The 68747-nt window shown below is 47.2% G+C and overlaps 5 protein-coding genes and 1 long non-coding RNA gene across 15 annotated transcripts in view; 3 read left to right on the plus strand and 3 right to left on the minus strand.

Moving 5' to 3' along the window:
- Positions 1–3710, minus strand: part of LOC128103441 (acylcarnitine hydrolase-like) — a 15181-nt gene extending 11471 nt beyond the window's left edge. The window contains exon 1 of the mRNA XM_052727847.1: positions 3638–3710. Within this exon, the coding sequence (XP_052583807.1) occupies positions 3638–3710 (73 nt within the window). The remainder of the gene's footprint in view (positions 1–3637) is intronic.
- Positions 3711–6363: 2653 nt separating this feature from the next.
- LOC128103439 (acylcarnitine hydrolase-like) lies at positions 6364–29975 on the minus strand. Of its 6 annotated transcripts, none has more exons than XR_008215691.1 (13): positions 28759–29975; positions 22400–22604; positions 20745–20886; positions 20010–20143; positions 19670–19928; positions 19146–19244; positions 18770–18910; positions 18570–18650; positions 18191–18335; positions 17574–17711; positions 17013–17085; positions 16346–16584; positions 6364–15522 (listed from the first exon to the last, which is right to left on the minus strand). XR_008215691.1 is itself a non-coding variant. In XM_052727843.1 (13 exons), the coding sequence occupies exons 2-13, from the start codon at positions 26356–26358 to the stop codon at positions 16398–16400; spliced, it is 1623 nt and encodes a 540-aa protein (XP_052583803.1). In that variant the 5' UTR covers positions 26359–26511; positions 28759–28872; the 3' UTR covers positions 15861–16397. The 6 variants fall into 6 exon arrangements, 5 of the variants coding, with proteins under 5 accessions (XP_052583803.1, XP_052583802.1, XP_052583806.1 ...); XM_052727843.1 differs by lacking the exon at positions 6364–15522 and adding an exon at positions 26340–26511 and having other exon boundaries at positions 15861–16584; positions 28759–28872; XM_052727842.1 differs by lacking the exon at positions 6364–15522 and having other exon boundaries at positions 15861–16584; positions 28759–29974.
- Positions 29976–30053: 78 nt separating this feature from the next.
- On the plus strand, positions 30054–31956 carry Ciao2b (cytosolic iron-sulfur assembly component 2B). The gene is made up of 5 exons (XM_052727848.1): positions 30054–30231; positions 30393–30472; positions 30729–30854; positions 31229–31274; positions 31722–31956. Exons 1-5 carry the CDS (start codon positions 30075–30077, stop codon positions 31817–31819), a joined length of 507 nt encoding a protein of 168 aa, XP_052583808.1. The 5' UTR covers positions 30054–30074; the 3' UTR covers positions 31820–31956.
- A 3991-nt stretch (positions 31957–35947) lies between these two features.
- On the minus strand, positions 35948–39113 carry LOC128103446 (uncharacterized). The gene is made up of 2 exons (XR_008215692.1): positions 39008–39113; positions 35948–36367 (listed from the first exon to the last, which is right to left on the minus strand). It is a non-coding gene; the product is annotated as an uncharacterized LOC128103446 (long non-coding RNA).
- Positions 39114–39194: 81 nt separating this feature from the next.
- Rrad (RRAD, Ras related glycolysis inhibitor and calcium channel regulator) lies at positions 39195–42459 on the plus strand. The gene is made up of 5 exons (XM_052727870.1): positions 39195–39406; positions 39560–39998; positions 40651–40724; positions 40825–41029; positions 41813–42459. Exons 2-5 carry the CDS (start codon positions 39632–39634, stop codon positions 42088–42090), a joined length of 924 nt encoding a protein of 307 aa, XP_052583830.1. The 5' UTR covers positions 39195–39406; positions 39560–39631; the 3' UTR covers positions 42091–42459.
- A 4628-nt stretch (positions 42460–47087) lies between these two features.
- Cdh16 (cadherin 16) lies at positions 47088–55582 on the plus strand. 5 transcript variants are annotated; one of them, XM_052729173.1, is made up of 17 exons: positions 47088–47132; positions 47379–47465; positions 48210–48365; positions 48605–48743; positions 49082–49240; positions 49983–50179; positions 50729–50851; positions 51034–51184; positions 51387–51614; positions 51695–51771; positions 51846–52034; positions 52117–52358; positions 52894–53029; positions 53742–53865; positions 54006–54113; positions 54428–54544; positions 55485–55582. In XM_052729173.1, exons 1-17 carry the CDS (start codon positions 47088–47090, stop codon positions 55580–55582), a joined length of 2376 nt encoding a protein of 791 aa, XP_052585133.1. The 5 variants fall into 5 exon arrangements, with proteins under 5 accessions (XP_052585133.1, XP_052585130.1, XP_052585131.1 ...); XM_052729170.1 differs by having other exon boundaries at positions 52894–53027; positions 53623–53865; XM_052729171.1 differs by having other exon boundaries at positions 52894–53027; positions 53689–53865.
- Positions 55583–68747: the final 13165 nt, after the last annotated feature.

Genomic DNA, 68747 nt, shown 5'->3' on the forward strand with positions numbered 1-68747 from the left:
CAATGGAATCGAATTGAAGACCCTGATATTAATCCACACACCTGTGTACATCTGATTTTCGACAAAGAAGCTAAAACTGTACCATAGAAAAAAGAAAGCTGTAGCATGAATCTTAAAATGTTCTTATTAATAAGATCAAATGTGAGCCAGGTATTGGGGTGAATGCTGGAAGATCAGAGAAGCAGAACAAGCCACAGCTTCCTCACCTCACCAATTCCTCAGCTGATACTGTTTCTTCAGACTGGAAGCTTCTCAGTCCTCATCCAGAATGAATCTCAGCTGAACTGCTACTCACAGCCTGAAATCTTAACCAAATAGTTCCTGGTTTTCACACCTTATATACCTTTCTGCTTTCTGCCATCACTCCCTGGGATTAAAGGCTCACATTCTGGGATTAAAGTTTGTAAGGGTGCATAATATTTTGGGGAACACAATACCACCACAGAAAGCATCTTCAACAAATAGTGCTGGCATAACTGGATGTCAACCTGCAGAAGATTGCAAATAGATCCCTATCTGTCGCAATGCACAAAACTCAAGTCCAAGTGGATCAAAGACCTCAACATAAATCCAATTACACTGAACTTGACAGAAGAGAAAGTAGGAAGCACTCTTGAATGCATTGGCACAGGAGACCATTTACTAAATATAACACCAGTAGCACAGACACCAGAGAGCAACAATTAATAAATGGGACCGCCTGAAACTGAGAAGCTTTTGTAAAGCAAAGGACATGATCAATAAGACAAAATGACAGCTTATAGAATGAGAAAAGATCTTCACCAACCCAACATCTGACAGAGGGCTGATCTCCAAAATATATAAAGAACTCAAGAAACTAGACATCAAAATACTGAACAATCCAATTTTTTTTTAAAAAAAGGGGGGGCTACAGAGCTTAACAGAGAATTCTCAACAGAAGAATCTCAAATGGCAGAAAGACATTTAAGAAATTACTCAACATCCTTAGTCATCAGGGAAATGCAAATCAAAATGATTCTGAGATACCATCTTACACCTGTCAAAATGGCTAAGATCAAAAACACTGAAGAAAGCTTATGTTGGAGAGGATGTGGAGGAAGGGGAACACTTCTACACTGTTGGTGGGAATGCAAACTTGTAATGCCACTCTGGAAATCAGCATGGAAGTTTCTCAGAAAATTGGGAATCAGTTTTCCTCAAGACCCTGCTATACCATTCTTGGCCATATACCCAAGGAATACTGAATCTTACCACAAGGACACATGCTCAACTATGTTCATAGCAGTATTATTCATAATACCCAGAACCTGGAAACAACCTAGATGCCCCTCAACTGAAGAATGGATAAAGAAAATGTGGTACATATACACAATAGAGTACTACTCAACAGTAAAAAAAAAACAATGATTTCATGAAATTTGCAGGCAAATGGATGAACTAGAAAATATCATCCTAAGTGAGGTAACCCAGACTTAGAAGGAGAGACATAGTATGTATCACTCATAAGTGGATACTAGATGTAAGGCAAAGGATAATAGACTACAACCCACAGCTCCAGAGAAGCTAGCTAACAAGGAGGGACCCTAAGACAGACACATAGATGACCCAGTGAAGAAGAAATAGATGAGATCTACATGAGCAAACTGGGAGTGAGGACAGGTGGTAATGAAGGACAAAGAATGGGGGATGAGAACATAGGAAATTGGAGGTTTGAGCTGGAACAGAGACAGAGTGGGAGAGCAAGGAAAGAGATACCATGATCAACTGAAGACATCCTGGGAATAAGAAGAGGCATGGTGCTTGGGAAACACTCAAGAATCCACAAGGATGACCTCACCTTGGACTACTGGCAAAGGTCGAGAGGGTGCCGGAATGTCTACTAAGGTGACCGGTCTAGTGAATACCCTGTCATCAAAGAGCCTTCATCTAGTGAGTGCTGGAAGCAGATGCAGAGATCCAAAGCTGGGCACCAGGCTGAGCTCCTGGAATCCAATCAATGAGAGAGAAGAGGGATTCTGTAGCAGGGGACATCAAGATCATGATGAGTAAACATGCAGAAAGGACCAGGCACACTAGTGGAAACCCACAAACTGTGGACTAAATGCTGTGGCTTCCCCCATAGGACTAGATTAGGCCCTCTGGAAATGGGAGACAGTTGTTTTGTTGAACTGTTTGCAGGGCTCCACCAGAAGGGGGATCAGGATCCATTCCTGGTGCATGGGCTAGCTTTTTGGAGCCCAGTGCCTAGGGTGTGACACCTTACACAGCCTTGGTGCAGGGGGTAAAGGCTTGGACCTTGCCCCGCCTGCAGGGCTTCAACGGGTTCACGACCACCCTAAGGACGGAATGATAGAGACAGGAGATACAAGGAAACACACCAAGTCTAGATTCTGATCAAGGTGCAACTTTATTTTTCTCCAAGAGGGTTTATATAGTTTCTGCAGGGTCGGGGGAGCAAGAAGCTGTCATCTGCATAAGGTGGGGCAAGCTATCAGGATGTTTGTATAGGATGTTTACAGGGTGAAAAGGTCAAGGGCTCTGCCTCAATGTCCTGTTGCTAGGCAACCTGACTGTAAGATGATCTAGTTCCCTGTCTTATGGGGGTCTGTACTTTTCCACTAACTAGAGATTCTATCTTTGTCCCTGACAGGACCTGCCTCAGCTGAGTGGGCCAGGCTGTGCTGACTCCCCATGGGAGACCTTGATTTGGAAAATGTGGGGATGAGGGTGAGTAGGGAGAAAAGCTGGGGGTGGGAAGAGGGAAGAGGGGGGATCTGTGGTTGGTATGTAAAGTGAATAGAAAAATTCTTAATAAAAAATGAAAAAAAATAAAATAAAATAACAGCCCTGAGTGAATCTGGCAGAATCTCCTGTCGAGAAGGTGCTGGTGATCTCTCAGATCCCTGGAAACAAGAGGGAAGAGTCCCAGCCCAAGGGGAGTGCAGTCTTCTTAGTGGGGAGGCCTGACTAGAGGTCACCAGAGATGACACTAGGAGGCGCTGTGGTAAGGGACACCTAGGGCTGCACACACATACTGAGCACAGTGCCCTCAGACTCAGCTCTGATAAGGACCTGAAAATTGTACACACCCACAGCACATGCTAGTTGCCCCAGAAAGCAAGCCTAGATAAGGAGCATGGAGAAGGGAACCCAGAGATTCTAGGTAGGTACAACTATAGGTTGTAGGAATGGAACTGTTTGTATACCTTAGTGGCAGCCAGTACCTTCTGCAGGGTCTTTACGGAGTGCCATGGCACTTCTCCATTCTGAGAGTGACACATGAGGACTCTTCAGCAGCATGAAGTTATGCTGTTATTATCCAAGTCAGTAGCAGCTACAGTTTCAGACACACAGAGAGGAAATGTCCCCTCTGCTCCTCTATCCCTTGACATTTATATCCAACACAACTGAGAGCCCATCATGCTGGGGTAGCTTCTCAGTATTGGAGGTCCTCTGGCCTCCTAGACCCCCTGTTTGGTAGAGGGGCAAGACTCTGGGCTTTTGTAGGGAATTAGGAGATTCACATTTCCCACACTGCCATCTCCACCGGCTCCTTCCTCCCTGGTACTTTTACTCCTGCAATCTCAGCCAACAACTCTCATCAAGTTTTGGCAGCTTGGAAATGGGTCCCCCATTCCTCCCTAGGTAGTCTTACCCTGCACAGTGAAGAGAAGCAGAAGCCCACAGGTCAGAGAATTCAGCCATCTAGAAAGTCTGTCTGAAGGCATGCTTAGCTCCCAGTCCTGAGTCTGTGCTGCTGTGTGAGATCAACCTCCTATTAATGTCACAAATATATTAACTTGCCCAGGCAGGAACTTTGAACGAAAGGAGAGGAGGCAGACTGGGGGCAGAGGGCGGGGTAGTCCAGGCCAAGATCCTTGAACTCTACAGGCTGGGCTGCATGGTGGAAACCAATGAGCAGCAAGTGAGGCAAAGCTGCCTCCCATTCCTGCTCTTCCTTTAGTCCCCTTGGGAGACACAGCAGGGACTCTGAAGCCCTCTCTCCAAATCTGGAGTCGCCATTTTCAGACTTATAAAGCAGTCACAGGACTCTTAAAGTATTGGTGTAGAGAGGATGAAGAAGAAAGCAATAACTAGAGAAGCTTTTTTTGCAGAGATGCATACTCAGTATGTCACAGATTGAGAATGGAATGGAACTGAGGAAATATGACCTGGGTAAAGGGGAACTGCATGTGCATGCCCACTACCTGAAAACACCTTCCTACTTTCAGGATTTACAGTTCCTGAGTCCAGGTTCAGGGTTCCTCAACACTTAACATTGATCTTAGGGTCTTCATGTGCCCCTCCCAGCTGTGCCTTGACAGTTCATGAATCACACTGCAACTCTGCCACCATACCATAGTCACTTGGCCTCTTTGCTGTAGCTACTCTAGTGGCCAGCTTCTCTCAAGTTCATAGTTGCTAACCCACATGCACTGGAGCCTGCTGGCTCTAATACTGAGGACAGTCTGGGCTCTTGGGGCCTGAATTAAAGTCCAAATGCAGGCCATTGAGCAGGAGTTTCAGAAACATGGTGAACCTTGGCAAACTACATCTGAGAGGACAGAATCAGGAGCTCACACCTTGCCCATACTGATTTTCCAAATGTAGTATCATGAGATTGAATCTTAGAAAGACTTTAGAGCCACCTAAGAACTGACCTTGGTTCCATTTTCCAGTCTACAGAGCCCACAGAACCACACAGAAAGACTTAATCTATGGCAGTTTTCTGGTCATTTCCCTGGTATGGTACAACCACGGCTTGTCCTATCACCCTGCTCTCAATAATCTGTCTCCTCATCAGCACACTCTGTGGTCACAGCTCCTGCCTAGGCAATGCTCTCTCTGCCCTCCCTGTTTGAAGGAACAACTGGAGTATGGAGGCTGAAGGCCATCAGTTCCTGCAAGCTCCCTGTCCTAGGACCAGTTTCTTCAGTTAACTGGACAGCATGGTAATCTTCCGAATCCTGGGCTTCTGCACCAAGCTGGAGGAGGGTCCCCGTGCACTCTGCTACTTACTGCACTGGCTTCACAGGCTCTGCATTGATGATGGAAAGACCATAGGAAATGTGGACTGGAGAGTCTCATCAGTCATTTTCTGTATATGAGGAAATTGTCAGTGTGTGTGTGTGTGTGTGTGTGTGTGTGTGTGTGTGTGTGTGTGTGTATGTGTGTATGTGTGTAGGGAAGGGAGTAAAGCTCAGGAAAACATCTAAAATGAGACACCACCCCACACCCAGTCATTATAACCAGATCATGACCCATAAGCAAAAGTGTTGGCAAAGACATGGAGCAACTGGTACAGCTACACATGGCTAGAGGGTAAGGAAAATGATTACACGGTGATTGGGGATGGCAACTTCACATTTTCTCTGAAAGTTCAACACATTTGTTCTATGACTCAACAGTTCTACTTTCAGGACTTTAGCCTGCCTTTGCCTCCTGAGTGCTGGGATTAAAGGCATGTACCAACATGCCCAGTCAAAGTCTTGTTTGAACAAGAGCATGACAGCTTGATTAAAATAGCCCAAACCTAATGTCACTCAGATGTGCACCAACAAGTGGTAAGTTCACTCATCATCAAAGGAAAATGCCATTTAAATCTCAAAAACATTATTCTCAGTGTCAGAACCTCTCACACATGATTCTTCTCTATGATAGGGTAGATAAAACTCTGATGTTTCTGAATTATATTCTATTTCCAAAATTCAACTCCAGAAAGCAGTCAGTTGGTTGCCAGGTAATAGGGCTCTGGTCTATGGTTAATGAAAGGGAACATACAGAAATATTTCTTGTTTAGTCAGAAAATAAATATTTATACCTGAAGTGGGTGTGGTTACATTCCTCATATTCTATTCCAATATACTAAGCTATGGAATAAATGAGTGAATTTGAGTGCATACTTATCACTTGACAATAAAGTTCTAAAAAAAAATAAGACTATTACCTAAATCTAAAAAGTCCCCTGCTGCTGGGTGGTGGTGGCACATGTCTTTGATTCCAGCACTCGGGAGGCAGAGGCAGGTGGATCTCTGTGACTTCGAGGCCAGCCTGATCTACAGAGAGAGTTCCAGGACAGGCTTCAAAATTACACAGAGAAACCCTTCTGGAAAGGAGGAGGGGGAGGGGGAGGAGAGGAGGAGGTTGAGAAGGAGGAATTGTTCCTGGAGGAGAAGGAGAGGAAGAAGAAGAGGAAGAGGAAGAGGAAGAGGAAGAGGAAGAGGAAGAGGAAGAGGAAGAAGAAGAAGAAGAAGAAGAAGAAGAAGAAGAAGAAGAAGAAGAAGAAGAAGAAGAAGAAGAAGAAGAAGAAGAAGGAAGAAGAAGAAGAAGAAGATTGTAGATGTAACCAACCGTCTTATTAAATAAGAAACACAGAACCAATGCAAAGAAGAAAGCTAAGAGGTCAGAGCTAAGAGCTAAAATCTTACCCTTCCTCCTGCGGTAGTCCTACCTCTCCAAAAGAGAGCTACTTCCTGTGTTAAAGTCTTTATCTAGACTTTCTGTTCTGCCTTCTCATTGGTTGTAAACCCAACCACATGATCGCCTCTTCACTGCCTGTCTGTACAGACCTCCAGGTCTTCTATGGTTGGTATTAAGATTAAAGGCATGTGTATCCAATGCTGGCTGTATCCCTGAACACACAGAGACTTACCTAGCTCTGCCAACCAAGTGCTGGGATTAAAAGCATGTGCCACCACCGCCTGGCTTTCCTATGGCTTGCTAATAGCTCTGACCCCCGGGGAACTTTATTTATTAACATACAAATAACATTTTAGTACAAATAAAATATCACCATATTTCCCCTTTTCTATTTTAATAAAAAGAAAAAAGGAAAAAGCTTATAACTAACATAAGAAAACTATATACAAAAGTACAATAACTATATACAATATATAGAAGTAATAAATACCTAAACAATGTCTAGTCCATTTGTATTTGACAAATTCAGAGAAAATAATTCCATTATATATCCTATTGTATCTAATTCACTTTCTATCCTAATTAATCTTCAACTATAACTAACTAATCTTCAACTCCCTCAGAGACCCAAGAAGGAAATAATATTAGCTAACAAAAATAAAAACAGGAAGTACATGCAAGCAACTTCCAAAAAATTGTGAATTGACAGAAACAGCCAGCTGCTTGGACAGTCAGCTGAGGTTTCTCCGCAGTGTTGGGGCATCATCTTCAGCCTATAGGCTTAGCGTATCTGACAGACTCATTTGTGAGGTAGGATGTACACAAGGTCAACAGTTCAACCTCACATTGGGTGAGAGCAGTCTATATACCAGAAACACCTGAATTCCACTAGTGTCATGTCATGATTCAGGATTTTAAATTCTGGAAATTGTTGATGTTTTTTGAATTCAGCTGTCCATTCTTCTTGGCTATGTGTGTATGTGGCTTCATCTCAGCATCCCATTCTTCTCCACATCCCTCTATTAAATACCATTCTACTATTAAGAGGCGTGAGCTTAATTACTCTTCAAGAATAACTCAAGAATAACTGTTTCAGCTGCTGTTCCATTGCACATCAGAAACCATTGGCCCACTGCCTGTTCAGCTGCCTTCGAAGAAAAGGGCACTGTACCTTTTCCGGATTGTGAAGGCCACTTCAGGGATGGTGCCATATTGTCCTGGCCTCAGAAGATGCCTTTTAATAAAGCCATAACCACACTTGTTTTGGCAAGAATCAGTAGTCCTTTGTTTCGTGTCCTGTCTGTCCTGTTTGTCAGCAGTTGATTCAAGGATACTTTGTTGTCCAATGGCTAACTTTTGCCACAATGAAAGTTAACTCCAATTGCAGTTTTTTCAATGCCCATATTTTCTCTGAAGTAGATTGGACTGCCAGGAGCATATCTCATAGTCATAACAAAAAAGAAAAATTTCTAAGTTATTAAAACATTTTAAATGCCATATTCTGTAGATCTCTGAAGGGTTTGAAGATGACCTGTCTATCTAAAATATATCTGCTCTGCTCAATCTTGAAAACATACCTAATATGACTACAAGTTCTATTATAATCTCTAGCTACTAACTTTCATTTCTTTATATCCTAATAGTTGGTAATAATAACAGAAAGGATCAGAAAATTGTATTACATTGTTAAATGAGCGGTATAAATACAGTTAGAATTATACATATAGCATTTTCTAACAATATCAATTTCAATATATATATATATATATATTGTATACAATATAAAACAATCCAATCCAATGTGAAGTATTTAAAACTAGTAATTGTCTTTTTCTTTTCTTTTTTAAACATGAACCTTAAATGTAATCTCTTTTGCTTAGCCCTTTTCCTAACCCTTGACAACAACTTGTAACCAACCCCCCTAATCAATGAAAATTATCCCAGACCCAAAACCCATCAAAAGACCAAAAAAACCACCCGCTCCACACCACCTCTTTGGGAATGTGGGCGTCGTATTCTTAAAATTGCTTCCTGCTGGGTGTGGGCAAAGGTATCTTTATCCTGAAAAGAAAAATTTCAGGTTAATTGTCAAATTCTAGGAAAGGTACTATATCCTTCATTATCCAGTCTGTGTATAATGCCAAAGTTCAGGGTTTATCTCAAATCCTTATTCAAGTAGTCTTTGAGACTCCATCATTTCAGCTAGCCCTCTCAAAATTGCTCTGAGCACTTTGTAGTTCAAAGCTGATCTATAGATGATGTTTGTCAGATTAGTGATGTTATTATTGTCCATGTGGAATTGTTGTTGTTGTGGGGCCCCATCTTCTTCCTGGAGACTTCAGTGGATGTTAGGCCTGGCCGTGATTTCCTGCAGAAAACTGATAAGAGACTTGAACACAAAGACATATATATGCAGCTAATTGAAGCCTTTTTTCTTTCTAGAATTATTAGTACTCTATATGACCATATCTTAACAAAGTTTAATATATATATATATATATATATATATAAATCTTGTAAATTTTGATATAAAATTCATACTCTAAGGAAAGTTTAAAGAATCAGAATAGAATCAAAGAGTTGAGATTAGTAATAGAATAGTCCCTTAATTAATTTGGCTTTTCTCCTGTCCCATAGCAGAAGATGGCTCTTTTCTTCTGGCATGATACAAGGAGTTTGCATTTTCCTTTTAACAACATGCTTGAGTTTAAAGAAGGAGAGAGCCATTCTCCAACTCCAAAGTCAGCTTTAAATTTTAATTGAACTGGGACTATTAGAAGACCAATAGTGTTAAATCTTTAGAGAAAAGCAGAAACATACATTTAGGAAGACATAAAATTTTTTAGATGATATACCCATATGCCATTTCACTCTGTTTCCTGGGATAGATGATTTGTCCCTTTTCTTCAGTTGTCTCATTTGTCCAGTGCTCTTCAGATTCCTTAACCTTCATTCTCCTAAAAGACAAAAACAAAAACCGTTCCCCAAGGTTTTTTGGGGATGTTCCTTTTTGGCAAGTTATTATCTGATTAAATGAAAAGGCATGTGTTACTGGTGTAAGTTAGTTTAAATTGGATGTTCATGCTGGTTGATGAACTTTCACCTCCTCTAATTAAGAGGTTTCTCTTGTTCAAATCGAACCTTTATCAATTTTGATGGTACCCACAGCTTATCTTCTTCTGTAGAAACAAAAGCAAAACCTCGTCCTCAATGTAACACATACCCTGGTTTCCATTCTGAGGTCAGCACATCCTTAAAGTATATAGGCTGATTTAATTCTGTAGTTTTTCCTATTATCCAATGTCTCTCTGCAGCTGTTGTTCCTTTCTCATTGGCATTGAGAAAATTCAAAGTTAATAGAGCATTATGTAGTCTATTTCTGGGGGTTTTTGTTACCCCGCTCTGTTTATTTAGCATATCCTTTAGAGTTCTGTTTGATCTTTCTATAACTGCTTGACCTATAGGATTATGTGGTATACCTGTAATATGCTTTATATTGTAATAAGCAAAAAACTGTTTCATTTTAACAGAGACATATGACGGAGCATTGTCAGTTTTGATTTGTGCAGGTATACCCATGTTGGCCATAACTTCTAGCAAATGAGTGATTACAGAATCAGCTTTTTCAGAACTCAAAGCAGTTGCCCATTGAAATCCTGAATAAGTATCGATGGTATGATGTACATATTTCAATTTTCCAAATTCTGCAAAGTGAAACACGTCCATCTGCCAGATTTCATTCCTCTGAGTACCCTTTGGGTTACATCCTGCTGGTAATTGCGTTTGATTGTGGAAGGAACAAGTAGGACACTTCTTTACTATTTCTTTGGCTTGTTGCCAGGTTATGGAAAAATCCTTTTTTAAACCTTTACTATTGACATGATTTTTTTATGAAATTCTGAGGCCTCCAGCACATTTCCTATCAATAATTTATCAATCTCATCATTGCCTTGTGCTAGAGGGCCTGGCAGACCAGTATGGGATCGAATGTGAGTTATATATAAAGGATGACTCCTTTTCCTGATTGTACCTTGTAATTGAATAAATAGTGAAGTTAATTCTGAAGCATCAGGGATAAATTATGCAGTCTCAATATGTAATACTACTCTTTCAGTATACTGAGAGTCAGTTATTACGTTGAGAGGTTCTGAAAAATCCATTAATACCAACAGAATAGCATACAATTCTGATTTTTGAACTGAATTATTAGGACTTTGAACCACTTTACTTCAATTTTCTGATTTGTAACCTGCCTTTCCTTGTTTGTTGGCATCTGTATAAAATGTACAAACTCCAGATATGGGTTTTTCCCATACAATTCGAGGCAAGATCCAATCAGCTCTCTTTATAAGATCAATTCTATCACTTCTGGGATATTTGCTGTTAATTTCTCCCAAAAAATTACTGCAAGGTTTTTGCCAAGGTTCACTTTCTGTCCATAATTTTTCAATGTCCTCCTTAGTTAAAGGTATGACAATTTCTGCTGGGTCTATTCCTGCTATTTGACGAAGTCTCAATTTTCCTTTCCAAATCAAGTCAGAGATTTTTTCCACATCAGTTTTTAATTTTTTATTTGGTTTATTTGGTAAAAATATCATTCCAATATAATATCTTCCCTCTGCATTAATATTCCTGTAGGAGAATGTCTAGAAGGTAAAATAACCAAAATGCAATCCAGCTTTGGATCAATATGATCCACGTGCCCATCATGTACTTTCTTTTCTACCAAGGCCAATTCTTTCTCAGCTTCAGGTGATAATTCTCTTGGACTATTTAAGTCCTTGTCACCTTCTAAGATTTTAAACAAATTATTCAGTTCATCATTTTTTACCCCAACAATAGTTCTTAGATGAGAAATGTCTCCAAATAATCTTTGAAAGTCATTAAGAGTCTGTAGTCTATCTCTCCTAATTTGCACCTTTTGGGGTCTAATTTTTTGTAGCTCTATTTTATATCCTAAATAATTAATAGAATCTCCTCTTTGTATCTTTTCAGGAGCAATTTGTAATCCCTAGCAAGGCAAAATTTTCTTTACTTCTTCAAACATTCTTTCTAAAGTATCTGCATTTGAGTCAGCTAGTAAAGTATCATCCATATAATGATAAAGTATAGATTTAGGAAATTTTTTACGTACCACTTCCAATGGCTGTTGTACAAAATATTGGCACAGAGTTGGGCTATTCAACATTCCCTGTGGGAGGACCCTCCATTGAAATCTTTTAACCAGTTGAGAATTATTATAAGTAGGCACTGTGAAAGCAAATCTTTCTCTGTCATTTTCTTGTAAGGGTATTGAAAAGAAACAGTCTTGCCAGGCGGTGGTGGCACATGCCTTTAATCCCAGCACTTGGGAGGCAGAGGCAGGTGGATCTCTGCGAGTTCGAGGCCAGCCTGGTCTACAGAGTGAGATCCAGGAAAGACGCAAAGCTACACAGAGAAACTCTGTCTCAAAAAACCAAAAAAAAAAAGAAAGAAAGAAAGAAACAGTCTTTTAAATCAATAACTATGAGAGGCCATCCTTTTGGTAACAGAGTAGGCAAAGGAATTCCAGATTTTAGAGAGCCCATTGACTGAATTACTTTGTTAATTGTTCTAAGGTCTGTTACCATTCTTCATTTACCAGATTTCTTTTTAATAACAAATACAGGAAAATTCCAAGGGCTGATTGATTCTTCAATATGCTGAGCATTTAACTGTTCTTCTACCAGCTCTTCTAAAGCCTGGAGTTTCTCTGTTGTTAAAGGCCATTGCTGAACCCATACAGGCTTGTCTGTTGACCATTTTAAAGGTAGAGTTGTTGGTGGTTTTGGAAGATCATCAGTTGTTGTGCCCTGTTCTTGTATAACATGGATGGCTGGTGACCACTCTTTAGAATAATATCTTCTAATATTTCTCTCAGAAACATGTACTAGTTTATGATTTGTTTCTGAGACTGGAGGGATGTTAATCTGAGTATTCCGTTGTTGCAACAAGTCTCGACCCCACAGGTTCATAGCTATGTTAGCCACATATGGTTTTAGTTTTCCTCTCTGCTATATGTATATTTCTAACTGATGATGATGATGATGATGATGATGATGATGATGATGATGTTGGCAGCTAACACTCTTAGTGAAGTGCCCTGTTCATCTGCTGAAATGTCCTTGCAACCAGCAGTAAATTCAGGCTCCAGCAGATCTATCAGGCAGTTGTCTTCCTGTGCTCAGAGATCATCTAGCACCTTATGGAACTTTATCTTTGTCTGCCCTCTAGTGTCCAAGGAGAGCAATGCAAGAGTTGTCACTTCATGATTTCCTGTGATTGGTCTTCAAAACAGTGGATGAAAAAGAGGGACTTGGAGTACCTGGGAAAACTAGAACCCCAGAAAGGCAGTTTCTCAGAGGCAAGAGGCTATGGCCATCTCAGCTCTATAGGAAGAGGAACAATCTGTGTGATGACAGAGATAAAATGTTTTAGGAAAACACTTGCAGACAACATGATTTGGCACTTTTATATAAAGACAAAATTGAAGTGGGAAGTTTTGTTTTGTTTAGAGGATAAATAAAAAACTTAAAGTGAAAATAAGGTAAGAATGGAAATTAAGGATGGGAAGACCACAGAGAATAGAGTGTCACAGGAACCAGAAGTGTGCAGGGAACTGTAAAAGGCAGAAGGGCCCTCAATAGATGAATAGATGCTCAGGGAGACAGAGGAAAGCAATCTCTTCTGATGGACATGTCTGGGCCTCCTGAAATCTCCATCCTCATTTCAGACACCCACAGTCAAACATCTTCACAGTATGGATGGCATCTCTGTCCATGTAACTTACTGAAGCATCACTGATGCTTGACCCTTCTTATAGCAACAGACATCATAAAATTTGCAGGCAAATAGATGGAACTAGAAAATATCATCCTGAGTGAGGTAACTCAAAATCAGAAAGACAAACATGGTATGTACTCGCTCATAAGTGGATACTAGATGTAAAGCAAAGGATAACCAGACTACAACCCACAGCTCCAGAGATGCTAGCTAACAAGGAGGACCCTAAGAAGGATGCATGGATCACTTTGGGAAGGGGAAATAAGGTGAGATCTCCATGAGTAAACTGGGGGTGACAGGGGGAAAAGAGGGGAGAGGATGGGGGATGAGAAATTAAGGGAACAAGATGGTCAAGCTGGGGGAGAGATGGAGTGGGAGAGCAATGAGAGAGATTTCTTGATAGAAGGAGACATCATTGGGATAGAGTCAAACCTGGTGCTAGAGTAGTTCCCAGGAATCCACAAGAATGACCCCAGCTTAGACTACTGGCAATATAGAGAGGGTACCTGAGCTGGCCTACCCTGGTTACCAGATAGGTGAATACCTGAACTGTCATCATAGAGCCTTCATCCAGTGATGGAATCAGATGCAGAGAGCCACAGCCAAGCACCAGGCTGAACTCCAGGAGTCCAGCTGAAGAGAAGAAAGAGGGATTATATGAACAGGGGGGGTGACAGGTGTCAAGATCATAATTGCAAAATCTCCAGAGCCTACTGAACCAATCTCGTAGGAATTCACAAACTCTAGACCAACAGCTGTGGAACCAGCATGGGCCCAGGTAGGCCCTTTGCATGAGGGAGACAGTTGTGTAGTTTGGTCTGTTTGAGGGACCCTGGCACTGGGAACAGGATCCATCCCTGGTGTATGAGCTTTTTGGAGCTCATTACCTATGGTAGGACACCTTGCACAGCCTTGATTCAGGGGAAAGGAGCTTGATCCTGCCTCAACTGAATGTACCAGGCTTTGCTGACTCCCCACAGGAAGCCTTACCTTTTTGGAGGAGAGATAGGGAGTGGGTTGGGTGAGGGAAAGCCATAGGGGAGTGGGAGGAAGGATGAGAGGGGAAACTGTGATTGGTCTGTAAAATGAATTTTTAAAATTTCTTAAGTAAAAAAGAAACATTTTTAAAAAACACACAAACTGGGCAGTGATGGCACGCAACTTTAATCCCAGCGCTCGGGAGGCAGAGCCAGGTGGATCTCTATGAGTTTGAGGCCAGCCTGGTCTACAGAACAAGATCCAGGACAGGCACCAAAACTATACAGAGAAACCCTGTCTCGGAAAAAACAAACAAACAAACAAATAAATAAATAAATAGATAAATATTTTTAAAACCCACAAAAAAAAAGAAAAAATAATAATGATCTAGAGGACCAAAGAGAATTTGAGTTCCAGAAGAAAGCAAGAAGTAGCCTGGAACTGAGAAAGGCCAAAGGGCCCTCCATGCAGTGATCAGGCAGACCATTTTTTCTGCTGAACAGTTCATACCCCACTACACAACCCACAGTCAAACATCTTCACAGATCTATGCTGTGATCATGCAAATAGGGTCTCATCACATTTGTAGAGCCCTTGGAATAAAAATAAACCTTGATGGAAGCAGACAGCAAGGAACTAAAGTGGTTCTTCTTGTCACACACACACACACACTTTCCCAGGATCAAAACACAAATGAACATGCCAAGACATGTATCTCACTTGAAAAAAAAAGTTCCTTTCCCCATTTGAGGACAAAAATAAATTGAATTGTTACAGCATCGATCATTTGTGACAAATTATGGAGACAACAGACAATGAGGTTTTCAGTTGTTGGCAAACTTGCTGGCTGATGTGAGGACATTAATGCTATATTCTGAAAGGTTTTGTGGCTCAGACTTGTATGTTGTAGCCTGATATCCAATGTCATGATTATAAGATTGGATCCACTAGGTAATGGCCAGGCTATTAACACCATTGTTTGTCTATTTTACTCAAGGAGGACATAAGGGGCAAACTTTGAGTCAGAGAGTTACCCCTCTCCATATGCCAAATCTAATGGCTTTCTAACCCTGAACTTCATGATTACCAAATCTAGAAACCAATTTCTATTGTTTATAAGCCATACTGTTTATGATACATACTTAAATACATAGTGATATACATACTCATCTGTATAGTTATTATATATTTACATATAGTGTCAATATTTAGAATGAGTTACCTTTGCATTTCTGAGTTCATTAGATCCTCCACCTCAGTCTTGCTGGTAGTGGGGCCACACATCTGTCACAACACTCAGCTTGCAGCTTATTATGATTTTCTCATGGCATCTTGAATATCCTAAGACACCAACCAGTGCTGTTACTAACCAGGTTATAATCAACTCATAGATAATGGATAAGTGCTGTGAGATGTTCTGTATGTTAAATGTGTTGCTCTGATTGGTTAATAAATAAAACACTGATTGGCCAGTAGCCAGGCAGGAAGTATAGGCAGGACAAGGAGAGAGGAGAATTCTGGAAAGTGAAAGGCTGAGGCAGAGAGACGCTGCCAGCCACCACAATGAGAAGCAAATGTTAAGATACCAGTAAGACACAGGCCACGCGGCAACTTATAGATTAATAGAAATGGGTTAATTTAAGATATAAGAACAGTCAACAAGAAGCCTGCCACGGCCATAAAGTTTGTAAATAATATAAGCGTCTGTGTGTTTATTTTATAAGTGGGCTGTCGGACGAACTGCCGGGGCTTGGCGGGACCCAGAGAGAAAACTCCAGCTACAGATAGGGATTTCCTGTGAGATGTACACAGGGTTTTACCTGTGTACCCACACACACCTGATGTGTTCAAAATCATCCAAAGCTTTTGTTTCATTTGAAGAAATGTAGGATTTGGGAAGAGGAGAACGAGGGTTGGGAGAAGATGAGGTAAAGAAGAGAGGAAGAGATGCAGGTCCACTAGGACACAAAGCAATGTTGGCATCCGCTGGGGCTCACACAAACACACTGTCATGGGGAATTTATTGAACACATGAAACAAGACAGGACCCAGACAAACAGGGTACCAGTGACACACTTAAGTGTGAGCTGAACAGACACATGAAGAGGGGATGCATGGACACATGAAGGATGGAGTCAGCCCTCTCTTCTGAGTGTGGGGGCACCTCAGGTTGACTCCACTTCTACTCAGGACACTCCACTATGGTGCATAACATGCTATAGCTCTGCGTGCTTGTTCTCAACATCCTTCAGCTGCTGGATCTTCTGAGGCAGAGTCTTGGTCCAGAACTGCATCCTGCTGGCCTTCAGAGCATAGCCCACAGTAGTCTGGATGTCCAGCTGCAGGTACTGCTCATCCTGGGTAAACACAGGCCAGTGGGGCAGGTCCATGCTGTTGGGGTTCCTGTGGACACACCCCCATGTTAGGGTGCGGTGAGGATCACTATGAGTTATGCTGTGAACAGACTTGATCCCCTACTTTGGGTCAATATGGTGTATGAAACAGGCCAGAATTTAAGGAAACAGAAGGATGGTCTCAGGATAGAGGCAAAAAAGAAACTCCCAGTAGTGTCACTCCATTAGGGGCAAGACCATCTGGGATTTTTTTCCTTTCTTTCTATAACGGGCTCATGTATATAAAACTAGAGCAGTTTAGCCACACACACCAAGTCACAGGGATATGACTATTGACTGACACTCATATGGGACCACTGTGTGAGAGGAACCTCCCCCTGAAGAATAACCTGTCATGTGATAAAGGATCTATACTGCTCCTGAGGCTACCACAAAGAGGAGAAGGCCCTGAGAGATTCAGGGGGTGTGTCTTCTCACCCATGTCTTGCAAAGTTGGCCCAGTACTTCATTATCTTCCTGCTCAGCAGCTCCTCCTCCTCAGTGAAGTCAACTGCAGCCATGAGGAAAAGAAATGTTCAAGTCCTAGTCGCCCCATACACCTGCCACATCCACAATCCCAACTACAGCCTAACTGCAGTGTGCATGTTCCCCATCTGCTGGGATTCAGGTTCTTCCATTTCTAACACTCCCCTTACTTGCCCCAGCCTCTAACTGAACCCACCCCCTCTACCTCAGCTTATTCTCAGTCCAGAGGCTCTTTCTTTGCTCTTGCATAGTCATTTAAGGAAACATCATGGCATAAATTGTCCATCTCTGATGACAGGCCTGACACCATGATAAGGGTGGGGACAGGGACAGAAAGTAAAGTCTGAATTGTAAAGGATTCAGATTATAATCCTAGTACAGCATTTAGAGCTATAAGATGGCTGTGATAGGCTCTCCAAGACCCTCAGTTTCTTCACTTGGAGAGTGAGCTCAGTCATTCTTCTGTACTCACCTGGATCCCCATCCTACTAATGGAAAAAAGGGAAAACTCACATTTGCTGCCCCAGTAGGAGGATCCAAAGACAAAGAAAACCTCATCACCATGGTCAGCCTTCACATGAGATGGTCTGACATCTTTGAAGAAGCTGGGTGAGTGTTGGAACTCGTAGAAGTAGACAGGGGCAAGAGGACCTAGAAGTGTAGACACATCGTGACGTAGTAGTCTCTTTCCTGGACCTATCCTCTCTCATCCTTTATGTAAGATGCCTTGATCTAAAGTTGTCACAATGGCTGGGAGTTTATCGGAGTGTGGACTACAAGGCTAAACCATGAGCCTTTGGAAAGGCCTTGGTTAAATCATGACCTTGAGTAGTTAGAGGAAGTTCTAGCGCATCATAACCTCACTTTCCTCATTGTGCCTGGTAAAGGTATCATGTTCTTACACTAGACATGAGGATTTACTGAGTCCTCAGAAGCCTGGGACCAAAGAACAAATAAAGACACCAGAGGGATGTCCTTGGACCCACAGCTCTGAGACCTCTCCTTGGAATCAGGCCTCTTTTTCTTTGTGACACTACAGTAGATTAACCATGTGGCATTATGCATAAGAAATAAGTATTCTTCCACTAGCTAGAGTGCCAACCCAGAGTCATATTTATAGATGTATTCACTCTGAGCATGTGCTACTTGCAAGGCAGGGGCCACAAATACGGAGTCTTCCATCATCTCCTTGAACTGTGCTAGGAGAATCTCAGGGTCTTCAGTGTCTCCCAAATACTCCTCTACCAGAATGTCAGCAGAATCAGGAGGCATCATCTAGTTCAGAGGGATCCAGAAAAGATGTGTTAGGAAAACTTCAGCACCAGGCATCAGTATCCTCAGGTGAAGAGAGAGGGGTCTGAGATGGGAGAAGGTAATTGAGTAAAGGACAAATTAAGGGGGACACCATTACAAAACAGAAGTATACCCCATTCTTTGCTCAAGTGGCTCTTGGCAATGGCAGATAACTAGAAGCTCGCTGTCACTGGCCCACAATATTAAGAGTCTTACCAGTTTTGTTGGTGTGCTCTGTAGAACAGCCTGAATGGTCTCTCTGTCCACTTTTTCCCCAGTATCAATGTTGCACAGGTACTGAGAGGTGGATGGAAAAGTTCAAGTTGATTTTTCAAATAAGGTGTAGTTGGGGCTGTGGAGCTCTGAGCACCCTCTCCCATCCAATCACTTAATCAAGGAGTTGTATCTGGACTCACAGTTGGGATGTCCCAGCCATACTCATCATTGTTGACACCTATGATGCTGGGGACAGGTCTAAAATCAGCGGAGACCAACAGCTCCTCAGGATGCCTGGGAAAGAACTCTCCATCCACCACAGCAGGGATGATCTTGAAGACCTGAGGGGCATTCAAGGTGAGGGATCAAATTCATGGTCCAGATATTTTCTGATGTCAAATAATCCCATGATTTCCATTCATATCCCTGGATTAGTTGAACTTGTATCCATTTTGCATTGACAGCTACAAGGGCATCAAGATATGCACATTAGCTACATTATCTCCGAGTAAAAAGGACTTTCTGTTTCACTCCCTATCAGACCCCTTCCAAGACACTAGCACCATGCAATCAAACCTTGGTGATATCCAGAATCTCCTCTTCACTCTTGCCTCTCAGACAGCCCACCAGGGACTCTGAATCCATCTGATTACATCCAGAGAGGTTGGCCACCATCTGTACAGAGCACAAACAGGAGCCTGTTCATCCTTCCAAGCAGGGAAAGTTTTCCTAATAATCCTAGTTAGTGTGGATTCCCCACAAATCACAGTGGGTAAAGTGTGTGGGTTACAGAAGGAATGCAATTGTTCCCACTTCCCCAGTGTTGATATGAGATAGACAGGGGAGCTAATGCACCTGCTGCAGTGCATCTGGACACAATGCGAGATACTAGGTACAACTGTTTGGGACAGAGAAAATATTCAGCTAGGTGAGGCAGAGGTGTATGCAGTCTGACCCTTGAAACCTTCAGCAAGGAAGAAGGAAAAAGAAAGTCCTAGGTATCTCTATATTTACTGCATTCAGAGAGCAGGCAGAACCAGCAGTTCTGAGAGTGAGGGCTGGGACAGAGGACTAGGATGGGGAGAATTGAGGGAACTCACTGTGTAGACCACCTCAGCAGACTGGGAGACGAGACCAGGCAGCAGGGCCACTCCACTCTGCATAACGGCTCTGTGGAAGAGTCCTTTGGACATTGGGGACAAAACAAGTGAAGACACGCTTGCGCCACCTGCTGACTCGCCGAAAATAGTGACCTGGTCAGGGTTGCCTCCAAAGTGGGCGATGTTCTGCTGGACCCAGCGCAGGGCGGCCACTTGGTCCAGGTAGCCCCAGTTGCCTCTGGCATGCTCATCCCCAGTGCTGAGAAGTGGCAGGGGAAGGAATCATAGGGCTGTCCTGTTTCTGCCCAGCTTCCAATTCCCTGCCCAGCCATGGGCTCACCTGAAGTAACCCAGGATACCCAGGCGGTACTGGATAGTGACCACCACTATGTCCTCAATGGCTGCTAGCTTCGATCCATCATACATAGAAGCCATGCCCAGAACCAGTCCTCCACCATGGATCCATACCATCACCTGGTAAATAATAATAATAATAATAATAATAATAATAATAATAGATCACTCTCTTACCAGCCCAAGTGCCACTTGTCATCTAGAATACCTATTGCTTTTTCTCTGAAACTGCTCACATAGACAGGTCCCAGCTGTTATGATCTGGTGAAAGCTCCAAATTCCAAAAGGAAGAAAAAATTCTCAACCTTTTGTCTGTCACCTGAACCAAAATCTGTCTCCGATTCTCTAGGACACCCTCAGAGAAGGAAAGACATGTGTCTTTCATGGTCACTTATGGAAATAAAACAAGTACCCCCATCTTACTTGCCAAACAGATGAGTCAATTTTTATTACTTGGATAATCCAAAGCTCATCTCAGGAAAATCTAATTGAGTTTTCTGAGCACAAGCCCTGAATACATTGTTACAGACTCTGACTTCTCGGTGCCTCCAGGGATTTCTGTCCCTAAGCCCATGAGTTAACTGTCTATTGTGAGAAAGAAGGAATTCTTGAACATAATGCCAGGGTCTTTACTGAAGCAAACCCAGAATGATCTTAGCCCTCTATATTCCTTCAGAGGAAATGTCCTTCCACCTCTAGTTAGTCATGGCCTGATACTCACAGGGAGGTTGGAGTCCTCAGAAGCATGAACAGGTGAGTAGATGTTGAGGTACAGGCAGTCTTCAGACATAGAAAGAAGAGGTGGGGTGCTTGTGAATGGGGTCTGGGCTAATGCACTCAATACACTGATATTCTGTAGACACCTGTTGATGATAATAAACAATTAACTATTCCAAGGACTGAACTGTAGTTAAAGCAAGAAACTGGGTAGTGCTGTGGGATGCTCTTTGTGTTTAATGTGTTGCTCTAATTGGGTAATAAATGAAGTGCTGATTGGCCAGTGGCCAGGCAGGAAGAATAGGCAGGACAAAAAGAGAGGAGGGTTTGGGGAAGTGAAAGGCTGAGTCAGGAATCACCAGTCAGACACAGAGGAAGAAAGATGTAAAAGTACCGGTAAGCCATAAGCCACGTGGCAAGATATAGATGGATAGAAATGGGTTAATTTAAGATATAAGATCTAGCTAGCAAGAAGCCTGCCACAGCCATACAGTTTATAAGTAATATAAGTTTTTGTGTGTTTACTTGGGTCTGAGCGGCTGCAGGAGCTGGGTGGAAACAGGAAAACTTTAGCTACAGGGTAGATTTACTCCTAGAAAACTACTTGCTGGGAATATGACATCATTTTCTAACGACCCTATTGGGGCTGGAGTGATGGCTCAGTGGTCACTAGCCCTGGCTGTTCTTCCAGAGGACCTGGGTTAGATCCCCAGCACTGACATGACAGCTGACAACCCTGTACCCTAGTCTCAGGAGATCTGGGGACACTGAAAGCATATGGAACATAGACATACATGCAGCAAAACACCCATATCCATAAAATAATAAGTAAATAAAATAAAGTCACTCCTTCACAGATAAAGGTCTCACGCTGGGGAAGCTGTGATGGAGTCCAGAACTGCATGCAGATAGAGATTTGGATGATCTCACATCCTATTCTATTTATTGGGAGTTCAGGAAATTGAGGGTCCTAGGAGTCTTCATGGCACCCTTTGACCATGGGTTTTGAAATATTTACCACTTCTCCCTATCCCTATTAAGGCCTGAAAAGGTGAGTTGTCCTTACAGTGCTATTGCATAAATGGGTATCAATTAGTTTCCCACAAGGTAGTAGGAGCTCATTTATCTAAAATTTCCATTTTCAGGGTTCCTCATCTCTCCCACAGGCCTCCTCATTGTTAGCATATGCACTTGTTCTTGTCAATCGACATCTGCTCATATGGGTTGGCACAGTGACTGTGGAGGGTACTGTCCTTTGGGGACCACTGCTTCACTATTTAGGATTCTTCAGTCTCTGCTATAAAAAAGGAGTTCTTCTGGTTAAGTGATGGAGTCTGATCTCCTCCCAGAGACATTCCCCTAGTGTCAGAGACACATGACATAACCTGACTCTCAAGACAAATGTGCCTGTGCTCCCATCTGCAGTACTCAAGGCTAGCTCCTTGTGTGGGCAAAGCACTGAACCTTGAGCCTGGCACTGGTTGTTCCATTCAGAATCTGAGCAGGCACTTAATAAAATGTAAGTGGGAATCCCCCTACTCCATGAAGAAGGGGAACAGGATGTGGGATTGAGAAGTAGGAACCACTGCAGTCTGGGCCATAATCAGATCACTAGCCCACTCCTGGGCCTGAAGTCTACTGGGCCCCAGAAGAGCTTACATGGCAGGATGGGAAGTTCCATCCCTCACACCACTCCATGGTTCAGGGGGCTTAGGAGGAGCAAACCGCAGAGGTCCTACAGGTGGCTTGGCAAAGGGAATTCCCAGGAAAGTGTGGACTCCCGTGTTGATATCCTCCAAGTGGACAAGGCTACCCTGCACCTGTCCAGTGTGTGTGTTCCTGATGGGCCTGGATGAGTCCTGGCCTGTAAATAAAGAGGTGACAGCTCAGTTAGTCTGCCCAATAGGCCACTTTTGTTGCTCTGCCCTTTCTATCCTCTGCTCAGCCACATCAAAACACCCTGGACTGAAAACACAGGATTTACATGTTTCCTACCTCTTACAGTCTTCACTGAGGTACCTCCAGGTCTAGTCCATTCACCAGACTCAACTAGGCACCATGGGACTCAAGGACATCATTCAGCCCTATGAGCTTCCTGCCCTGAGCCATATATGTGGCAATGACACAGTCTCCTCTGCATCAACTGTATGTGAGCCAGTAGAGGGACTATTCGGTCACGCTGAACATTATCCCATGTAGCCTAGCTGCATGCACGATGTTTCATCCTCACAGAAAAGATCTCTATAAAGTTCACATGAAATCTGGTAAACTGTCCTTCCCACCAGAGGCTGTAAGCCATAACCCAGAACAGGGACAGAGTTTATGACCAACAGGTGATATCAAACACAGATGAAGAAATTTCATTTTCTGCTTTCCTTTGTTTGTTTGTTTTTTGTTTGTTTGCTAGTTTGTTCTTTATTTTCTTGACACAAGTTCTTGCTAAGTAGTCCAGACTGGTTTTGTAGTTGGAGATCCTCCTGTCTCAACCTCCTGGGTGCTAAATTTGCAGCTGTGTGGCTACACCCAGATCACGCTCTTCTTCTTGAGTAATCCTGGGCACTACATGTCAGACTCTGCTATTTGCTGTCCCTGTGGATCAGAGAGGCCTGGGAGGTATAGAGGGGATGGGACATGAATCTTTTTCTTCTTATAGTTGTCGGTGATTCTGAATCCAAACATTCAAACAAACAACATAAAATAACAGCCATGAGTGAGTCTGGCAGAACCTGCTGTCTAGAAGGTGATGGTGATGCCCTGAACCCTGGCAACAACAGGCAAGAGTCCCAGGCTGAGGTGAGTGCAGTCTCCTTAGTGGAGAGGCCTGTCTAGAGGTCACCAGTAATCACACTAAGAGGATTTGTAAGGGGTATCAAGGGTTGCACACACACCCTGAGCACAGTGCCCTCTGACTCAGCTCTGATAAGGACCTGAAAATTGTTGACTCTCCCAAAGGACATGCTACTTTCCCCAGAAACCAAGACCCAGGTAAGGAACATGGAGAAGGGAACCCAGATTTCTAGGTACAACTGTAGGTTGTAGGACTGGGACTGTCTGCATACCTTAGTGGCAGCCAGTACCTTGGGCAGGGTATTTGAGGAGTGCCATGGCACGTCTCTATTCTGAGAGTGACACATGAGGACTCTTCAGCAGCATGAAGTTATGCTGTTGTTATCCAAGTCAGTAGCAGCTACAGTTTCAGACACACAGAGAGGAAATGTCCCCTCTGTTCCTGTATCCCTTGACATTTATATCCAACACAACTGAGAGCCCATCATGGTGGGGTAACTTCTCAGTATTGGAGGTCCTCTGTCCTCCCAGACCCCTTGTTTGGTAGAGGGGCTAGACTCTGGACTTTTGTAGGGAATTAGGAGATTCATATTTCCCACACTGCCATGTCCTCCCACGGTCTCTTCCTCCCTGGTACTTTCAGTCCTGCAACCTCAGCATATAACTCTTATCAAGTTTTGGCAGCTTGGACATGGGTCCCCCATTCCTCCCTAGGTAGTCTCACCCTGCACAGAGAAGACAAGCAGAAGCCCACAAGTCAGAGAATTCAGCCATCCAGGAAGTCTGTCTGAAGGCATGCTTAGCTCCCAGTCCTGAGTCTGTGCTGCTGTGTGTGATCAACCTCCTGTAAATGTCACAAATATATGCACTTGCCCCTTCAGGAACTTTGAACCAAAGGAGATAGTCTGAGTGGGGACAGAGGGCGGGGCAGTCCAGGCCAAGGACCTTGAACTCTACTGGCTGGGCTGCATGGTGGGAACCAATGAGCAGCAAGTGAGGCAAAGCTGCCTCCCATTCCTGCTCTTCCTTTAGTCCCCTTGGGAGGCACAGCAGGGACTCTGAAGCCCTCTTTCCCAATCTGGAGTCCCCATATCAGACTTATTAAGCAGTCACAGGACTACAAAACATATTGGGGGAAAGAGGGTGAAGCAGAAAGCTATAACTGGAGAAGCTGGGGGCTTTTCTGAGTAGATGCATTCTCAGGATGTCACAGATTGAGAATGGAATGGAACTGAGGAAATGTGACCTGGGTAAAGGGGAACTGCATGCCCATACCCACCACCCTGAGAACACCTCCCTGCTTTCAGACTTACAGTTCCTGAGTCCCAGTTATGGGTTCCTCAACACTTACATTGATCTTAGGGTCTTCATGTGCCCCTCCCAGCTGTGCCTTGACTGTTCATGAATCACACTGCAACTCTGCCACCATACCATAGTCACTTGGCCTCTTTACTGTAGCTACTCCGGTGGCCAGCTTCTCTCCAGTTCACAGGTGCTAACCCACATGCACTGGAGCCTGCTGGCTCTAATACTGAGGACAGTCTGGGCTCTTGGGGCCTGAATTAAAGTCCAAATGCAGGCCATTGAGCAGGAGTTTCAGAAACATGGTGAACCTTGGCAGACTACATCTGAAAGGACACAATCAGGAGCTCCCACCTAGCCCATCCTGATTTTCCAAATGTAATGTCATGAGGTCCAATCTCAGAAAGACTTTAGAGCCACCTAAGAACGGGCTTTGGTTCCATTTTCCAGTCCCCCAGAGGTCTACAGAACCCACAGAACCACACAGAAAGACTTAATCTATGGCAGTTTTCTGGTCATTTCCCTGGTATGGTACAACCACGGCTTGTCCTATCACCCTGCTCTCAGTTTGCTGTCTCCTCCTCAGCACACTCTGTGGTCACAGCTCCTGCCTAGGCAATGCTCTCTCTGCCCTCAATTCCCTGTTTGAGGAACAGCTGGAGTATGGAGGCTGAAGGCCCTCAGCTCCTCCAAGCTCCCTGTCCTAGGACCAGTTTCTTCAGTTAACTGGACAGCATGGTAATCTTCCGAATCCTGGGCTTCTGCACCAAGCTGGAGGAGGGTCCCCGTGCACTCTGCTACTTACTGCACTGGCTTCAGAGGCTCTGCATTGATGATGGAAAGACCATAGGAAATGTGGACTGGAGAGTCTCATCAGTCATGTTCTGAATATGAGGAAATTGTCAGTGTGTGTGTGTGTGTGTGTGTGTGTGTGTGTGTGTGTGTGTGTGTGTGTGTGTGTAGAGGGAAGGGAGTAAAGCTCAGGGAAGTGTCTGAAATGAGACACCACTACACACCCAATCATTATAACCAGATTATGACCCATAAGCAAAAGTGTTGGCAAAGCCATTGAGCATCTGATACAGCTACACATGGCTAGAATGGAAGGAAAATGATTACATGGTGATTGGGGATGGCAACTTCACATCTTCTCTGAAAGTTCAACACCTTTCTTCTGTGACTCAACAGTTCTACTTTCAGGAATTTAGCCTGAAGAAACAAGTGAATGGCATCACATCAAGTCATGGGTTTTGTTTGTTTGCTTGTATTTTGTTTGGTTTTGAGACAGGTTATCTCTACAGAGCCCAGGTTGTCTGAGAACTCACATTATAGACCAGGCTGGCCCAAACTCACCGATTCACCTGCCTTTACCTCCTGAGTGCTGGGATTAAAGGCATGTACCAACATGCCCAGTCAAAGTCTTGTTTGAACAAGAGCATGACAGCTTGATTAAAGTAGCCCAAACCTAATGTCACTCAGATGTGCTCCAACAAGTGGTGTGTTCACTCACCATCAAAGGAAAATGCCATTTGAATCTCAAAGACATTATCTCAGTGACAGAACCTCTCACACATGATTCTTCTCTGTGATAGGGTAGACAAGACTCTGATGTTTCTGAATTATATTCTATTTCCAAACTTCAACTCCAGAAAGAAGTCAGTTGGTTGCCAGGGAACAGGGTTCTGGTCCATGGTTTATGAAAAGGAACATAGAGAAATGTTTGTTGTTTAGTCAGAAAATAAATATGTATACCTGAAGTGGGTGTGGTTACATGCCTCATATTCTATTCCAATATACTAAGCTATGGAATAAATGAGTGAATTTGAGTGCATATTTATCATTTGACAATAAAGTTCTACAAAATTAAGACTATTACCCAAATCTAAAAAATTCCATGCAGATCAGTGGTAGTGGCACATGTCTTTGATCCCAGGACACGGGAGGCAGAAGCAGGCGGATCTGTGTGAGTTCCAGGCCAGCCTGGTCTACAGAGCAAGTTCCAGGACAAAACAACACAGAGAAACCCTGTCTGGAAAAAAGGAGGAGGAGGAGGAGGAGGAGGAGGAGGAGGAGGAGGAGGAGGAGGAGGAGGAGGAGGAGGAAGGGCGGAAGGAGGAGGAGAAGGAGAGGAAGAGGAAGAAGCAGAAGAGGAGGAGGAGGAGGAGGAGGAGGAGGAGGAGGAGGAGGAGGAGGAGGAGGAGGAAGAGGAGGAGGAAGAAGAAGTAGTCCCCTGCTAACACTCTTGGTGAAGTGCCCTGTTCATCTGCTGAAATGTCCTTGCAACCAGCAGTAAATTCAGGCTCCAGCAGAACTATCAGGTAGCTGTCTTCCTGTGCTCAGAGGCTATCTAGCACCTTATGGAACTTTATCTTTGTCTGCCCTCTAGTGTCCAAGAAGAGCAATGCAAGAGTTGTCACTTCATGATTTCCTGTGATTGGTCTTCAAAACAGTGGATGAAAAAGAGGGACTTGGAGTACCTGGGAAAACTAGAACCCCAGAAAGGCAGTTTCTCAGAGGCAAGAGGCTATGGCCATCTCAGCTCTATAGGAAGAAGGATCTAGCTGTGTGATGACAGAGATAAAATGTTTTAGGAAAACACTTGCAGACAACACGATTTGGCATTTTTATATAAAGACAAAATAGAAAAGAGGAGTTTTGTTTTGTTTAGAGGATAAATAAAAAACTTAGAGTGAAAATAAGGTAAGAATGGAAATTAATGACTGGAAGACCACGGAGAATAGGAGTGTCACAGGAACCAGAAGTGTGCAGGGAACTGTAAAAGGCAGAAGGGCCCTCAATAGATGAATAGATGCTCAGGGAGACAGGGGAGAGCAATCTCTTCTGATGGACATGTCTGGGCCTCCTGACACCCCCATCCTCATTTCAGACACCCACAGTCAAGCATCTTCACAGTATGGATGGCATCTCTGAATGAACGAACTGAAGCAACACTGATTCTTGACTCTTGTTATAGCAACAGACGACCTTATTAAAATGGTCCTGTTTGGAGATTCTCCTTATTAATGCTTTTTCTTCAAGGGAGAATCCTCCTGAGAAAGTTGTGCCATGCTGCAAGATGAAATGAGCTGTCTGCTAGTGAGAAAGCCCGGCTCCAGAAAGGGTGGAAGTTTGTGACCATATTGTGAAAAATCAGCATAAGTGCTCACTCCTGTACATCCTGGACATTCAATAAGACCCTGCCAGCTTGATGGTCCCTGAGAAACCAAGTCTGGGTGGGACAGAGAGGATGGGACCCAACTCTGCCCTCTAGTGGTTGTGAGTGATCTGACCACAGGAGTCAGAGCCAAAGATTTTTCTAAACAGGAAACAGGATGGGGTCAGGCTGAAGTTTCTGCCTGCCAAGGCACTGGTGACCTCCATATGCTAGCTGACAGCTGGCAAAGGAGAAAGTCTGTTAGGGAGGAGCTGAGGGATAAAGCAAGTACTGTCTCCTCAGAGCAGAGCAGATTCAAGTGGCCTAGCAGGGATCACCAGGGTCCACATTAGGATGTCCTGGGGTGAGAGACATAAAGGGCTGCACACACACCCTGGACATAGTGCCATCCTGGCTCAGATACTAATAGGGCCCACAGACTGCCTGACACATCTCCTTTGCCCTGGAAGCGAAGCCACTCTTTTGCCCCACGTTCAGGTCAATCACATGAAGAACAGAACACTGGGGCCTCCTAGTGCAAGTGTGGGATGTGGGGGCTGGGGGTTTCTGCATCTCCTTGGACAAGGAACCTTGCTGTGAGCCTTGTTCATCAGTCAGTGCTGGAGAGCACATTCAGAACCAAATGCCAGAGGGACAGTATTATTACCATCATTATCCTTTGGTGTTTAACGGATCCAACCACTTCCACAGCCACTCACAGAGAATGAAAATGTACCAACCCTCACCCACCCACCTCTACCCAAAGGTTTCTAACCTCCAAGACAGGCACTCCTCAGAGCTCCTATGCTTGACTGGATTCTGTACTGGGTGTCCTCAGAAATATCTGCCCCTCCAAATGCTACAAGAGATCCTGGATGTCTAAACGTTGTTGGCATTCATTGGGTGGGTGCACTATTCCTCTTCTAGCTCCTCTCCATGGTGCATCCTCACCTTCAATCTCGGCCTCCACTTTACACAATTGTGTAATTCCCACTCAAGTCTCTGTCCCCTGCGAGGGTCTTCTGCTGCACTGGCAAGGGGAGAATCAAGGGCCCACAAACCACAGCGTTTAAACAGCCAGAGAGTCTGTCTGGCCACATTATCTTCAGCGTCTTGGTTTGTGTCTGCACTGCCGTTAGACATGCTGTGTCTCACAGACAGGCAACAGCATATCAAGGCCTCCTCCAGGAGAAGTGTGACCTGGGCACTGTAGGCTGGGCACAGGGTGTGCCTGCAGGAGAGTTCCTGAATAGGCTAAGTTCACAGGCTGCAGTGTGCCTCTGACCAGCAAGCAGGGGACAGCCTCCTCCCAGGGGGCAATGGTATGAATCCCGTTAAGACACCAGGAACCTTTGTCTTAAGTCTTGAATCGCTGTGTTAACGTCCCCTGTAACCACATTCTTACTGTGGGAGTTTGGCTGGAAGAAGAATGCAAAAAAGCTCTAAGTGGTCCGTGGTCGGGCCTCAGATGGAGAATAGGCGGACCTTTGGGGGATTTAACTGGGTGGAGAGTATTCGTGTGCACACACTGGGAGCGCGGGGTGGAGTGTGGGGCGGGCTTCCGTCCAAAAAATCCTTTTTGCTTTCAGGACTCATAGTTTACGGGGTCCACCTTCAAGTATACACCATGTTATCTATTTTAGTTCCTGGTGTGAGGCTACGTAGGCCTTCCCCAACTCATACTTGAATTTGACGGTTTTTTTTAATAACACTCCTCCCCTGTAGGCCTTCTTCTCCAGTGGAATTCACGCTCATGGTCGCTTGTCTACTCAAAAAGCATGTAATGAGTGCCTGCCGATCCCTGCTCGGGGAAACCAGCGTGTCTTTTGTGGACCTACGGTTCCGAGACAGCCGGAGAGCCGCAGGAGTCTCTTCTGGTGTCCTGGCGAGAGCTACCAGCGTTTTCCCGGCTCCGAGGAGCAGGCACGACAAATACACTGCTACTTGCAAACTACCCGCCGAGTCCCGGGAGCCTGGCATGTCCCTTGCGCGACCCCGTAGTCACACCACGCCCTCTCCTCATTCCCAGGAAGTGCGCCGTAGGAGCGGAAGTACACACCACCCGGGGGTTGTGGGAACCGCAGTTCCAGGATGGTGGGCGGCGGCGGCGGTGGCGGCGGCGGGGGTCGCGGCGGGCTCCTAGAGAACGCCAACCCCCTCATCTATGAGCGCTCGGGGGAGCGTCCAGTGACGGCGGGGGAGGAAGACGAACAGGTGCCGGACAGCATCGACGCCCGCGAGATCTTTGATATCCGCCGCTGCTGGGCGCTGGCGGGCCGGTGGGGGCTTGGGGTACCGGGAAGAAGTGATGTGCAACACGCTGGTGGAGGGTTGTCCCGGTCAGGCATGCCTGCCGAGGTTCTGAATGGGCCGAAACTTAGAGTCAGTCCCTTTTCCTTCACTTGGCACATCTTATTCGCTCCATTAATGACCCGGAGCATCCACTGACACTGGAGGAATTGAACGTAGTAGAGCAAGTTCGGATTCAGGTGAGTCACCAACAGTATCAGAGAGTGAGAGCTTGTTCAAGTAGTTTAAAAGGTTCCATTATGCATTAGAGGCCGGCGTTCTCCATTCACAAGCACCTAAGAGGATCTTGGGGTGGGGAGGGTGTTTTTCCAGTTTATGGATGTTAAACCTGAAGTCCATGACAGTTAGGTAACTTGCTCAAATCAATAAACTAAAGGGAGGGTCTCTGTGCTGGGGGCGGTCATGTGATCTTTACAGTCTCCCTTGTCGATGCAGGTTAGCGACCCCGAGAGCACAGTGGCAGTGGCTTTCACACCCACCATTCCACACTGCAGCATGGCCACGCTTATTGGCCTTTCCATCAAAGTCAAGCTTCTTCGATCCCTTCCCCAGCGTTTCAAGGTCAGTTGGAGTCCAGCCTAAGGGTGAAACAGCTACTGAGGAGAGGGGACAGCAGAGTGGAGACTGGAAGGATCCCAACTCGCAGAGATGAACTGCGAGGAAACGCCAAGCCGATGTGACAAGAATACAGGAAATTCTCCAGAAAATAGTGAGGAGTGTGGCAGAAAGGGCAGCTGTAGAGGGGCAACAGCAGCTAACCAGGTCCTTGGGTAGAAGTGCATTGACTGCAGGTGGGCTTGGGGTAGGACAGAAGGGCCAGAATCCAGAGGAGTGATTGGAAAGGATGATATGGAGGTCGTGTCTGGAGGGAAGGGAACCAAAAAAAAAAAAGGACAGATGAATAAGTGCTCAGGCCCGGGTTGTCTTTCTCCCAGATGGATGTGCACATTACACCTGGGACCCATGCCTCGGAGCATGCAGGTTAGTGTGGGCTGGTGGGGATGGATGTTGATTTTTTTTTTCCCCCTTAGGTCCCCAACTGTATGAGACTTCCCCTTTGCTACAGTAGTATATAAGGGAGGTTAGGACTAGGGGTCTAAGTGAATAAAATTGCCAGACTACAGCCTAGACCAAACTGGCCTGACTTAAGTCTCCTGCTTCCCATAAACTCCCCTTCCATATTCCCCACGGACATTGTGTCAGGCTTCAGGAAATACTGGCGCAGACTGAGCAGTCCCTGGAGGTATGTGGGGTATTCCTGACAAATAAAAGAGTATGGGCACAGGTGATAAGGATAGCCTGATGAAGGCTTGGAGTCCTCGGAAGGTGATAAGAGACCTTTATTGGTAGAGATGTAATCTGTACTGAGGCTAGAAGCCCTGCTGGAGTTCCTTTAACCCTGTTTTCCCACCCCTCTTTCCTTCCTAGTGAACAAACAGCTTGCAGATAAGGAGCGAGTGGCAGCTGCCCTGGAGAATACCCACCTGCTGGAGGTCGTTAATCAGTGTCTGTCAGCCCGCTCATGAGCCTGGCTTTTGACCACCAGCCTGCACACAGGTGTCCTGGCCTCAGCTCCATGAAGGGCTTGTGGCTTTGTTTTTGAATCACTGACAACGAGAAACTAACATTTTTCATTTTGTAATAAACCCTTAATTTATATCCATTTCCCGGCATGCCTTAGCATCTTTCATGATGGAGTCATCTGGGGTTGCGGAGGGGATAGTGGTGGTAGGTGCCTATGAAGGGTAGGTCCATGAGGTGCCCCATCATTTCTGATTTCTCTCAGTGGAGCTGGAAAGATGTCTCAGCAGTTACAAACACTTACTGTTCTTACAGAGGACCTGGATTAGGTTCTTAGCACCCACATGAAGGCTTATAACCATCTGTAACTTCAGTTCCAGGGGATCCAACATTGTCTTCTGGCCTCCATAGGCATGAGGCACACACTCATACACATAAAATTGGTAAGCTGGATGTGGTGGTGTACACTTTTAATCCCTGCACTCAGGAGACTGAGGCAGGCAGATCTCTGATTTTTGAGGCCAGCCTGGTATACATAGAGAGTTCCAGGATAACTAAGACTATACAGAGACCCAATCTCAAAGAAATAAAAATAAATCTCTCTTTTTTTTTTTTTTTTTTAGTTCTTCCAGTGTTTCAGTTAGCAAAAGTTGCAAATGTAAAAAAAATTTTTTTGAAGAAATATATAAATATACCTGGATAGCCAAGCCACCAATGGGTTGTTGTAATACTGGCCTTATTTGTGTGTGTTTACAGAACTATTTCTAGAGGAACCCACAGAAACATAAAAAATGATGTCCTAAATTGATAAGTTTGTTGTCTTGGTTTCTTGTCTGTTGCTGTTGTAAGACACCATGTCCAAGGCACCTTCTAAAAGAAATGTTTATTTTAGGGCTTACAGTTTCAGAGGGCTGGAGTCCATGAGGGCAGAGCAATGACATGGCAGCAGGAACAGCTGAGAGCTCACATCTTAACCCACCAATTGGAGTCAGAGAGAGGGATACTAGGAATAGTGTGAGTCTTTTGAAACTTCAAGTGACACACCTCCTCCAGCAAGTCCACCTCTCCTAATTCTTCCCAGTTCCACCCACTGGAAACCAAGTATGAGCCTGTAGGGGCCATTCTCATTCAAACCACCACCACAGCTGTATAACCCAGTTCTTTACCTGGCCAAAAAACTGAGCCATTCTGATCTGAAAACAGTAGTGCATGCCTGTAATTCCAGCACTTGGGAGGTGGAAGCCAAAGGATCAGAAGTTCAAGGTCATCCTTAGCTACATAGTGAGTTTAAGGTCAGCTTGGGCTACTACATGAGACTGTCTCAACAAAACAAACTAGTATCCAGTCTCCAGTCATGTATGAGTTTTCCAGAAAGAGCACTTAGATCCTTGCCAATGTCTCTATGCTGTGTTTGATTCTCTTTAACCTCTAAGATTTTCTCTCCCCTTCTCACTGGTAGTCAGTTTTCCATAGCTACATACATGAAGTTAATTTATAAAGAAGATGGAGAGATGGCCAGCAGTTAAGAACATGTACTGCTCTTCTAGAAGACCTGAATTTGGTTCCCAGCACCCATGTCAGATAGCTCAGAACCACCTGTAACTCCAGCTCTAGAGGATCCAACACCCTCTTCTTGTCTGCAGGCACTCAACAATGTGGCATATAAACACATACCTATAAACAAAAAATAAATCAGGTTTTGATTGCTATTTTTTTAGAAGAAGAGGGCTGGAGAGATGACTCAGTGGTTTAAAGCACTTGTTCATCTTGCAGAGAACCCAGGTTTGATTACTCGCACCCACATAGTGGCTCACAAGCATCTCTAACTCCAGTTCCAGGGAATCCAGTGCCCTCTTCTGGCCTCTGCAGACACCAGGCATGCCTGTGATGCATAGACAGACATACTCGCAAAATTCACAAAATACATCTTTAAAAAACTTTACAAAGGAGATTTGTTTTGGCTCGCTTTGGAGGTTGCAGTCCACTGTAATAGGTACTGTTGTTTTGGGGCCTGTGGTGAAGCAGCACATTGCTGCAGAGTATGTGACAGAGAAAAAAGGATGAAGACGGGCCAAGGTTACAGTCTGTGCTTCAAGTGCTTGTTCCTGATGAGCTCGCATTAGACACAACCTCTACCACCTCCCTGTAGCTCCACTTGGAAGAATAAGCTTTTGACACTTGGACCTTAGGAATGTTTTCAGATCCAGGCTATAGCACCCACCCTTGTACATCTTAACTAAAACAAACACACACAAAAAAAATCCAGGTGAGTTATTTTAGAGAGTCCTACCATGTGATGCATTTCTTTATCTACTGGAGGTTAGTCTAAAGGCCCAAATGAGCTCAGGTTTGAGAGGTTTGGCCAGGAGTGGTGGTGGTGTGTGTGTGCTGTGACATTTAACCTGTAGGTAGCATGCCTATTTGTCCACTGATGGTGATGCTTGGCCTGGTCCCTAGGTCAAAATAGTAATACTCACTTTCTCTACTGAAAAGATCCTGGGGAATCCTCACCATCAGTCCTTCCAGCGGTTTCTGTCACCCCGGGTGCTAGGTGAGAGAAGCTCTATAAAGTGATATACCCTTGTCTAGGGCCTCTGCCTCCTGTTGGCCCAGTGCCCAGCGTGCACTTTGTCACCTCGAGAGAGACCACTGGTCTTAGATCTTAGCCATTTGGAAGCTCTTTCCCAGGACTGCCTCTAGATTTCCTGCTCCAATCTCTTCCTCTGATGGGAATGCCCACCCCTATTGGAGCCCAAACATAACTATGGGCGGTGTCCTCATGGATGGATCCTCATCAGAGAGCTTAGGCCCATTAAGAGCTGTCAAATTGTTCACTTGTTCATTTGTTTGTTTTGGCTTCTTGAGTCAAGGTCTCACTATTTGTGTGGCCCGGATTGGCTTTGAACTCACTGTATAGCCCAGGCTGCCTCAGACTCATAGTCTTGAGTGCTGGGTTTATACACCTGTGCCACCATGTCCAGCTCAGCAAATCGCCTTACTCCGTGTGGTGGTTGCTTTTCTTCCTTATCTACAGTTTGCAGGTGAGGAGTGATCTAGAATATCCTAAAGACTTGCAGCTACAGATAAAAATACTGCCCCCTTGGCAGGGGTTGCTGTTGCCTCCAATGGAAAGGCCTGGGCCCATCCCAGACCAGCTCCTACTGTTCTTGGTTCATTCTTAGGAGGAGTGGCTTTGCCAACCTGATGACTAAAAAGTGGAGAAGCTGGATGTGACCATCCATGACCAAGAAGATGAAGCCATCGGCCAGCCCACATCACTCAGTTTCTCATCTGTTGACATGGGGATAGTCATGGTGATCTCTGGGACTGCACATGTTACTTTCCCTTGGCCTATCTTAACCAGACACTTTGGTCCTCCATTTTCACAAGTGAAAGAACTGAATGTTTCAGAGAGATAGGCTGACCCACCAGGGTGATTAGGCCCAAAGATCCTTCCCAAGCTGTGGACCTCACCACATGTAAACCTCGGCATGGCAAGCCCCATCTGTCTGAGGTGGCTGTGGTATCTGTAGTCAGCCATGTTCAGATTAGGCAGTTGCTTTTGAGTCATTCTGATGGGCTTTCCTGGTGGCCAGGCCATAGTAGTGAAAGACATCAAGCTGCTAGCATTTAAGTCCCTTTGACATTTTTTAAATTTTTTATTTATTTTTATTTATATGCATGTTTGTGTTTTGCCTACATGTATGTCTGTGTGAAGGTGTAGGAGTCCCTGGAACTGGAGTTACAGACAGTTGTAAGCTGCCATGTAAGTGCTGGGAATTGAACCAGGGTCCTTTGGAAGAACAGCTGGCACTCTTAACCACTGAGTCATCTCTCCAGCCCCACTTTGAAATTCTTGACTCATCTATGCCTGACCACTGGCTGTCTGCAGAACACCTGTGAATACTGGACCAGCATCCAAAGAACTTTCTGGAACTCCAGCTGTTCTGTGAAGGCATAGTAGTGGTTGGAGGAGGATGAAGTTTAACATCTCTGAGACCTTCCACCACATATATCTAGCTCTGCTATTTCTGGACTGTGATCCCTCAAGCCCTGGTTACTATGTCTACACAATGAGAATAACAAATCACCGCTAAATGAGATTGCCTCAGCGAATAGATGACACATAGGAACACACTCAGCTCCATTTATTTTCTCCCATCATCCTGCCCTTGACAAAAGGGTCTGGGACACAGTCATTTAGTACAGCTTCAGTCCCCTGAAGCAAGAGGGCTGTGGTGTAAGGAGGTCTGGGAATGCTGAAGTCCAGCCATATTAGTTACTCTTCTCGTTGCTGTGACAAAATGCATGACTAGGAAGAACTGAGGGAAGGGAGGCTTTGTTTTGGCTTACAGTTTGAGGATATATATCATGGTAGTAAGGAAGGCATGGCTTCAGGCACGTGAGTAGCTGGTCACGTTGTACCAACAATTGGGAAGCCAAGTGAGATGAATTCCGGTACTCAGCTCACTTTCTCCTTTTTATAGTCTTGGATCCCAGTCCATGGGATGATGCTACCATTCAAGATGGGTCTTCTCTTCAGTTAAACCTTTCTAAAAAAAAAAAAAAAAAAAAAAAAAAAAAAACACCTACAGACATACCCAGAAGTTTCGGTGACAATTCTAAATACAGTCAAACTGGCAATGGAGATGAACCCTCAGACCAGCCAGGTGCTCTTTTCAACATTTAGTCACCTGAGGGAGTGGGTAGGGAAGAGGTGGGATTAGGTAACAGAGAAGTGTAATCTGCATTGTTCCTGGGATCTCTGACCTTCCTCAGGACAGAACATCATCCTGGAGATATTGAAGCAGAAGCAAGAGACAGTCCAGCGATTCACTCAACCTGCCCCATCCAACCAAGGATGATGAAAATATAATTGTGCCTGCTAAGATATGCCACTCTTGAGCCAATATGCCACTGCATGCGCCACTCTTGAGTCAATGACTTAACCTCCACATTTCATGTTAGTTATTTCTCAGAACTGGGGAGACATTATCCTTGGTCTACACAGGAGGAAACAGGCTCATCTGGGACAAACGAACAAGGGTGAAACTGCTAACATGGTACAGAGCTGGTTCCAACCTCAGTTTGTTCCTTCTGGGCAGCTGAGAGAACCAGGTGGCAGGAGTGTAGCAGGAAATAGTCTAAAGGTCATGTCCTGATATTGGACCGTGGGGCTCCTGGCTATACCTAGGCTTGTGATGATGATCTCTGGCCTGTTGGCATAACTACAGGAATGCCTGGGGTCTGAGTGGCTCTGTGTGGATGTCGTTGCCTTGGCAAAGAAGATACACTGTTGAGGTCAAAAGCTCAGATTACCAAAGGGGAAAGTCAGCCCTGTTTCCCTGTATGGCCCCTGCTGGGAAGGTCTACAGCTATCCTACAGCCATCCTCTGCCAGACACCGTCCTGGACACCTCAGGGTTCTTTCCAGCCACACCGTAAGTGCATGCCATGGGGGTGTATGTGTCATAAACAGCCAGCCAGGGTTCCTGATGGGAAGTGGTACGCTGACTCTAGAGACTTCTGTCCTGTAAGAAGAGGCTGGAGCCCCTAACTCCCTCTTCCCACTGAGCCTTATCCAAGAAACAAAAACCAGCATGGGCTTCCCAGGCTCCCAAGATCCCTCCTTCATAGAAAGGAGACATAATCAAGTGCCTTGGCTCAGCTTCTGCTTACGTTGAGGGCCTTAAGAATAAGAAGGACCCTGCATCATAAACTCCCTAACCTTATCCCTAGTCAGTTTCCTCAATTCAAGGCCTTCTTAGATGTTACCAAGGAGACTAATACAGCAGCAGAAAGTCTGGCTCAAGTTTCCATGGCAACCTGCTATGGCCCACTAAGGACCATCTATGTATGATGTCACCTGAGCCCCAAATGGATGCCCTTCCGCCCCCACCACAGTCATCACAAACGTCTAAAAGCAAGTCCCTGTCCCAAAGTACGTCACAGCTTGTACACAGACACAGAGACAGACAGCAGATGTGCACGTGCACACACACACACACACACACACACACACACACACACACACACACACACACACAGTTGCCCAGTCTTCACTCTAGAGATGAGGAGGGAAGGAATAGGCCATGATATCCAGTTCAGAGCTGGGAACCCTGAGCTGGGAGAGGCAGACCCAGAACTAGATAGATATTCTGCCCATCCTGTCACCTCTCCTTCCCCCTGAGATTATCCCAGTCCTCGCCCACTGTTTAAGAAAGGTGAACTCCAAGGCTGTGGAAGCACTACATCTGCTTTTGCCGTTGATAAAAGGGTCTGGCACACAGGTACTTGGTATGGATCAGGGCAACAAATGAAGTGAGTTATTGAGCAGAGGCCCTGGGGCTTGGTGCCTGAAAACTTCCCTAACCCTTGCCCACACCCACATTTATGCCCCTCTCTGGGTGAGATGTTTACCAGCAAAAAGCCCAGCATGGAGCTGGGAAGCTGGAAGAACTTGAAGACTATAAAGGGGCTGGCTCCTTCTGGAGTTCCTCACAATCAGCCTGGATCTTCCCGACTCTGGGCAACCTCATGCCCAGAAACAAAATGGCTAGGGCCAGGGTTAGATTATTTTTAGCAGTTACTGGCAGCTGCTTGGCATGCTCAGAGTTAGGGAGGGGACTTGAGTTTGTGTTTTCCTTTCTCTGGCTCTGTAGTTTCTTTCCAGGAGACAAGCATACACCTCCACCTAGTAGGCTCTAACAGAAGATGCCACTAACCCGCGTGGCACGAGCCCTCCCTGATAACCCTCTAAGGAACCCCAGGGATTGGTGAACAACACCAACCTTCAACATGAAGAGCAGTCTCATTGGGGAGACTCTTTAAGTCTCAGCACAAGGACTGAAATAGGAAGGACTAAGTGTTGAAGCTGGAAATGCCAGTTTAGGACCCTCTAAATTCGAGCTAGGGTCATACCTGGAGGAATGGGTGCCGTGGACTATGAGTGTGTCCAGTCTATAACTAGTCTGCTGGCTTGAGTAACAGGCCTGGTTCATTCTTAAATGGAAAGTCTTAATTTTTCTCCAGAGGGAGTTGTACTTCACAGGTCCAGTTACCCAATACTGACAGCCTCTCCATCATGCATCTCCCGCCCCGTGCACCCGCCTCAACACACACTCCTATCCCCACCCCACCCCGGTACCCATCCACACGCCCTCACCCCCCCCCCCCCCGCCTCTTCCCAGCTACCTGCCCCGCCCTGGCGAGTTTGAGGTCCTAGAAAGGAGGTGGGGGATTCCCGGGGGCGGATGGATGGATGGATGCGTCAGCCTCGCAGCAGCAGCGTGGACCTGGGACGTGGACTCAGGAGCGAGAGGGGGGGCGGGGGCGGGGGCGGGGGCGGGGGCGGGAGCGGGGGTAGGAGTGAGGGCGGGAGCCAGGCTGGTGGAGGTTTAAATAGGCGGCCCTAGAGCTGCGACCCAGCGCCAGCTGTGAGGCTAAGGTAGCAGAGGGAAAAAAAGGCTGCAGTTTTGACAGCGACAAGGGTCCGAGTCTTTCTGAACAGGGATCTGCGAGTGGATTCTATCTGATCCCCCAGTGGACTGTGCTGGAGCGCCAATCAAATCCTGACGGAGTCCGTGAGAGTTGGTGAGTGTCCTGGCGAAGCGGGGTGGACCACATACACCATCTGGGCTGGGGATGGATGGGGACGTAGGTCTAGCTGGGTTACTGGTTAAGGCGTGAAGACCTTGCAACAGGTTTGGGCAAGTCCTGCGTCCTGAGCATCTTTCTTGACTCCAGGGTACTGGCCTGCTCCCGCGATAGAGCTGCCATTCCGGCCGATTCCTGATTCCCTAGACGGCGTCCCACACGATGACCCTTAATGGCGGCAGCGGAGCCGGAGGGAGCCGCGGCACCGGCAGGGAGCGTGACCGCCGTCGAGGCAGCACCCCCTGGGGCCCCGCACCCCCACTGCACCGCAGGAGCATGCCGGTGGACGAGCGAGACCTTCAGGCGGCGCTGGCCCCGGGCTCCCTAGCAGCGACTGCAGCGGGAACTCGGACACAGGGGCAGAGGCTGGACTGGCCCGAAGGCTCCTCCGACTCTCTCAGTTCGGGAGGGAGTGGATCGGAGGAGGGCGTTTACAAGGTGCTGCTGCTTGGGGCGCCTGGTGTGGGCAAGAGCGCCCTGGCGCGCATCTTTGGTGGTATAGAGGACGGGCCTGAAGCCGAAGCCGCAGGTGAGAGAATTGAGCTGTTTAGGAAAAGATAGTTGGGAGGCAAGGGACCTGGACTAGAAGTGGCAAACACTATGAAATTTCAAGGCGCTTTCAGAATCGTGTTACTTCCGGGTCAAAGATGGACTGAATAGCCACCACAAATCCCTACTTACTACCCCCAACCTCTCCCCTTCCCATGTGCCAGCCCTTGATAGGGAAGAAGTGCCCAGAATAGAAGAGTTGAGCGCTGGGTATGACTTCTCTGTGGCTTGGGGCAGGATACTCCTGCCTGCCAGGGCTGGCAGGAACAAAATCAGAAGTTTCTAGGAGAGGAAAGTTAGGTGGCCAAGGTTTCCAGGGGGTGACAGCCACTATGCTAACTCCAGCCACTGTGATCACATCCACCCTAGACCTGGGCAGCAGGAGGGCAGGGAGCCCCGGACACCCAGTGCTTTGCTAGTTTGGGAACATAGAGATGGAGGTCAAGCATTCCATGCCCTCTAGCCCCTAGCTCCCAGGGATGTCATTTTGTTTGATTATAGCAACCGTCTGCTAGTGGCAGAGAGTTATCAGGAGACTCTGAAAAGAAGTGGGAGGTGTGGTCAGAAGAGGAACTGGACACTGGGAACTTTTGACAGCCAACTGATAACTTGGCTATTGGCTCCCTTCCTAGGGCACACATATGATCGTTCTATCACTGTGGATGGAGAAGAGGCATCACTCATGGTCTATGACATTTGGGAACAGGTAGGTTGCAGGCTGGGTCACAGGGAAAGAGGGGGAAGCAAGCTGGAGAAGGGTCTTGCCGGGAATTACAGGACTGTGTGTATATTTGTGCCCCCTCCAGGATGGGGGCTGCTGGCTGCCTGGCCACTGCATGGCCATGGGAGATGCATACGTCATTGTATACTCAATAACAGACAAGGGGAGCTTTGAGAAAGCCTCCGAACTTCGGGTCCAGCTGCGGCGAGCACGACAAACAGACAATGTGCCCATCATCCTCGTGGGCAACAAAAGTGACCTGGTGCGCTCTCGTGAGGTCTCTGTGGATGGTAAGCAGGCACTGGGTCAGGAAAGGGAGGGAGATCCTGACTGGGCTGTGGGCCAGTTAGTCTTGACTCAGCTTGAGTCCCTGGGGATCATCAATGGCTAAAAATGTTCAGGAAGAAAACTTGGTGTTGGAGGGTGAGGGAGATGCTTCTGGTCCATCGGGCTCCCAAAGGCCTAAAACAAAGGGGAAGGAAGAGCCACATCTGCTAGGGGAACTGAGGCACGCAAGCTCCCTCCTCAACTGCTCCTCAGGTCCATGCCTGACAGAATGAGACTGAAGAAATGGAAGAACATGTAGAGAATCAGGAGGTCAAAACCTGAGTCCAGGCCCCACCATTCTTGGAGTAAGCCTGGTGCTTCTCATCAGGCTTCAGCATCCTCCTTTGTGGCCTACAGTACCAAGTACTTCAAACTTGGTGACCTTGTCCCCACCCCAGACCATCGGGCCATTCCTTATAACAGCAAATCATAACATACTGTCAAATCGTTTTCATTTGCCTTAATCCACTATTACAGAATATGTTTTAAACACTGGGTTTTAAATAAACGAATTCCTTTTTGTGGGCCACCATACACTTTGGAGGCACATTCTGCCTACCAAGCGGCCCAGCAATGTTTGGGGCTCTCAGTACAGGGGCTGGGGTCTCTGTGTCTCTAAAAAGGATCTAAGGCTCCTTCTTCTGTTACTAGAGAACTCTTGCACTGTAGCTGCCAGATATGGCCAGGGTTTGAGATAGCATCCTCTGCTCCTTGTTTACTGGCACATGTCTGTCCCCACCACATAGAGGGTCGGGCCTGCGCAGTGGTCTTCGACTGCAAATTCATCGAGACATCAGCAGCACTGCATCACAACGTCCAGGCCCTGTTCGAGGGTGTCGTGCGCCAGATACGCCTTCGCAGGGACAGCAAAGAGGATAATGCCCGGCGGCAAGCTGGCACTCGGCGACGGGAGAGCCTTGGCAAGAAGGCCAAACGCTTTCTGGGCCGCATCGTAGCTCGCAACAGCCGCAAGATGGCCTTCCGCGCCAAGTCCAAGTCCTGCCATGACCTCTCTGTTCTCTAAGGCCTCCTGGGCCCCTCGCTTAGTGGGCCAGTGGATGGGTGGAGGGGCTGGCCCAGCCAACCGCTCTAGATGCCCCAGGGCTGGCCCATGCTCTGTGATTCCCAGAGCTGTCAGCTGTGCACACCCTGTCTCATGGTCATGGACAGACAGGCAGTGCTGACCAGGGAGGCAACTCCAAGAGGCCAGTAAGGCCTGGGCCTATGGAGATGCATGTGCAGGCCCACGTGCATACCAAGCAGCCTGAACCCAGCTCATGGACAGGACTCTGCCTTTCTCTGTGTGGGTATATGTGCCCTGGAGTGAGGCTGTTCAGTATGGTTGCTGTTTGTTTACATGCAGATTTTTGTAATAAAGACTATTTCCTGACAAGCCAGGGCTGTTGAGTATGTTTCTTTCATAGTGGTGTCAAGAGCAGAAAGAGATGCTGTGATTGAGAGATGGGGCTCCCTGTCCACATGACCTAGTGTGTGGTCTTGATGGTCCTAATGCTGGGCCTGGATATAGCCAGCATAGTGGAGGGAACAGGTGATTAGGAGGAACGTTCAAGGAGCAGGAGACAAAACCCCTCCCAGCCTACTATCTAGACCCTTCCACACTGGAGCTTGGCGTTGTCTAGCTGACTGAAGATTCTATTGCCTTTCCATCCATAAAGGGAAACTGAGGCTGCCCCAGGAAGCACACTTTTCTTTGGCTCTCACAGCCTGACAAGATTGTGGGCTTGGGCTCTGCAGCAGTATTCCTGCCCTGGCCCTCCCAAGGGGTGGAAACCAGCGAAAGTAGGGACATGGAGGGAAAGACTTCAGAGATGGCGTAAGGTGGCTGGTGTTTAAGAGTAGGTGTTGAGGGAGGCACACTCAGGCACGGATGGCTTCTGCACTTCCTGGCTGAAGTTATCCTACAGGGCCTCAGCGTCCTTTACTGGATGCATGCCTTTGCTAACACATTGACCAGTTCGTCTTTCGCTAGGACAGCTGCCTAGAGCTCTCCCTGTCTGGAATGCAAATTTCACATCTGTGTAGGGATGCGTCCCTGTGTGCCATCACTGTTGATCCACCCATCCAAGCCCGCCTAGAAGTGGAGCATATGACTCTCCCTATATTATTTTTAACAGAACCTGGAGCCTCATATGTTATAGGCAAGTTCTCTCCCACTTAGCTGCATCCTCGGCCAATTCATTTCAAGACAGGGTCTCTCTAAATTGCCCAGGCTGGCCTAGAACTTACAATACTAGTGTCTTGGCCTCCTGCATAGCTGAGCTCACCAGTCCTTCAAGATTCTTTCTCTTTGCCTCCTTCCCTCCCTCCCCGCTGTGTGTCTCTCTGTGTGTGGCTGTGTGTGCATGTGCACAGGCTAGTGTGCATTCAGAGGCTAAAGGCAGATGTCAAATGTCTTCCCCAGTCATTTCCACCTTATTCTTTTTAAACAGGGTCTCTCACTGAACCTGTAGCTTAGCAGTTGGATAGGTTGGCTAGCCAGCAAGCCCCATGGATTCCCCTGTCTCCACTTTCCCAGTGCTGAAATGGTAAGAGCTTCACCTGGCTTTTTGGATGGACGCTGGGAATCTGAACTCAGCCCCTCATGCTTTACTAACTAAACCATCCCCTCAGCCCCTCCTTCATCCTTCTGTCACAGTGACAGCATTGGAGTTCACCTGTAGGAGTCTCCACTTACCTAGTTTCTTGTGTGTGTGTGTGTGGTTTCAGTGACCCTTGATTGGCTACAGTCTAAAAATATGTAAAGGAAAGTACCAGGAATCAACAATTCATAAATTTTAAATTAGATAATGATCTGAGTGATGTGATTAAATCTTAAGCCATCTAGGTCTGTCTCACTCAGGATGTGACTCAGCCTTTGCCAGGAGTATCCATGCTGTATGTGCTACCCCCCTGTTAGTCACCTAGAAGCCATCTCAGTTATCAGAACAACTTTTCTAGTATCACAGTGCTAGTCACCAGATAACATTTATAGAGTAGTGGCCCTGGCAATTTATATATATCAAAGAGAGACTATGAAATGCTTCAGAAAGTGAAAAGGCAAGTATTGGAAGAAATGCAGTATATAAAAGGTTTGGTATTATCCACGGTCCAGGCATCCATTGGGGGTCTTGGAGTCCCCCATGGATAAGGAGGACTCCTGCACATATTTTCAAGAACTAGTGTTGCCACTGGTGATGGGTAGGAAGTGGCTGAGTGGGGGAATTGCCATATAGATCTGTTCATTTCCAAAGACTGGAGGCAGCCTGGGACAAGGGCCCACATGTTTCTTCATTCCACAAACTCTTGTGAGCCCTTGAGGACTGGTTAGAACCCTGGATGTAGTTCACTCAATATCAAAAAGAGGTTTGAAGGCAACTCCTCAGTGTGTGTGTGTGTGTGTGTGTGTGTGTGTGTGTGTGTGTGTGTGTGTGAAGGGGAACCTCTGAGACTCCCCCACATCCTCAGCCAGGCAGTGTTAACTGCTCAAAGCTTCTGTTGCTTATACATATACACACAGAGACACAGACACAGACACAGACACACACACACACACACACATACAGAGTGAGGCACGTGGAAATCTTGCTTTTATCATGGTAGGCGGAGGTCCCCAAACCTGAAGAGCAACCCAGGCCCTGGGCAAACTGCTTGGCCTCTCTGTACCCCGGTGTATAACAAGAAGACAATTCCCTTTTCACAATGGAGTGGGTAAAATAACAGAGATATATGCTCAGAGTTCTGGGTGCTGATTAGTAAGCACTCAATATGCATGAGACCCTCTTCAACAGCCCCACACATAGCACTAATCCAAACTGGGTGCCTCAGTGACCCCAAAGTAGATACTCAGCTTGTCCTGGCCCAGCCTCCATCCTGAAAAGCACCATGAGAACTCCTCAGGGGAAACCACAAAACATTGAAGGACAGCAAAAGGTGGGAGACCAGGATCTCCTTCCCCTCAACAAGACTCCCAGAAAACAAAACTTCTGCTGGGTCTCCTTGGTGGGCCTTGTGGGAGAGGTGAGGAGGCCCTGGTCATCCCTGGAACCCCCTCAAAGACACCTGAGCTAGCTCAGTATTCTCTTTCTGCTTAGAAGCATGAGACAGTTCAGTGCCTCACCCTTGTCAGGGTTCAGGAGCCAATGTGAGGCTTGGGGAGCTTCAGGGTACCTCGCAGGCTTCTGTTCCAATCCACTGGTCTCACTGATGTATGAGCTAGAGCTCTTAACACCTACTTGGGGTCATCTGCTCTTTGGGTTACACTCTCAGTTCCTAAGTGCCACAAGCCACTTAAAAGTACTTGGGGGCAGGACAAGGTCAGATGTCCCTCCCAGAGGGACTCCCAGGCTAATAAATGGGAGTCAAGCTGGTGTCTTCTGTGCATCAGTAAAGGCAGTTCATGGTGTGGAATGGCAGAACTACCAGAGGTGCTCCTAATCCAGCCTGTTAGCATAAGACAGTGGTTCTCTTGGGCTGGAGAGATGGCTCAGAGGTTAAGAACCCTGGCTGTTCTTCCAGACGTCCTGAGTTCAATTCCCAGCAACCACATGGTGGCTCGCAACCATCTGTAATGTGATCTGGTGCCCTCTTCTGGTGTTCAGACAGAACACTGTATACATAATAAAGAAATAAATCCTTAAAAAAAAAAAAAAGACAAGTGGTTCTCAACCTGGGTCACTACTCCTTTGTGGGTCAAATGACCCTTTCACAGGGGTTTCATATCAGATATTATCCTGCACATTAGATATTTATATTATGATTCATAACAGTAGAAAATTACAGTTATGAAGTAGCAACAAAAATAATTTTATGGTGGAGGGTCACCACAACGTGAGAAATTGTATTTAAGGCTCTCAGCATTCGGAAGGTTGAGGCTTTCCTGGAGAAGGGGTTATCTGTGCTTTTTGCTAAAACATGAGTAGGTACTTACTACCCTGATGAAGGGTGGGAAGAGCATCCCAGGCACAAGGAACAGTATCTGCAGAAATCTAGCTACAGATGCCACTGCACAGAGAAGTGGGGCCAGGTCTGAAGCCACAAAAAAAAAAAAAAAAGAAAAAAAAAAGAAAAAAGAAGTTGTGTCCAAGCCCAGAGGGCCAAGAAGTGCTCATTGGGCTGTGTCAAGGTGGGAGTGATAGACCAAGATCTGCCCACCTCCTAGGGCTGGCAGTCACGGATGCTGAGCAGTCCTAGCTTTCCAAAGTCAATAAGTAACTTGGGGAGGGAGGGGACTAGGCAGGGCCAGGCCTTCTGCTGTGGGCCCAGTGGCATTTTCCACTCCTGAGCAAGCGTGGACGGACTGCCTACCTGCTTAAGTGTCCACTTTGCCCTGCCCCACCTAGCCCAACGTGCCAGAGCTCCCTGAAGAAGGATCCCTCTCCCCTGGCAGCTGGACCAAGGAGAGGCTTGGGCATCAGTAGGTGAGGGGCTGGGAGCTCTTGGGTGGGCAGGGCTGAGAATGGAAGTAGGGGCACTGCCCTATCTTTCAGATGTCTCTGTAAGAATTCTCAGGGATCCATCTTGCGGAGGGCAGTGGATAGTGTTGTACATTCTTAGCTACATGCCGAGACCTGCCAAATGTAAAATGAGGACAGAGGTCCGGCCCTAGGGGCAGTCTGGATCTGGAGGGTGGTAGTGGGAGACGGGATAATCTCCAAGGCCTGAACCAGAAGTCCTCTGTTCCAGAATGAATCCTCTTGTGGTCAAGTCCTCCATGACCTTGGCCAGGCCCTGCCATTCAGGCCTTGCCTGAAACATGGGGCTGCTGGAAGTGACAGTAGTCTGTCTAGCTTCTAATTTCTGTGATTCAGCGGGCTGCTAAATAATTACCACTTTGGGAGCCGAGGGGGCTGGGGGTGCTATAGCAGGAAGGAGCTGGACATTTGCAACAGAGAACCACAGGCCACTGGAGGAGAAGAGGAGACTAGTCTATAATGAGATCCCTCTGGCCATGTGTACAGGACAGAACTCTTCTTCCTGACCTTCTAGAGTCTCACTTCCATGTCCCTCCGCCTCACCTTGACCATGAGCTCTGCCTGGCTGTGGTTGCTTTGCCTCTCTGTTATTCAGGTGAGCTGGGCCCTGCCTCTCCCTTCAGATCTAAACCTTGGGGGTTAGCACCCTTGTCCCCAGTCCCACCCAGACTCATCACACTAGCCACAAGAGTAGTGTGGTAGTCAGAGCTATGGGCCTGCTGTGGAAGCAGGAAGCCTACAAAGGGTGGATGGAGTAAGAACTGGTAGGCTGGGGGGAGGGGGGAGGCAGCAATTCCCTCTTCCTGCCAGTGCCTGTGAACAAGGTGAGAATTTCCCATAGGCTCTCACCACCGAGGCCCAGCCTGCAGAGCTGCACGTGGAAGTCCCTGAAAACTACGGTGGAAATTTCCCTTTTTACATAAGCAAGGTGAGCCTGAGCGCAGGGTGGTTTCCCGTTCCCTCCAATATCATGCTTCTCCTATCTCCAGGGTCTGTTCTCTTTCCTGATTTGATTCTCCGACTTTCTACATAATGCATGGATTAGTGTAAGTAGCTAACAAGATTTCAGTCCCAGAGGAGAGCGGAGTTTGAGTTAAAGAATAAAAAGGTTGGTACTGAGTGTGGTGGCGTGTGCCTGTAATCACAGGAGAGGCCGTGAAAGGAGGATGAACAGTTTGCCGCCAGCCTAGGCCATGTCATGAAACCTTGTCTAAAAAGGAAAAGAAACACTGGTGAAGAGATCCAGCTTCAGACAGAGGGTGTCAGGGAGTATTGGGGAGTATCAGGTACTAGAGGAAAAGCTCTCCCTTTGAAGGTTTACTCACTGGATTTGAGATTCCAGGCAGATGCCAGCTCCTTCTGAGACTCAGTTTCCCCATATTTAAAATGGGGCCTGTAGGTAAAGATGTTATCCTTTCGTCCAGTAGTTCTCAACCTTCCAAATGCTGAGACCCTTTAACACAGTTCCTGATGTTGTGGTGACCCCCAACCATAAAATTATTTTGTCATTACTTTAAAACTGTAATTTTGTTACTGTTCTGAATCAGATGTAAATATCTGATATGTAGGATATCTGAAATGTGACCGCTAAGGGGGTCAATACCCACAGGTTGAGAACCACTGAGAGTCTAGCCCAACCCCTAGTTTTTTTGACTCTGTTTTATCCCACCAGCTACCACTACCCCCTGGGAGGAATGAAGGCCAGATTGTGCTATCAGGAGACTCAAGCACAGCAGCTCAAGACTCCTTTGCTGTGGATTCAGATTCTGGCTTTCTGATGGCAACAAGGGCCCTGGACCGGGAGGAAAAAGCAGAGTACCACCTACAGGTATGACAGAGTGAGGTATAGGGGCAAGGAGGCAAGACAGAGCCAGGAACTAACTACCCCCTTTTTTTTTTTTTTTTTGGTTTTTCCAGACAGGGTTTCTCTGTGTAGCTCTGGCCATCCTGGAACTCACTCTGCAGCCCAGGCTGGCCTCAAACTCACGGAGATCCACCTGGTTCTGCCTCCCAAGGATTAAAGGTGTGCGCCACCACTGCCCGGTCCTAACTACCTCTTCTTGCCAGGTCACCTTGGAGTCTGAAGATGGACATGTCTTATGGGGTCCACAGCTCGTGACTGTGCATGTGAAAGATGAGAATGACCAGGTACCCCAATTCTCCCAGGCCATCTACAGAGCTCGGCTGAGCCAGGGCACCAGGCCTGGTGAGTGACAAGGGCATCCAATGTGTGGTGAAGTCAGGTAGACACTGATAAGACATCAGACAGTAAAGAGACAGTTACCATTGACAAATCAGCAGGGCCCAAGCTGTCCCCCAAGTTTGTCCCATTCTGTGCTCTCCAACCCCATTAGCAGTTCCATCTGCTTTGGGTCTCAATTTGCTCACTTGGGAAATGGGATGAACAACAGGCTCACCTCCAGAACCCTGATGCAATGATGAGCATAGAAGGAAGCTCTGAGAAGAGACAGGGGAGGCACAGCCTACCACCTTACCTGTGGTGCTCCTGTGCCTACCACCCCTTACAGTGTATCCCCACCCCAGGGATCCCCTTCCTCTTCCTTGAGGCTTCTGATGGGGATGCACCAGGCACAGCTAATTCAGACCTTCGATTCCACATCCTGAGCCAGTCCCCAGCTCAGCCTTTACCAGATATGTTCCAGCTGGACCCTCGACTAGGAGCTCTGGCCCTTAGTCCCAAGGGTAAGCATGAACTGGTTTGATGGGGGGGGGGCAGGGGGCATGTCATGGAATTCTGGAGAAGGGGCCTCTGAGCTGTAAGTGATGGATGGGTTGGAGCTGAGGTAAAAGAAAAGGGCATTCTAGGCAGAGGCCAAGGCTAGGTTGTGCGACTTTAGACATGGGATAGATGGAGAACAGATAAGAATGGGTGAAGGTGCTATAGTTAAGATACCTCAGGAATTATATCAAGATAGATCTACTTCTGCAAGTTAGCTCAGAGGTACGAATTAGGGATAGATGAATAAGTGACTCATACCTTAATCCAGCCAGCCGCCTTTTCACTCATCTAGCCCCCAAATGACCTGTGCAGCCCATTTGTCCAACACTTGCTCATCCACACTCTCCTGTTTTCATATCCAAATTCCCACCTAGTCAACCATCGTTCCCTCTTCCTCTCCTCTACCTGTCTGCCCTCCTCCCCATCCTGATCGTCTAGCTACCACATGCATGCTTGGTGCCTGTAGAAGAGGGCATCCCCTGGAACTGTAGTTACAGACAGTTGTTAGCTGCCATGTGGTGCTGGGATCTAGCCTGGGTCCTCTGGAAGAGCAGCCAGTGCTCTTAACCACTGAACCATCTCTCCAGCCCCGTAAGAGTCTTTTGAACACCTGTAATATGCTTGGCTTTCTGTTTGGTCCTGGCTGAAGATGCTTTGGGCCTTGCTTCCTGGGTCCATGCTCAGCTCACCTTCTGTCCCTTCTAGGAAGCACCAGCCTAAACCATGCCCTTGAAGAGCCTTACCAGCTGTTGGTACAGGTCAAGGACATGGGCGACCAGGCCTCAGGCCACCAGGCCATTGCCACCGTGGAGATCTCCATAGTACAGAGCACCTGGGTACCCCCGGAGCCTGTTCACCTGGCAGAGAATCTCAGAGTTGCATACCCACACAGCATTGCCCAGGTGAGACGTGGCTATCAGTGGCTGAAGTAACCCCATGGCTAGAACAGCTGGGCCTAAGTCACGTGGACACTTGGGAGGAGTGCCAAGGACTCAACTTGACTCCCGTTTCTTCCTGAAATATATACTTCCCACTATAAATCGAGAAGTCAGGCCTGGGGACCAAGCATACAGTCCATCACGTGCTACTCTCTAGTAGGTGTGGGTTTGTGTTCTGACATCCCCAACTTGCCTAAGGCTTCCTCAGGGAAAACGGCTGCCAACTTCCACTGCCGTGGGGATTGTCACCCAAGCGAGGAATGTCTCCGGCCTTTTCTAGGAATGCCTTGGGGTCAGGCCCAGACTGAGAAAGCAGAAAATAGAATAACCTGGTCATTTAGGCACTTTGGAAAAGGTCCAGGCTTGAAGCAGGGTAAGGTTGTCACAAGTAGCTAGCCACATGCTCTCAGGGCCCAGGCTCCTTGCTTGGCAATCAGTTGGGGGATAAGGGCTGGCACAGATCCTTTCCTGCCTCTCAGCCTGAAATGCTTTCATGTTATATCCCCCTCACAGGTGCACTGGAATGGAGGGGATGCACATTATCGACTGGAGAGCCAGCCTCCAGGACCCTTCAATGTGGATGCGGAGGGGAGGATCCGTGTAACCACGGAGCTGGACCGAGAGGCCCAGGCTGAGGTGAGTGAGGAGAGAGGGAAACACAGGGCAGGCTGGAGGGGGCTTTGTCACATCCCCCACAGGTGCTGAGGCAATGAAGACAGCCCTGAAGAGCTGGAGCCAGCCACCAAAAGGAGCTTCAATCCACTCCAGTCTGGAGCTACCCATGGCCCTGATCTGAAGTTCCCCACTGCCCACTACAGTACCTGCTCCAAGTACGAGCTCAGAATTCCCGTGGTGAGGACTACACAGAACCCCTGGAGTTGCAGGTGGTGGTGATGGATGAGAATGACAATGCACCTGTCTGCTCCCCACATGACCCAACAGTCAGCATCCCTGAGCTCAGCCCCCCAGGTGGGTTATGGGCCTTGTCAGGTGGGAGGGAAGGGAAGGGTAGAGTTCCTAGAGACCATCCCATCTTGCTGCTTTGGAGTGAGTGTAGCTTCAGAGTTCTAAGCCACCTATGTGCGCACACACACACACACACACACACACACACACACACACACACACACACACACAAGCTCAGGAAGTGGGTGGGGGTGTTGTCTTCCAGGAACTGAAGTGATCACACTGTCAGCAGAGGATATGGATGCCCCTGGATCACCTAATTCCCACATTGTGTATCAGTTGTTGAGCCCTGAGCCTGAGGAGGGGGCTCAAGAAAAAGCCTTCGAGTTAGATTCTACCTCGGGCAGTGTAACACTGGGAACTGCCCCACTCCACGCCGGCCAGGACATCCTGCTTCAGGTGCTGGCTGTTGACTTAGCAGGATCAGAGGGTGGTAAGTACCCTGCTGGTAACCTGGGCCCCTTCCCCTCTGTTCCTACTGGGACCTCACCAACAATCCCTCCCCTGCATCAGGCCTCAGCAGCACATGTGAGGTGGCAGTCACGATCACAGACATCAACAACCATGCCCCTGAATTCATCACTTCCCAGGTAAGCTGACACAGAGCTATAGAGATCACTGGGAGGGCACTGGTGGTGTTTACCAAACATCTCCATCTCTCCAGATTGGACCTATAAGTCTTCCTGAGGATGTGAAGCCAGGGGTTCTGGTGGCCACACTTATGGCCACTGATGCTGACCTTGAGCCAGCCTTCCGCCTTATGGACTTTGCCATTGAAGAAGGAGACCCGAAAGGGATTTTTGACCTGGCCTGGGAGCCAGACTCTGATCATGTCCAGCTTAGACTCCGAAAGGTTAGGACGTGGACAGGTGGGGAAGGGGCACAAATGTGCCATACCCTGACCCACACCGTGACCTAGAACTCACTGGTTCCAGAACCTCAGCTATGAGGCAGCTCCTCATCACAAGGTGATAGTGGTAGTGCGGAACGTGGAGGAACTGGTGGGCCCAGACCCAGGCCCTGGAGCCACAGCCACAGTGACTATATTGGTGGAAAGGGTGATACCACCCCTCAAGTTGGACCAGGAGAGCTATGAGACCAGCATCCCAGTCAGCACCCCAGCTGGCTCCCTCCTGCTGACCATCCAGCTCTCAGAGCCCATGAGCAGAACCCTCAGGTGAGCGAAAAGCCCTGCCTCTTACCTAGACTTCTCCTGCTCCCCAAGGATGACTTCAACACCTCAGAGAAACTCATTTTGTGTGTGGCCTAGACTATTCCTCAAACTATGATGAATGCCAAGGTTCTGACTCCTGGAGGGTCAGGGCTGGATGAAGTAGGCAGGCATGGAGGAAGTGTTTAGACCCCCATGGCATCTCTAATTATTCCTCCTTAAGGGAGCCCCACCAGATTGAAGCTGTGCCTGGGTCTGAGCCCTCCAGACTTCATGGCAGGATGCTCTGGAACAAATGAAGTTGAACCAGACTCCGCCCTGCTTCCCAGGTTCTGATAATCCTTCCCCTACCTACAGTTCAAATTTCCCATCACCAACAAATTCTGAAACTGGCCAGCTGGGCTCACCAGACTGTTGTTGCCCCTGAATCACAGAAAGGATACACAATTTCAGAAGGCCACACCATCCTGGGAGTTTCTGGGCAGGAACCTGTATATTGTTCCAGGGCCTCCCCAAACACAGCTTCTTCTTTGGGCCCCAGGTTCTCCTTGGTCAATGACTCAGAGGGCTGGCTCTGCATCAAGGAGGTCTCTGGGGAGGTACACACAGCCCAGTCCCTGCAGGGTGCCAGGCCTGGGGACACCTATACCGTGCTTGTGGAGGCCCAAGACACAGGTATGATCAAGCAGCAGCGGAGTCTTCTCAAGGGATTATAGCTCCACTTGGAAACTTTATATGAAACTCACCCTTCAAGCCTGCCATTCAGAATTTCCCTTGGGCTTCTCGGAGTATCAACTCCAGGGACAGACAAGACAGGGAGTGCTAGATTAGGAAGATGGAAGGAGGGCCAGGAGCCTTGTCTGAAGCAGGAATGCTAGGAGATGGGACAGGTGTAGGAAACTGTTAAGGGCACTTTAATAGGATAAGCAGCTGGCCCTGGGAGGGCATGTCGGGAAGGCTACTTCAGGAGCTCCACGGAAGTCAGAAGAGATGTACTCTCCCAGGGTCAAGACATGTCTGGGTGGTAGCGTCAATACTGAGACAGATTTGGCCTTGAGAAAGATACAGGTGATTCTGACAGCTGTTCGAATAGTGAAAGGATGAAGGACATGATGAGGAAGAGGCTGATATGGGAAATGACAGGGTGGGAATAAGGGGTTGGGATGCAGAAGTATGGAAGGAAGTGGCAGAGTAAGACTGACGGGCTGTGTGGGGTGTATGGAGACCAGCCCAGGTTCTCTAGGGCTTACCCTCACCCCCAACAATGCAGATGAGCCAGGACTGAGCACTTCTGCTACCGTTGTGGTCCATTTCCTGAAGGCCTCTCCTGTCCCAGCATTGCCTCTAGCCCCTGGGCCCAGCAGACACCTCTGCACACCCCGCCAGGACTATGGTGTGGTTGTCAATGGGGCCAGTGAGGACCCTGACCTGGCCAATGAGCATGGTCCCTACAGCTTTGCTCTTGGTCCCAACCCCACTGTGCAGCGGGATTGGCGCCTCCAGCCTTTCAATGGTATGTAGCAGGGGAAGGGAACGAGGCTGTGGAGGGTAGGCTCACTTGGAAATGAGTTGGGGTAGGGTTAGGTGTAAGGGAGCAGCTCTCATGGAGCCTGTCCAGGCTACTGACCCTAATCATTTTCTGCAACCCAACAGATTCCCACGCCTATCTTACCTTGGCCTTGCACTGGGTAGAGCCAGGTGAATACATGGTACCTGTGGTTGTCCACCATGATGCCCAGATGTGGCAACTCCAGGTCCAAGGTGAGGCTGGGACTTGGGTGCAGCCCAAAACTGGCATCTTTAATTCCTGGAGGAGCTGTCAGGGTACACGCGAAAGAGCTTAGGTATACATCATGCATGCTCATATAGACAGCACATGCCTATACACGCTTGCATATCTGAGCCAACATATCTGTGTGTGTGTCCTGCCACATACACAGATATGCACCTTCACACACACACACACAAACCTACATAGGTGTGCACAAAAACATATATCAGTCAGCTTTCCAGACAGGAGGTTCCAAGCAGTTGGGAGTCCCCTCTAACACTCTCATCTTCATTCCCCGCCTCAGTGATCGTGTGTCGCTGCAACGTGGAGGGCCAATGCATGCGCAAGGTGGGCCGCATGAAGGGAATGCCTACGAAGCTGTCAGCAGTGGGTGTCCTCTTGGGCACCCTGGCAGCGATAGGTAATGGAGGCTGAGCTCTTGCATGGGTGAGGGTGATGAATGGTTGGAGCCACCACCTCTATAATGTCCCTTGTCCCCATAATGTCCACAGATATGGAAAAGGAATCCCTTAACTCTCCTAGTCATTACGCACTGTCCTAGGTATCAGTCATCCTGGGCACCCCAGGGAACAGCATTTACTATCACATTATCATTCATTGCGTATGCGTGGGGTCCTATCGCAAGCGCATGATGGAGTCCTTCCCACAGCCTTGGAGTTTGATCCTGCTGTCTCCCAACTTTGTTGATGAGGCCACTGTGACTCAGAAAGGTTAGGGGACTTGTCCAAGATTACACAGCCTGTGGCAGAGAAGTCCAGCTTAATTCTTTCAAGTCTCCCTCTCCATCCCCTTTACTTCTTTATTCTGATAAATTGGTTCTTTGGTGGTTTCCTTCGCTGGCTCTGTGAGGTGTCTTTCTCTTGGAGGTCCATGTGAACAGCTCACTGGCTCTCCCATGAACTCTATCCAATTTAACTCCAGAAAAAATGTGTGTGAGAGAGAGGAGAATTGGGGGGTAGAGGACAATTGGATCTTTACCACTTGGATCAGCCCTTTAAAAAAAAAAAACAAAAAAAAACTTTTTATTTTGAAAGAATGTCTCACTAAGTTACTGCCAGCTGGCCTGGAACTCACTGTAGCCTAGTCAGGCCTTGAACGTATTATCTTCCTGCCTCAGCCTCCTGAGAAGGGGGCTTAGGAGACTGGGACATGCTTTGATCTTGGTGATATAAGAGTAGAGCAGACCACCCACTCAGATTCCATTAAACACTAGGATTCATACCCAGCATGGGGACACTGTCTAGAAAATGTTGTAGAGAATCAGCATCAATGACAAGGAGTTTAGTGAGGTGCCTTCTCGTCCTTGCTAAGGGCTTACCCATTCTTCTCGGGCCCCTCAGGCTTCATCCTCATTCTTGTCTTCACCCACCTGGCCCTGGCAAGGAAGAAGGATCTGGATCAGCCAGCAGACAGTGTGCCCCTGAAGGCGGCAGTGTGAGTGATCCAAGCAGCCCTAGCTGGGAGGTTGGTCCCAGCTCCATCTGAACTTGCTGAGAAAGGACTCAGTGCCAAAGATACACTGGAGGCCGAGACAGTAAAAGTCCTTCGTCTTTCCGGAGTGGAGGTACTGTCACCAGGCATGTCCCCAAAGCCTGAGCACTGACTTTACAGGATGGTCATGGGAACACTCCAAATGGCAGCTCTTTGACCAATAATAAAGGCTCAGAGAGCCAGGCTGGACCCTGTAAAGGATGACTGTACTGTGACCGCACATCTCTGTGTGCACGCGTGAATGAGCACACCTGCCCCTTTGTGCCTGCCCCCTCTCCTGTTATACAAAGTAGGTCTGGAGGCTTGGTAGGATACTTGTGAAGAAGGCCATCATCTGAGCTACTGGTGAGAACTTGGGGTCAATGCAAGTTGGGTCTCCAAGAACCTACCAGTCGCAAACCCTAGGGTAACTATGAAGGTAAGGTGAAAGAATGTCTTTCCAGGAGTCATTCCTGTGTGTGTTTAGGACACCTCTGTGCTGGGGGGGGGGCACAGTCTTGTGAATCTGTGTTCTCCATTCATGTGTGAGCACACTCAGGTCCCCGTGCATGAGCCACCTACACTCGGGATAGGCAGAAGAGTATTGAGGACCCCTTGAGGCAGGGACAGGAAAGCTAAAGCTGGGAATGGTTCCTTCTGTCCTAGTTCAGGATCCACACCACTCTGGGTCTCACCCACAGGAGAACATGAGCACACTTGCAGAAAGCAGGCAGGGGGGAGTCACTCAGTTGGACACTGTTGGGGTGAGGCAGGAGGTTTCAATGGTTTACTCCAGGACTACTCCAGCCCCAGGTGAACCCCTGCCTCTTGCCCAGGATTAAGAGATGTCCCCAGAGCTCTGACCAATGCCTCAGGACTAATCTGTGACCCCTGTCCCTAGACTGACCCCACATAGGTTGATTCCACATGCCTCCTTCCTGATGGTCCCTGGGAACTAGGGAGAGACTTGCTGTCCTAGGCACCAATAGTTGATGGTGATAAATCATGGGGAAGAGAGAAAACAACATCGGTGAGGCCCAGCCCTATTTTTAGGAGATAATCCTCTGCTGCTGGCAGTTGCTATGGGATGGAGCTAAGCCCAGGCAAGAAAGACAGGGCAGGCATCCTAGCTGGCCTGGGGCGGGGGAGCCTGCAGATGGACTCTGAGGCCATTCTCAGTCACCCTGGACTCAGGAACCAACACCTCACACACCTACACTGGATATTCCACTGACCACCCCAGTCCAAGCAGGGCCTTCCCCACCCTACTACCCCAACTCCATTCTCTGCCTAATTTACACCTGCTCAGAAGTCTTCAGCATGGAAAAGACTCTTTTGGAGGTAACATCTCATCTTATTTCTCCATAAGCCTGCTAGGGCTGGACTATTGGCCCTGTATTCAGGTAGATGATCTTGAAAGTCAGAGAGGTCAAGAAACATGACAAGACACACCTTTGTGGCTGAGGTCTATGTGACCTCTGTAGAAGTTTAGCCATTCTTCAGCTGGTCTCTGCTCCCTCAAGATCCCACAGTAGTACCTTAGAAATCACCCAATCAACTCCTTCTGGTAACACTGGGAAGACAGACTGAAAAGAGGAGGATTCATGCAGCAGTCAAGCCGGAATCTTTGTGCTCACTGGCTCCTTGTTATGGATGGATATGAGCAGCTGGGTGGGTGAGTGTATAGATGGATAGAGAGGTGAATGAGTATTTGGATGGACTAATAGCTAGATGGATGATGAGTTGGTAAGTAGGCAGATGGGAACCCAACAAAGGAAAGGATGAATGATGGGAACCCAGAGCAAATGGAGGCATCTGTCCCAATTGGACAGCTTCTTCCTTGAATTTCCAGAATCAGGTTGGGGTTGACCACTAGTGTCAAAAGGTTCAGACTCACTGAGCATCTGCAGACACAAAACTTTCCTGTTATGCGTAGCTCTGTTCTAGAGAAGAAGGTGAGGACCACATAGGATCACAGCATACCTGACTCACAGAAGGAGAAAAACACATAGTGAGAGAGTTGGTGAGTACCTGAAAGGATTCGTGTTGGTGAGATCATACACCACTATTATACCATAGTAAGACAAGTGTGTATGGGGGGAGGTATGTGATCAGTGCTCCAGTATGAGTAGAAGATGCCACCATGCCTGTTCCATCCTTGTTGTGTATTTCAGAAGATCACCTCATCTCTCGTTTACTGGTTTATAAAATGAGGCTTCAGGGAGAACTATATTATATAATTGCAAAATACATTTAGCACATAGCCAGGCACACTGTAGTAGTAATTGTGGCCTTCCCCAGATCATCACAAATGTCTGCAGCCCCACATTCACATTCCTTAGAGGCATTTGAGGCCCACACTTTGGAGAAATATGGAAAAGAGCCCAGATTCAGCACCCACTAGTGCTGCTGGGTCACTGGTGTGGGCTCTCTCTGGTTTTGTGATATGGGGGGTGTCACAAGATACTGACTGGGCTGGGGAGGTGATGGGTCTGCACAGCAGGGGGCTATGCTCCCTGCTCTCCCAGGCCCTTTTCTGAGGCATAGGGCCAGATCAAAGGGACCCAGCACTGAGGCCCAGGAGGCGGGCTTGAAAAGAATGTAAACATGGGGATATTTTTAAACTTTTTCCAGCCTCAGCGATAGAGCTCTTGAAGCTAGAGGCCCCAAGGTCAGTCCAGACCTCACCCCCAAAGAATGAAACAATCTTGGGACCCCAGAGACCCACACATATCTACACCTGCTCCAGGGCTCTTGCTTGGGTCTCAGGGAAGAAGGTTCCTCCCATGGTCTCACTTCCAAACCATCCTGCTACTGCCGGAAGATGTTATTAGCTTGTACTGTGAAGACCTCAGAGGAACGGCAGGACCCCAAGAATACAGGAGTGGTGGAAACCCACCTGCAGGGCTAGTGTTGGGAGACTGAGCTTGGGATCCTTTGGTGACCCTGCCACTCTATCAGGCACATGCATGTGTGAGCCTGTGAGTGTGTAAGTGTGGTGTGGTCTTCTCTGTGTGGTTTGAGGATATGTGTAAGAACCAAGAAGCCCATACACCACCCCTTCTCTTTCCTTAGCATCCCTGACTGCCTCCTGGGGCCCTGTGAGTTAGTGGGTAACTTAGACAGACAGAAGGTAGGCTGGGGGGTCAAGGCGAAGGGTCATGGAAATGAGGTAATGAAGACGGTAAGAAACTAGGGCAAAGATATAGGTGGAGTTGGACCAGGTTGCTGGTCTGTGTGGTGAGTCAGGCTGAGAGAGTTACAGAGGCCACTAATGAGAGATGCGTTAATTACAATCAGGTGTCACAGTGACTCAGAAATGTGGGAACAAGGCTTCCTGGATCTGCCCCCTTTCCATGTCACTGACCACGGGTTCCACAACTACAGACTCTTCTCTCAGAGTGATGTGGTCCTCATATCCTTGCAGGAGTGCCAAAAGGAGACTCATGCAGAGGTAATAACATGGCGTTCATCTTTACCCTATGACCATACCCCAGGAGCAGCTTCACATGGGACACAGGGATTCTACTCATCTGAATCCCCACTGGCTAGAGTCAGAGTTCTCAAGGGCATTCAGAATCCAGGCCGAGCTTTTTTATCAGAGACCCCAGCCTAGGGAGAGGATCCAGCTAGCTGTCACTCAGACTTTATAGAATGCTGTGCCACTTTGCCCTGAGAGAGACAGCATCCAGCTCTAGATCACACAGTGCCACTGTGTAAGCTGAAGCACCCAAGCAATGTGGCTTCCTCCTGATCCTCCTCTAGAGCTGCAGGAGCTGAGGCTGAAGCTGGCACTTTACCATGTGCGGTAGACTTTGGGCACAGGGTAACCGGCAGCTGGGTGGGGTTGGCACTGATGGCGAGGGGACTGAAGACTTTTCTAAGTTGGGATGGCCCTGTGTGTGCCCCTCCCCAGGCTATGCTATTCTTATTCACTTGGTGATGGCAGTAGGGACAGAGATAGGGACCAGTGGGAGCGAGTCATGAGCACAGGCCCCTTATCTGACACGTTCCCTGGAAACTTGGCAGGGGCAGCTGGTCTCTGGAGGCCCAGGCAGAGGGGGAGCAGGTGGTCACAGGGTGGGTGGGGGTTGGGCTCTCTGCAGGAGCTGCCTCTCCTACAGCAAAGCAAGGTCCTCTCAGAACTGACCTGGGCTTTCCATTGGGACTTCTTTCTGTATGTCTTCAGCCCATACTCATTCAACACAGAGCACGTCTCCATCACAGAGCTTTTGCCTCTTCAGAGGGCAGTAGGTTTGCTAGCTCAATGAGGAGGTTGCCTCTAGAAGACAGCACTGGCCTGGGTGCCGTGGCCCTACCTGATTCCTAGCTGTGAGACCTTCCTTGGGAATGTCACTTGAGTTTGGGGTGGGGGCAAGCATTGTTTTATTTGTTGAGACAGGGTCTCATTTATTTCAGGCTGGCCTTAAATTCTCAATGTAGCAGAGAATAATGACCTTGAATTTCTAATCTTTTCCTGCCTCTATCTCCTGAGTGTTGGGATTACAGGTATGTGCTACCATGCCCAGTTTATTCAGTGCTGGAGATAGAGCCCAGGACTGCCTGTGTGGTAGACACACACTCTGCCAACAGAGATACATCTCTTTGAATTTCAGCCTCCTCATTCCTTTTCCCGGTTATTATATGGATGACAAGGCCAAGCTGTTGGAAAGGAAGGCTAAATGTGCAACTTATATGGGTTTGTGTATATGATCACAGGTTGTGTGTGTGTGTGTGTGCGTGCGTGTGTGTGTGTGTGTGTGTGTGTACACATGCATACGTGCACGTGTGTTGGGGGGAGCTGGAATGGAGAGAGGAAGTCATATGGGCCCCCCACCTTTGGAGACTCCCACCCATGGATTTTCCATTGGCACGTCGGCACCCTCTCCCCGAAAATAGGCCCTGCAAGCCGAGTGCGACAGTGCCCAGACTGAGGGGCCTTTTTTTAGCTGCCCTTTGATTGTCAGCACTTGAACAGCTGCTATTTCTAGCCCCAACGCCTAGAGGAGTAGGGCCAAGTGGACCGAGGCTCACTCAGTTGGGCTGGCTGGCTCCCTGACGGTATCCCCAAGGGGCCAGCCCTCCTGTTGATACCCTGCACTGCAGCAAGGCGTTTTGGGGGCAGAGAGCTGCAGATACTGCAAAACCCAGTCACATTTATGAAGCTCATCCCAGGGGCCACTACCCATTCTCCACCCAGAGAACACCTGTGGGGCTCACTGAGATAATATAAAGAGAGCCCTGACTCAAGGCCTTAAAGGAGTTGGGGGGGTGGGGTGGCGGGAGCAGCTACTACTGTTGTCACAATAGCTGCAGACATTCTAGTCCCTTGTTACGGTAACTTTCTAAGAATCGAGTTCTCTTCCAGTCTTTTGTTTGTGTTTGTTTCTGAGATAGGATAGGCTTGCTTTCTCTGGGGTTTTGAGCTTTTAACTGGCCCACCTCAACCTCCCAGCAATGTAATTCCAGCCATTTACCACCATGCCCAGCTTTCTTCTGGCCTTTTTGTCTGAGCATCTTTCCTTGATGGGCACAGGGCATAGTTCCTCCTCCCCTGTAGACACATACACATCGATTTTAGCAGTAAGGAGTCCCATGGGGTACCCCCTTGTGTCTATGGACTGCCCCTTCTATATAAATAGTTTTGGGGTCCATAACTCCTTGGTTAGGACTCACTTGACCTTTCAGAGTTCATGTGAGTGTTCTCACAGTCTCTGTCACCTCCTCAAATGCCATCAGTCACTGTCCCCAAAGCATTCCAACACCCTAAATTCTGGAAGTTAAGTTCTAGATACTAAATCTCCAAATGGCCTCTGTGCCTGGATTGCAGAGCCCTCTAACTAAATTAAAGAAACGGGCGCTACACAGAAGAAAGGATTTCTACTTGTTCAAGTGCATAAGACTTTGGACATCAAGGACAAATAATGCCCTGGGATCTCTGGCCATGGTATGCATGGACATGGAGGTATAGTGTGTTGTGATGACAGGCTGTAAGGATTCTGGGAAGAGGCTAGGGCAGGGAAAGAAAGGGAGTGTGGCTGATCCAGGCCTTCCCCTTCCAGTCGGGGTCATTTCCCAGTAGGGCAGCAAGATGACTTGGGGCTGAGGCCACATGATCCAGCCTTGTCCCAAGTGGTTACTGCACAAGGTGAGACTTCCTCCTTACCCAAAGGACAAAAATAGGTCCCAGGTGGTGGACTGCGATCCACGCCCAGAACCACCAGGGTTATTCTGAGCGTGACAGGCACTGGGCCAGGTTAGGCCTTGGGCAGGAGGCACTGAGCTAGAAGTGGCATCCTCAGCTTGTGGGCACACTGCCCTTTGGGGACTTCTAAGTAGGAATGGGAGAGTGGCACTGTGTGCAATCAGTAGGTGGGGGTTCGAACCCTAACAGTTATGTGGCCTTGGCCAAGCCATACGGCATCTTAAGGTTTCAACTTCCTTTTCAAACCCTGGAACCCTGACCCCTGCTTTTAGAATGGCTGAATTAGTGGTGTATAACGAGAAATCCACAGGAGTCTGCTTAAAGGGTAAAAGGAATTTATTAGGAAAGAAAACTCACTAAACAGAATAGGAGAATCATCATAGGGTCCTGGAAGGCTGAGGTACGTCCCACGCTGTTCTGCCCTGAGTCAGTCTGCACCATCCAAGTCCACAAGGGAGAGAAGAGAGCGCTCTCTGTGTCTCTCAGACAGCTGGCAGCCTGGACAGTCCCTCAGAGTTTCTCAGCACCATTGGAACATCCACTTTTGGCTACAGGCCTAGAATATCTGACAGACTATTTTCAGAAGCAGGAATTTTGAAAGACCATCTTACCCTGTCTTGATAAGCTTCAGTAGTCTCTTTTCCTTATGTGCTGCTCGTTCAGAAAGGACAGTATGCATTCTGTCAGCAGTCAAGGCAAGGGCAGTTCTTTACCCAGCATGCCATTTTGTGCCAAGAAGAAGACAAACTTCCATAAGGAGTGTCTTTGAAGTCCAACATTCTCTCAGGACCAGATTGGTGCTGCCAGGAGCAATCATGTCTCATGTCAACAGAATTCTAAGTTATAAAAACATTTGAATGCCATATTCTCTATGTCTATGAAGTGTTTGAAGATTACCTATCCATCTAACATATGTTTCTGTAAATCTGGAAAACCTAACATAACTATAGATATGACAAGTATGGGTGACTATTAATCTGTAAGTCTTATCTACCTAAATAACTCAAGGACTAAGACTTCACATTAACAAGGTAAATAGTCTGTAAACAGATGTACAGTATAAGGACAATGACCTCAAAACTGTGACAATATTCAAAATATCTTATCCTCCATCCCCTCCCCTCTATTGCCCTCCCTGATCCCTAGTTTACTCAAGGAGATCTCCTCTGTTTCCCCTTCCCAAGGTGATCCGTACATGCCTCTTAGGGTCCCCTTTGTTTCCTAGCTTCTCTGAAGCTGTCTGCATATGGGAGACAGTTGTGTAGCTTGATCTGTTTGAGGCGCCCCTGGCAGTAGGATCAGGATCTATCCTTGGTGCATGAGCTGGCTTTCTGGATCCCATTGCCTATGGTCAGACACCTTGCTCACCCTTGAGGCAGGGGGGAGGAACTTGGTCCTGCCTCAACTGAATGTGCCAGGCTTTGCTGTTTCCCCATGGGAGAACTTACCCTTTTGGAGGAGAGAATGAGGGGTAGGAGAGGATTATGTGGGGGTAGGGGGAACAGGAGAAGGGATGAGAGGGGGATCCGTGGTTGGTATGTAAAATTAATAAAAAAATAAAATAAAATAATTTTTAAAAATCTTAAATGGAGGTAGAAATGTATAGTGCAATATGACAATATCCTTAATATGTACCAATATACAAAATATCCTAAACAGAGGTAGAACATACAGACAGTATGGCAATTATAATTTTATATCTGTATCAATATATAAAATATTTCAATAAGAGTAGGAACAATGTGTACAATATGGCAGTTATAGTTTTGAATTTGTATCAATATACAAAGTGTCTTAAATAGGAATATGAAAATAGTTTACATTTGTATCAATATACAAGAATCCATATCAGTGCAAATTATCTAAAGCTGATAATTAGCTAAATTAGTTTACTATTAGATACAATAATCTACCTTAATATCCTATCCTATCCCCCTCTTTTCTTTTCCGAAAGAGAATCCTGAGTTTAAATTTTATTGTTCCACCCCCAACCCAATTACAACTTATCCATAACCCTGAGAAAATAAAACCTTTTTGGGAGAGGGGGCGTCGTTTTCTTAAAATTGTTTCTTGCTGTCTAGGGGGCGACGGTATCTCTGTGGGATCCTGTAAGAAAGCTAAATGGTTAAGCCTCAGAAGGACTAGCTGTAAAGTTTGTAGCCAGTCTCAGAGTAATGGGGAAGGTTATATGAAGTTCTGGCTAGACATATAATATGATGGACCATCTCATCTTGGAATTGTTCTGAAGAATCTGCAGTCCAAAGCTGATCTTTGAGTGGTGGGGTTTGTTTTGTTTGTTTGTTTGTTTGCTTGCTTGTTTTGTTTTTGTTGTTGTTCAATGGCATTGTTATGGACAAGGTAGAGTCTTTATTGTGCAATGAGAAATCCATGGGAGTCTGCTTAAAGGGTAAAAAGAATTTCTTAGGAAAGAAAACTCACTAAACAGGAGAATCATTATAGGGTCCTGGAAGGCTGAAGTACTGTCCCATGCTGTTCTGCCCTGAGTCAGTCTGCACCATCCAAGTCCACAAGGGAGAGAAAAGAGCGCTTTCTGTGCCTCTCTAGATTAAGGGTAGCCCCAAGGCCGTGCCCCAGGGGCTGCTCAATTCAAGCTTATAGGTAAAACAGTTACCTGCTACATCTCGACGGGCTGTACTTCAAGGTCATAGGTAGAACAGACATCCACTACAGTGAAGTCAATAGACAGCACTCAATAGATGTGCCAGTCCAGAGCCCAGTGCTTGGAGACAGAGAGGGCAAGGGCCTTGCCTGAGGGGCCCAGCCGCAGAAAGGGCCCTGCTCCTTCACTTCTGAAGGAGTGCCGGGCACAAAGCACAATGCTGAAAAGCCTTGTGGGGATTTTCCAGGAACAACTCCATCCAACCGGAGAATTCTGTTCCCGGCCCTGCTGCCCAAACCCCAGGCTAAAGAAATACTCCAGCCCATTCTGGTTCTGCCCAGCTTCTGCTCCTTGCCTACTAAACCCAGTGAAGGTGCCTCATGCCACATTCTCTAGCTTTGTATGAGGGGACCTGAGGTCCCCTTTGGATGAGGGTGCCCGAGGCTGCTGGCTGCCCCTGGAGGTCCTGGCACAGAGTAGCACGAAGCAGAGCACCAGAACAACACTGAGCACACACAGTTGGTCCTCTCCTGACCCCTATCCCTTTAAGGCCTTCCCCTTTTCCTTGATTCAGTGTGTGCTAGAATTTCCCCTAGACACAAGCCCTGGCTTCAGATGAGCACGGATAAACTGGCATACTGGATACTGACTTGGGGACAGTTGGTACTTGTCCAGCTCAGGATTAGGGAGGTGACAAGGCAGCTAGAGAGGGGAGAGCAGGTGAACTCCTAGGAAAAGGCTCAGAGATGGGACCAAGCTAAAGGATTAGGACTGCTATTTGCTCAAGGCTGGAACTTGGGTCTTAAGTGGTCTGACTGATGCTATGGCTGCAGGCAGAGGGCTGGGGAGAGTGAACTGAATCCAATCATGTACTGACCTAGATGTAGGCCTTGACCTCTTCCCAGCCCAGTCCTCTTCCCTCCACATCTACCCCTTGCAGGTCTAGAGCTTAAGTGATCCTTTAGGGGAGGGCCAGGCTGGCCAATTGGAGTCCCTAAATACAGGTGTTAGAGGAACTGCCAGGGGCACATCTCTGCTCCTTGCAGGGTGACTTTCACCCACAAAATGCACCATCTACCCACATTGGTTCCTAGAGAGTTTCAGGACACCTACACCCATTAACTGCAAAATACTTGTCTGGTCCCAGCTGAACCATGCCCCACCCCCCTCTGCCACTCTGTCTCAACTTAAGCCCTATCCCCAACCCCATCCAGTTTTGGCCACCATCTCCACAGTGAGGAGGGGCCTCGTGGCTGATCCCCAAGGCTGGCGCCAAGGTTTATGAGCCAGTGCAGAAGTCTCTGAGAGCCATATGGATGGAAAAAGTTACCCGGTTCTAAATCAGCCAGCCTTAGAATGATCTCATCCCCCTTCCCAAGATAGTCTCCCTCCCCTCCCCCACTGTTTGCCTGGCCAATGGGGATAAGTCACAGGGGAGCTGGTGGAAGTAAGTGTGAGGGATAGGAGAAGGATTTCAGCTTGGGATCACACTGTATATTCTGTTGATCTCCTATTGCGCTACTTAGTATAATGTCTTCTATAAAGTTCTTCAGCTATCGTGTTTGTTTTTCACAGGCACATTTAAAGCCTGCTGAAATGGCTGCCTCAGGGTCTGTGTCTCGTGCTGGGTGAAGTCATGTCAACACTGTTCCTCTCTTACAAACACCAATGCCATGACCATTTTTGTTCAAATGCCCTGGTATAGCTGCCTGGCCCACCCTTCCCCCTTCTCGCCCTCTGAGATGAATTTTCACAGGTGATGGGTGAGAAAGCAAGCCTCAATATGTGCCGAAGGGGTTCTGGGCCCATGTCCAAGCTAGAGATGCCAGTCCCAGGGCAAGTTGAGGAGACTGAGTCAGAGACCAGGGCAAGACGGTGGGATCAGGAGAGAGGGCTAGACTGAGGTCTGCTCACTGGAGGCAGACGCTTCCTGGCTTCCACTTGTTCAAAGGCCCAGCTGACTGGGGACACAGGGAAAATCCGTGACCCTTGCTAGGAGTTGTATCAATATGGCTCTAGTCCCAGGCACAGACAGAAGTCCTAGCCTCAGGGCATATCCCTTCCATTCCTTCCAGTTCGCATCGTGCCCCAACTTTTGTTTATGTTGTTTCTGTGGATCCATACCTCACTTCTTCCTGAAGCACTGTGGACCCTTTGAGCAGCTGCTGGAGCACATTCTTATCTGAGGAATAATTATTCAACACAGCTGCATGAATACGAGAAAGAAATTGTGAAGTCAAGCGCCAGGATTTAAAGCTCAGCTCTGCCTTACTGTTTACGGCCTTGGACGCTGCAGTCTATCTATCCAGCTCCTGTTTTTCTGAGTATAAAATGGGATGGTAACAGTTCTTCAAGGGATTTGGTGCTAGGGTTAAATAAGATAGTACATAGTTTTCATTTTATTTTGTTTTAGGTTTTTGAGAGAGGGTCTCAGGATAATTATACATCCTCAATATGTAGCTGAGGATGACTTTGAACTCCCGATCCTCCTGTTTCTGCCTCCTGAGTGCTGGCATTACAGGTCTGTGCCACTATACCCAGCTTTGTGATTTTTGTTGTTGTTTTTATTGTTGTTTGTTTGTTTTTAAGAGGTTCAATGCATGTCCCAGGCTAGCCTAGAACTCACAAACCACAAACCTCTTGTCTCAGCCTGCCAATCACTGGGATTATAGGCAGGGCGGGTTGGGGATGGAGGCACACCTAGCTAAAGAAGCTAACGCATGTGAAGTGCTTGGCATAGCATCTGACCAGAGCGTACACAAATGTAGCCAGGTGTATTATTTTAAATGATCATAAACTGAGCCCCTGCTATAATCCCTCCCTGGCTGAAAATGGATCAGAGTGGCTGAAGCCGTGGAAGGGGTGGAAGAAGGGTGGATGGGGTGGCGTCAACTTACACTTAGCCCCACACATCAGGAAGGGAACCAGATGTTTTTCTCCCTGGAAGCAGGGGAGAGTGGTGGATGTCACAAAGGCTTTTTTGTTGTTAATAAAAAGAACTACCCGACGTGTGTGGGGCTGTGGTAGTACACTAATCTTAACATCTGGGACTGAGAGGAAGGCGGGGGAGAAGTTCAAGGTCAGCTTCAGCTCCACAGCAAGCTCAAGGGCAAGCCTGGGCTACGGAAGATCCTATTTCAAAACAATAGAAAGCATCAAAATAAAAGGGCTGATGAGCGTAGCTCGTCAGTAGAGTATTTGTTAGTATGCAGAGGCCTCCAAGTTAAATCCTTAATACCCACCCAGCCCCCCCCCAAAAAAAAGAGGGGGAAAGAAAATGGAAAAGACAAATTAAATTTTCAACATACATAGCCATAACTAGAGTGAGTAGTATAAGAATGTGTAATTGTCAGTTACAGAGATTGTCACTTCACCTTCCCAGTCCCCAGTGTGTCCTTTGCTATAGTCTCTTGATTACAGGTAAGTCCCTAAGGTCAGTTCAGGTTCAAGGGAAGGGGAATTCTTATGGCCATGCATGCCTCTACTCACAGCACCTGGGAGACCTAAAGGAGGAAGGGGGAGAGTTCAAACACAGGCTCAGCTATATAGCAAAACCTATCTCAAAAAAAAAAAAAAAAGAGGAAAGGTCATTAGACCCCACTGATGGATGGGTGGAGTGTGAAAGAATTTGATGTATTATTCAAATCACAATAAGAAGCAAAAGGTAGAAGATTCTAATCTAGGCCTTTAATGACAGCACTCGGGAGGCAGAGGCAGGCAGATCTCTGTGAGTTCGAGGCCAGCCTGGTCTAAGGAGTGAGTTCCAGGACAGCCAGGGCTACACAGAGGAACCCTGTATCAAGAAAAACAAAAAAGGAGGAGGAGGAGGAGGAATCATCATCATCATCATCATCATCATCATCATCATCATCATCATCTAGTCTCTATCCCAGGAGCAGCCAGAAGAATGACCTAACTCTTGGGAAAATCGACTTTATCTCTTGCGGAAGAAGACCAAAATCTTCCCTTCTTTCATCCTTTCATCCCTAACATTTTGCTTATCTATCTCTCTCTCTCTCTCTCTCTCTCTCTCTCTCTCTCTCTCTCTCTCTATCTCTATCTATCTATCTATCTATCTATCTACCTACCTACCTACCTACTATCTATTTCTGTGATGCTGGGGATTGGACCCGTGGCCTCATAAATGTTAGGCAAGTGTTCTGTCTACCACTGAGCTACATCACCAGCCTCCTCCACATTTTAAATGTTGAGTGTACACTTCATGCCAGATGCTGGGCTGATGCATGGTTATCCAGAGGAAAGCCAAACCAGAATCCTAGCGCTGCAAAGAAAGTAGACAGACAGATG

Source organism: Peromyscus californicus, unplaced genomic scaffold (assembly GCF_007827085.1).
Source record: "Peromyscus californicus insignis strain IS unplaced genomic scaffold, ASM782708v3 Scaffold_8__1_contigs__length_139910024, whole genome shotgun sequence".
Lineage (NCBI taxonomy): Eukaryota > Metazoa > Chordata > Mammalia > Rodentia > Cricetidae > Peromyscus > Peromyscus californicus.

What these genes read in the sequence shown, in the direction of transcription:
- LOC128103439 (XM_052727842.1), bottom strand. Translation starts at nt 28,879, where the DNA reads ATGCCAACAACGTTTAGACATCCAGGATCTCTTGTAGCATTTGGAGGG. An exon ending in GAGGAGTGCCTGTCTTGGAG is followed by an intron (nt 22,605 to 28,758) that starts GTTAGAAACCTT and finishes CTTTATTTACAG; the next exon opens with GCCAGGACTCATCCAGGCCC. An exon ending in GGTATCCTGGGTTACTTCAG is followed by an intron (nt 19,929 to 20,009) that starts GTGAGCCCATGG and finishes GCCACTTCTCAG; the next exon opens with CACTGGGGATGAGCATGCCA.
- Ciao2b (XM_052727848.1), top strand. Translation starts at nt 30,075, where the DNA reads ATGGTGGGCGGCGGCGGCGGTGGCGGCGGCGGGGGTCGCGGCGGGCTC. An exon ending in CGACGCCCGCGAGATCTTTG is followed by an intron (nt 30,232 to 30,392) that starts ATATCCGCCGCT and finishes TTCACTTGGCAC; the next exon opens with ATCTTATTCGCTCCATTAAT. An exon ending in CCCTTCCCCAGCGTTTCAAG is followed by an intron (nt 30,855 to 31,228) that starts GTCAGTTGGAGT and finishes TCTTTCTCCCAG; the next exon opens with ATGGATGTGCACATTACACC.
- Rrad (XM_052727870.1), top strand. Translation starts at nt 39,632, where the DNA reads ATGACCCTTAATGGCGGCAGCGGAGCCGGAGGGAGCCGCGGCACCGGC. An exon ending in TCTATGACATTTGGGAACAG is followed by an intron (nt 40,725 to 40,824) that starts GTAGGTTGCAGG and finishes TGCCCCCTCCAG; the next exon opens with GATGGGGGCTGCTGGCTGCC. An exon ending in TCGTGAGGTCTCTGTGGATG is followed by an intron (nt 41,030 to 41,812) that starts GTAAGCAGGCAC and finishes CCCACCACATAG; the next exon opens with AGGGTCGGGCCTGCGCAGTG.
- Cdh16 (XM_052729170.1), top strand. Translation starts at nt 47,088, where the DNA reads ATGAGCTCTGCCTGGCTGTGGTTGCTTTGCCTCTCTGTTATTCAG. An exon ending in ACCGAGAGGCCCAGGCTGAG is followed by an intron (nt 50,852 to 51,033) that starts GTGAGTGAGGAG and finishes TGCCCACTACAG; the next exon opens with TACCTGCTCCAAGTACGAGC. An exon ending in TCCAGCTTAGACTCCGAAAG is followed by an intron (nt 52,035 to 52,116) that starts GTTAGGACGTGG and finishes CACTGGTTCCAG; the next exon opens with AACCTCAGCTATGAGGCAGC.